The sequence below is a fragment of the Brugia malayi genome (assembly GCF_000002995.4).
Source record: "Brugia malayi strain FR3 genome assembly, contig: Bm_v4_Chr3_scaffold_001, whole genome shotgun sequence".
Lineage (NCBI taxonomy): Eukaryota > Metazoa > Nematoda > Chromadorea > Rhabditida > Onchocercidae > Brugia > Brugia malayi.
The window spans coordinates 11000245-11061344 of NW_025062477.1; the positions used below are offsets into that span (position 1 = coordinate 11000245).

Genomic DNA, 61100 nt, shown 5'->3' on the forward strand with positions numbered 1-61100 from the left:
AAATTACATTTATAAAGCAATCATTAAGAAAAATTATTAATTACTATCGCAAAAAAAAGTGAACCGTACAATTTTTTCGCAATTTTTTTTTTTTTTTAAATTCAAATCATTACTTTTCATTACCAATCAATTTTAATCGCTTCAGTTAATCTTTTCTTAAAATACAAAATAATATATTCGTCTTCTTCTCCTCAATCATTCATATTTCTGCTTACAAAAATACGACCATTTCAGATAATTTAAATAATTTGATAATTGCAATCAATTTATCAATCTACCAATCCACTTCTCACACATCGTCTCATATCATTGCAATTTGAAAAATTTTGATGAAAATTTAGAATTTATTATTTATAATTTTAATTTTGGTTAATTTCTCAAAATTGCTGTTTTGAAAGTTTTTTTAATTTTTTGTTTTATGGGATTGTTTATTTTTAGCATGAATTTGTCGTTTTTTATTTTTATTCATTTGTTTATTTGTTTACATTTTCACTTATTTATTTACTATTTTTTTTTTTTTTGGGAAAAATCAACAAATTTGTTCACTACAAATTTATTGTTCAAAAAATGATATTTCCTGATCACTAATTTCCATAATTCGGTGATTAAAATCATTTCTTCAGATAGTTCCGATATGAAAATTAGTACGTGAATTGATAATGATATAGTTTTTAAATTGTAAATTTCACTATAAATATTAGCATGAGATAGTTTTTTAATTGGATTGAAAAAGAAAGTAATATAGAAAAGTGTAAAGAAAAAAAAGAGTATAACTGCTTCAATTTAAATAATAAATTAAAGAAAAATAAAGTTATTCTAACCCTTTCGAACAGTTTTTTGCATTTCTTCTTTGACTGTAGTGTTTTTTTTTTAAAAAAAAAAAATCGTATTTTTTATTTTCTGAATCAAAAATAGCATTTTAAATAAAAATAAAAAAATATAGTACTTTCGTTTTAAATACTATCTACTTTTTTTTCTTTTTTTTTTTTTTTTTTTTTTTTTCCATTTTTGATGATAAAATTTCAGTTTGAACCTTTAAAACTGCTAAAATCGACACTCATACATGTGCCAGTTGATGCCAAAATTATTGAAAACAATATGGTTCTATGGAATGACATCAAAGTGACATACTTTGTGCGAAAAGCATAACGCAATGATACACTATGTGAACAAAAAGCATCAGAGTTCTATATGAAAAGCACATCAAAATGATATATTCAGAAGGATGTCAAGGTGATATACTTCATATGGAAGTGTATCAAAGTGATGCACTGTGTAAAAAGGGTATCAAAATGAGATACATATTTCGTGGATTAACACCGATATATGGTTACGTAAATATGCATTGGTATAACTGTGAAACTGGATTCATCTATTTAAATTTATGTCACTTTTAAGGCATATATTTAAAGTGTGTGTATGTATATGAAAATTACATATAATCAAGAGTGGAAATCATTAATTACAAATTATAAGAATTTTGTTAGTGAGAAATTTATTTTTAAACTTTTTTTTTTTCCGTTTTTCATCTCAATTTCTCATAAAATTCTACACATTCTTGATTATTTCATCAATTGATAATAACAATTTAAAAAATTTATAACAATTTATGTATCTAAAAGTGTTAATTTATATTTGTTAGAAAGGATTGTTTGATACATCGTTGTTGCAATTCTTTTCATACTCCAATTATTTCTCATAGCATTTTCAATTTTTTCGTCGTATTGATCTGAAAATTTTTTCAAATATTTGTATTTTTCATAATATGAAATTAGAAACGAAAAATTTGTTTCATTCACTAAACCAATCTTTTTTGTTTTCTTCAATTCATATTTAATTTCTTCCTGCTTCATCTTTTTCCCTGTTTCTGTTTCTCTCCCTCTCTCTCTCTCTCGTTTTATATCGGAAAGTCTCGTAATAGAAAATGATTCTTTTGTTTTATTTTTGAATGAAATTTTGAATAAAGTATTTTAAAAATGATAATTTAGTCATTCCATTTCTTCAGAAATATTCTTAACATGAAGGTTTCTATCTTTATTCCTTTCATTCCTCTCATTTTTTTCTCTCTCTCTCTCTCTCATTTTCTCTCTCTTTATTTCCCTTTTTTTTTTTTGTTATAAATTATTAAAATATTCGTTCTCATCCAAAATGCCTTTTTATAGTTTTCTCCTAAATCAAACTACCACCTACTGAGCCAAATAAAATTATCGATTAAAAGAAAAATATTATATTAAATGAACAATAAATTTTATATAGCTATTTTCAAATAAAAACAAAAAACACAAAATTTACTTAATGAACAAATATCTGTTCCAGAAATTTTAAATATTGGAATTGTATTAAATTAAACAATTAACAACAATCTAGCTATGGTAATCAAATACTATTGCACAGCAGTAATTAAATAATTAAAATGCTAATAGTTCTATTGGAATGGTTTCATTTTTTTTTTTCTTCTAACATTGTCTGTTAATTTATTTTCACTTTTGATTTTGTTGAAAAATGCATAAAGCAATAAAGCTAACATATATATATCAAATCTTTTAAACATATAAGATTTTCATTTTTTTTTTCCTTTGATCAAATTAACATTACAGTTTGTTTAAATTGAGTTTTATTGAAAAAGCAATAAGTATGTTCTATTTAATAATACTATATTCTTATCGTTGATTTATTTAAAAGGAAAAATTCAACTAAATAAATTGAAATTTCACTAAAAATTAAACAAATTTCAACTTATTCATAGATGCTGAATTTGTATATTTGAGAATTAGCTGCTTAAAAATTGCCTACCGCGAAATTACTTACTCCAAAAATTGCTTACAGAAAAAATTTACTAATCAGTAATTTTAGAAAGATAAAATCTATCACAATGAAATGAAGTTTAGGCACTTTAAAAAAAAAAAAAAAAAGAAAAAAATTACAAATTGCTTACCTTGTTGGTGTTGATGAAAAAATTCTTGGTAATGAAGTTTTCATCGATTCTCTTAATTCATAAGTTTTTTAATTTAATGAAAATACTTGATAAAGTGTTATCATTACCATTACCACCATCGAAGAAGAACTTTGTGTGAAATTTAACTTATAAAAGAATTTTTAGAAATTTATTTTCTCACACAATTTTGTAAATTATACTTTTGTTCTGTTATTCTTGCATATTATTTCCAATTTAAACGATATGACAAATTTTTAATAATCATTAAAAAAAAAAAAATAATGAAAAAATAAATATATGTGCATGTTAGCAGTTCTGGTTATAGAAAAAAAAAATAAAAATTCAAACATCAATTTGTAAAATTTTTATAATTTATATATAAATTTTTCAAAGAAAGAAAAAATACCAAATAAATTGAATTATTTGAAAAAAAAAAAAAAAAAAAAAAGATTAGAAAACTAACTTTCCAGCTTCATTATAAGCATATTCACCAAAGTTTCGAACAATTACACAAAATGATTGTCCATCTCGTTTATTACAAATTCTGCTAGATTTAGTAGCAATCTAAATTCATTTTTATTATTTCCTTCTTTTCTCTTTTATAAATAAAAAGAAATTTGTTTTACTGTCTCAATTAGATTTAAAATATCAATGAATCAAAAAAAAAAAAAAGAGAAATATGTCACATCAAGACATGTGCAAAATGTATCATCACAATATTTTCTTCCTCTTTGCTCACTATAGCAATTATCATGATCAATACAACACTGATTAACTGATTCTGAAAAAAAGAACAAATTTCATCAATATTTGATAAATTAATTTAAATGATAATAAATTAGCATATCGATCGTTTTTGTTTTTGTTTTCCTCTTTTTTCATTTTTCATTCTGATTGTAGGCTTTTTTTTTTTTTTTACAGAATAGCAGGGGAAAAAAAAAATTTTTAAACATATTTGATGCTACAATCTAATTTGCTGAAAATGTTAGATTTTAAAAAAGTTTAAAATTTATAAAAAATTATTGCTAAAAATATATGCTGCAATGTTTGAAATGATTCATTTTTTTTTTTTCGTTTTCTTCTTTCTCTTTTTAATTAACTAATTATTGTTTGATTTGAATTTAAAAAAAAAAAAAAAAAAAGAAAAAAATGGCAAACTTTTCAATCGTGGACAATCGCGATCAATTTTAGATTCACTGATAAATTTAGTTAAAAAATCAACACCACATTCCCATGTTATCACTTCATTAGCTATATTATCATTATTACCAGCACTGTTATTATAGCTATTTCTTATATCTCCTGCTGAAAAGGAAAAATAAAATAAACAAAAAATAAACAAACAAATAAACAAACATTTGACTAGTTTATTCTCATATTAAATATTTAAAATTTTGGGATGAAACAAGAATTAATCTATTTCATTAATTTTTAGTTACTAATTATTATTCATTTAATTAATTATTTGTTATTTAAATTATTTAAATGCTAGCAACTATTCAGTTTTACAAATTATTTGCCAGAGCTAAACGATAATTCGAAATTTCATTGAAATTTTATTGAATAATAATAAGAAGAGATCAGTTTGATAGACAAATTTACTTTTCTGTGATTTTTTGAACCTCAAAAAGTGATTTATTGATCAAGAAATCACATAATCATGTAAATTATTCAGAAATATTTGATATTATGATCTAATTTTAAAAGATAACTGACCCATAGTAGTAGATCCAACTTTGCCATAAAGAGATAAGTGCGCTTTTGTAGAAGTTTTAAATAATAGCCTGGGGTCAAAGGGCATTGGTCTCCATTCAATGCAGCAAACATAATTGCCATAAATTAATATTATTCCAACAAATAGCAACATAATTAGCTGAACCTTAATCAACCAACTAATTATTTGCATACAGCAATAAAAAAAAAAAATAATTAATTTAAGACTCGAAAAAAGATCTAAAAATTAAAAAATTTACAACAAAGTAAAATTATGCTTAAAATGAAATGAAAAAGTTACTTAGATTAATGCAATCAATATCAAAAAAAAAGAATTAAACAATTAAAATTGATGGAACAGTCAAAGTACTAAAGTATTACATTTTCAATTTCTTATTGCTCTTATTCAATTTTGTAAAATTTTTTAAAATCAAAAAAAAAAAAAAAAAGGGCAATTCTTTTATGAACAATTCGTAATGACAAAATAAAAAAAAAAAAAAAAAAAAAAAGAAAAAAATTAATTGAGAAGCAAATATATATTAGTTATTTTAATTAAGTTCTGATTTCTTTTTTTTTTTTTTTTTCTGTACAAGATAATGTTCGTTTTTTCTTATTTAAATAATTTACTGTAAAATACAACAATAGCAGTTGATTAAATTAAACTAAAATAATATCCAATATGAGTATTAATTGAATTAAATGCAAATTATTAGTAATAATTTATTAACATTGTTCAGAAAATTTTAACCATAACTGGCAAATAATGTTGACATCAATGAAATATAATAGTAATAATTGATCATATCTATTACTTAATTAAATTTTAATTTTCATTTTAAATAATCAAAAGAAAAAGAAAGGTAAATGAATGAAAGAAGAAAGACATAGTAAGGTAATGAGAATGAATGAATGAATGAATGAATGATTGATTGATTGATTGATTGAATTAGTGGTGTCGCATGTGCTATTATTATTATTGTCACAACAACTGTTATTATCATTAATTATCTTAATGAGTTATATCCACAAAAGTATAAAGATTTTTGCATAATTAAACAAGGCTATGAGAAAAGGAAATAGAGAAATTAAATAAATCGATAAATTATTCAATAAATAAGTAGATAAACGAGTAAACAAATAAATAAACAAGTAAACAAATAAATAAACAAGTAAACAAATAAATAAATGGGGAATGTTTGATTTAATAAGCAAATAAATAAACTGAAAAATGAATCTTATAGTAAAGAAAATAAAAAGTATGCAAATAAATAACATTGAAAATTTTACTTTTATGAGTGAATGAAAAGAAATTTTGTTTTGTTTAATTCATTTAAATAAATTATATTAAAATTGAAATGTATGAAATGCTCTCATTTAATAATATTATCAATTTATAATGGTAAATTTCATTTTTGCCTAATTTTTGAATCAGTTATTAGCTAGAAAATTTTATCAAAAGCTAATTAAATTAATTGGTAATAATTATATTATAAAATTATTTTGTTATTATAAATATTAATAATGGATTAACTAAATGGTTCATTGCCAAATTACTATTTAATTTTAATGTAGAATACTGAAGTCAAAATTTCAACAGTTTTCAAATTTATATCTAAATATAAATAATAATATTAGATATTAAAGCGAAAATGCAATCTATGAGGATGTGAAATTTATTCAAAAATTTAAAAAATATCTTTGAAATCTTTGTTTTTTTTTTTTGAATTTGAACAAATTAAAAAACCGATTAAAATGAAAATGGTTTATATGCTATTTTAATAAAATGTTTGAATGATTGACAAAATAATTATACAAAACTTGATTTCAACAAGATGAATGATTGATTGCATCATACTGGTTTATGAGACATTTAAAATGATAGGAACAATTTCAATCAATCAATCAATACTTTTACATAAATATATAAATTCATTCTACCATGAAATGAACTCGCTGAAAAGTTTTAAATTTCAAATTTTTTTCTTACTAATTAGAGCAATAACTTAGCTTAAATTTGTTAAATAATTAGTAAATAACAAATAAATTCAAAATTTAAATGAAAAATTTTCAGCAAATTTTAAAAGAATAAATAGGAATAATTTTTATAAAGAAAAAATGAAAAAAAAAAATATTTAGACAAAAATTAAAAAAAAAAATTTAGAAATTTCATACTACAATCAAAAAAAAAAAAGAATAATTTCCTAAAATAAATTAATAAAAATTTGAAATATGTTTTAGTTTTAATTTATCTAATAAGTTGCATGAAGAATTATTAAAAACTTGTAGCTCTTACTTAAAAACACAAATTAAAAAAAAAAAAAAAAAAGAAAAACAGAAAAATTAATCTGAATTTTTTGGCTTATACAAATTTTATCTTTAATATTCCATCTAATAATCATATCACTAAGATATCATAAAGATATCACACTAAGATTATTTCATTCTTTATCTTTAATATTGTCACAATGTCAACAATATTCAATTGTATCTTTCATATTCACATAAATAATGCATGAAAAATTGAGAAATAAAAAGGAAATGCTTAACATATTTATTTATTTAAAAATTTTTTTTTTAGATTTTCAATTTTATTTCAAATTCTTATTTTTTTTTTAAATTTTATTTTCAATTTACCGTATAAAATTGATCGTTTTCATTCTTTTAAAATATTTTATTAATTTAATAAGTGTCAAATTGCATGCATTAATTAATTGTTATACTATTTTGTAATAAATCTCTCGGAATAATGTTATTATATTATATGTTTAAAAAAGTGAAATGGAAATTTAAAAAGAAAAAATGTCATAAATTAAAATATATAATAAATTTTTTTTAGAAAAAATAAGTTTGATAAAAATTAAATTTAAATGAATTTCTTTAAAAAAATTATAATAAAAAATTATAATCAGCTAACAAAATACTTTCAAATATATGCTAACATTAAATTTGCATATGTATGCCATTTCTATTAAAATTTGAATATTTATTCATTAAAAAAAGGAAGCATTCATAAATTTTTTAAATTTTTTTTAAAAACTTTTTAATGAAAAGTGAAAAAAAAAAATGAGTACAGAACAATATTTTATTCGATTGAATAATTTTTTCTTTAAATCAAAAAACAAACTTATTTTATATTCCTTATTTAAGTTCTTAAGTTTTGACTGTACCCGCAAAAAAATAAAAAAAAAAAAAAATTGAAAATTTTTTTTTAGAACCATAATGAAATAATAAATGAAATAATAATGAAATAATTATGTATAATAAAAAACTTTTTGCTTTTACTATAATATTTGCTAGTTTTCTTTTTTTTTTTGTTTTATGTGTTTTATTTTAAAATTTAGAAATTATCTTTTTAATATTTAATTATATTTACAACAATTTTTTTTTATTTTTTTTTGAATTTTCAAATATATCATTAATTTTTATTCTATATTTTCAATTTTAGAACGAATTTTTTCTTTTTCAATGGAAGTAAAATTGTAACAAGAAAATAAAAGGAAAAAATAAAAGAAAAAAACCGGTGATTGAGCAGAAATCGAAATAATTACGATGAATTTTGGTAAATTGGTATGGGAAATGTTTGGGTTCATCACAATTTCTAAATGTCACACCATAATCTTCAACCTTTAACAGTCATTATCATTGATCATACAATTTATTTTTCAGTGAAAAAAAAAAAAAAATAAAAAAGAAAAATAGGATAAATTCTTTTCCATTTCTAATAATAGATTTCTATTAAAATTTAAAATCTACAATTGGAAATTTAAATTTTAGAGTTAAATATGCCATTATATTATAGGAGGAAAATATGTAACATTAAAAATTACATTATCAAATAATTTCGTGCATTCTTGTATCTTTTTTTTTTGAAAAAGTAATTAATTATTTAAAAGAATTTATTTTAATAAATACTATTAATGAATTATTTTTATCACAATTGATAATGATTAATGTATGTTTCACGTACGTGAAATGCTAAAAAAAAAAACTTTGATGAATTATTAAAAATGTTTCCTTTTCTTCGTCCCATTTCTTAGTTTAATTTGTAGCGTTTTTATGTTTTACTTTATTTTAAATATTAATTTGATATTTTCATCTTTTACATAAAAAAGTTGCAATTCACGTCAGCAATATTCAAAATGTAATTTTGTTCTTTTAATAAGTCTCTTCCCATTATTTCATTGATAAAATTGATAAGAAAAAGAAAAAATGAAAAATATTTGCAATTTTAAATTATTAAATTAATCCAACAAATCTTTTTTTTTTTTCCAAGCAGAACAAATTAGCAAAAGTTTCTGTTTTATTGTTATAAACAAAAAACATACAAAAAAATACTTCAACTAAGCCAAAAGTGAATAATAATTAATCATTTGAAAATAACAATCGAAAAAAAAAACAAAAAAAAAAAAAAAAAAAACATAATTGTGCTTGAAAAAATGCAAATTTTTGAAGATAAATAATTGAAAATATGTTTGCATGAAAAAATTAAACCAAAAATTACAAAACATTTCTATGAATTATTACAACAATGTGACAATTTTGTGTCACACTCATAATTTTATTATATATTTACCAAAAATATTTCGTAAACAAACCTGGGAAACAGAACTCTGCAATAATAAAAAGCAAATATTTTTCAAAAAAACAAAAATAGCTTTTATACTGGATGATTAGAAAAGTCAGATGATTTTTCCAAGAAAAACATATGAGGTAAAAATTTTCAATTTAATTTATATAAGTTTTGTGAAATGTTGAATTTAGTAAATATACGATTCGATGGCTATGAATGCTAAAGGCATAAATTATTTTTGAAAAAAAAAAAAAACATTCATAATTGTTAATTACAACACTATGAATAAAAACATACAACATTCACTTTAAAATTTACTGAAATCTTGATATTAATTAATCATTTGAAAATAATTGATAATAAAATACAATTAAAGCTGCTTAAAAAAATACAAACATCAATTGCAATATTTTAATCACTAATTTTTAACACTTCAAAAATTTTCAAAAATGTACTCAGAACTATTAATTCTTTAATACATCCATGATAATTAACCACCACCATAAAGCTTTCATTCCGTCCATTTATTAAACCAATTGTAAATTTATTTTAAATTATCAAAATATCCTGTGAATTGTACAAATATTTATTGCTAACTAACAAAATTATATTTGTTATAACAACAAATATTCATTATCTATTAGAATTTCTTAACAACTACTGTTGAAAAAGAGAAAAAAATAATAAAAATGGAAGGAAAATGTTTACCGCAAGAAAGGAAAAAGTTTACTGAAAAAAAAAAAAAACTTTCAAATCAATCAAGAAATTCTAATTACAACACTACTTCCTTTTTTGCTACATTTTAAAAAGCAGGCAAAAAATTCATGTTGACGCATTAAGGTAAAAGAAATTTTATGAATCATAACCGAGTGAGTGATGAGTGAAAATCATGCAGTAATAGTTTTGCCAACATATTTATTAAATTAAACTTAAAAAAGAAAATTAAAACTTAATCCTTAAATACTATGCTTTAAATATGCTAAAATATATTTTGAAGCATACATACCTCCTCATATTTAGTTGTCTAACTTGAAATGTAATACAAATATAAGGATTAAAATAAACTAATTATTTATCAATATCATAAAGCATACAAAGTTTGTAAAATAGATAATTGATTTTCGCTCACTGTATAACGTTCCACCATTTTTCTTATCACTGAAAAAAAAAATTAATTAGTTAACACAATAATTTCATATAATAATGAAATAGCGAATTAAAGATAATTTAATAATCAATGAAAATAGTATAATCCGTTTAATGTAAATGGTCCAAGACTAAAAATCTTTTAGGGATTTTCCTAATGTAGATAAGGTGAAAAGTTATCATAATGAGAAGGATATCAAAATAGGAATACGAAATCGTAAATAAGTCTGAAATTCGTAAATTGAAAGAAGATAGTAATTCCAAAAGAGACAAATGCAATTCTATTTGATACCATCAAATTTTAAGCTAATCTGTCATAAAACTGAAGTAAAAAAGATAAATGAATCGGATGCATCAGAAGAGGATATCAGTAAAACAAATGAAGAGAAAAAGAAAAGAAAAAAGCAATAAGATAGTTTTCTGAAAATTTATTTCTCAATTTTAATTTCATTGATTAAGACCCTTATGCACTTGTTTTTCGAAAAAGTTTAGTCATATTTCGAAAAAAATTCAATAACTCCTTCGCTAGACATTAATTTCATATCTAATTAATTGAAAAATTTTTTCGTACTATCAACTTGGATGAAAGAATATTTCATTATGGCAATTGTATAATAAAGCTACGCAGATAATTCATTTTAAAATATTATCATATTTAACTGACCTGTTTAATTCTCAGCACCAAAAGAAGTTAAAAAAATTCAATGTATTAATACTGTTATTGATTGAGAACACAAAAAAAAAAAACAAAAAACTGACTATCCTTTGCAGCTTCATCCAAAAATAATACAGCGATATCAAATCGGGAAACATCAGCTAATTTAATCAAACATTCTAACAGTTCCGAAATATTTGATTGATTAGCTAGAATATCGAAACCAACGAATAAGCACTTGATCATTTCAGTTTCAATCACTTCATCCAATAAATCGCCATAATTATTCTTATCAATTGACTAAATAATAATAATAACTGAACAATAGTAATAATAATAAGAAGTTTCAGATTTACTCAAGAAAAAAAAAAAAATTAAGAAACCGTTCTATTCACATATTGATTGGTTTCAGTATTAATTTTCAATAAATTCAAAAAAATAATGAACAATAAAAATATGTGATATTAAACGAGAAATAAAAAAAAAAGTAAAAACATTTTTGATGATAACGATGAAGAGTAATTCTGAAGTAATAGCTAAAGAACAAATCAAAATGAGTGCCGGAAATAGGAAAAATTGTAAATAATAGCTTACCAAGAAATATTCAGCAAATGCCACCGGCCTACTCTTAAGCCTTTGAAAAACTGAGATAAAAATGAATGATGTCGTTGGAGGAGGCGGAATTTTCATTGATGATAATTCCTGATTTAGAGAATGAGCAATTATTGCTAGGAAAAATCGCAACGTATAAAAATTAAAGTTCAGTCTATTAGATTGAAAATGCAATTATATGACAGCTCATTAAATTAAAAAAAAAATACATATATATATATATATAATTAAAGTATTAAGGTTTCATGCCAAGTACTCAATAGCTTGCAACAAATAAATAAAAAGAATTATGCAAAAAAAGAGAAAAAAAAAAAAAAAAACAAAAACGAAGAATCATTTTAAACAATAATTTTGAAAATTAAATTATTTACCGGTGATGATATGTGTAATTTATCTTGAATTATTTGTTCGGCCAATTCCATTCTCCCTATCGTTTTAATATTTTTAATTTCAGTTAGTGGCAATTTTGAACGAAGGAATTCATCCTTTTCACCACATGATAACTTCACTTCTACACAATTCGTCTTTGAAATAAATTTATAAAAATAAGAAACGAAATTCGGCATTTTTTTGAAACGATGAATTGGAAGATGTCAAAAAATTCAATTCAAATGTGAATAATATTTGATAAAAATTTATTTCATAAAATTTAATCGATTTTTTCAAGAATATTTGGACAAATAGTTAGATAGATAGCTATATATATGATGCATCCTAGCACAACAGACAGATTAAAAAATTAAAAACTAAAAAATGAAATTTTTGTAAAATTTCTTAACAAATACCTTGTCTTGAACATGCTGCTTCAGCTTTGCAATTTCTTTATTTTTTGGATTGTTTAAATCAATTTTTGAAATCTTTTCAGCTGCGATTTCATACAAGTGCAAATTTTCTAACGCTTTCGCATATCTGTGAATAAAGCTTCAACTTATTATACTAATAATAGCAACTATTTTCATTTATTCTGCTCCTTAATATGGCCATTCATTATCTTACCCATCAATATAGGAGAGTTACCTAATAAATTTCTCGCTCTACTTAACAAGTTATGAAAAAGAGACTATTTCAACAAAATTAAATCATGATACTTTGTATTACTTCAAACTACTACATAAGAATCTAAAAAGTGACTGAGACATAACAAAAAAAAAAGAGCATTGTCGTATCATAATGTTAACATCACTAATACATTAGGTTAAAGGATTATATGTTTTAAATTTTAAAAGATTAAATTCCAAAAATAAAAAAGTGAAGTTTTACCTAAATATTGCCTTTACGTTATTTGCATCCAATTCTAAAGCTCTCGCAGAATCCATTAAAGCTCGTTCGTATCTATAAAAGTTAATTTTTATAAGGTTACAGTAATATCTATCTAATAATTCTAATGAAATACATATCTTCAAGATTCTCGTAAACAATCATTCCTAATATGACAGTAAAAGAGATAACTTTAAAAGAGACATGATATTAACAATGCTATAGTCAAACCATTTGAAAATTGATAAATCTAATCGATCAAAACAATAAAGTAATTTACTCATAAACTTAATCTAAAATTTGAAAAGTTGAAATTACCACTACAGTTTCTTCGCCAAAACCAATGTGATTTAAAGTGGAAGAATGCTTTTTAAATCTTAAATGTTATTAATTACGATAATTGTGCATATTTTTTCACTTCAATCTACGATTAATTCATTTGCTTACACTTTAAATCTCGAGCTACTTTATAAATATAGCATCTTCATCCTTTTTTAATAATTATAATTATCCGAACCTTCTTTCTGTGAATGCAAAGAGCAAAAACATAAGAAACAATTTCATGCAAAACTGTCAATAAATTTTAAAATATAAAAAAGAAAAACAAAGCAAAGAATATACTGTTTGATATTGAGATAAGCTTGAGCTCTATTAGCTAGTACTGATGATGTTTCCTGACATTCCAATGAACTTGTATAACTCTTGATAGCATTATGATAACGAAATGAGCGAAAATGTTCATTGCCTTCGAGACGATGCCGTTCTGCTTCTGCTTTGTTCGTTGTTAAATCGATTTCTGTCATTTCAATAATTCAAAAGTTGTTCTAAAATTGAAATTATTAAAATTAAATGTATTTAAGCAATAATAAACGTATTTTTGGACAAATATTAATATCCAAACAATCGATAATCGAATATATTCAATACTAATCCCAATCAGTTCTAAAATAATAGCTTATAAGTAAAGTTAGAAGTCAGAACGAAAGTAAAGTTAGAACGAAAGAGGCAATTTATGATTCAGTTAGAATTCGGTAAAAAAAAAAACTCTATGATTAAGGGTTACATTTAAAATTATCAACATGTCAATAATTTCATTGTAATTTTATACTAAAAAAAGAAATTTACTAAAAATTTGCTTTTCAAATCACACCTATTCAATTTAGAAATAACATAGCAAATCCTTCATGCTCAAAAACAAAATTCATTCAACAAAATTTAAGTAATTTAGCAAACTAGTTCATTTCCTAAAACTATTTATGCAAATCGAACCGGAATTTATCGGTGGAAAGAATGAGATTTTATTGATAAACAATTTATAGGCTTTGCAACCGTTTTATTATAATATTTATATGATAGAAGAAATAAAAATTTTATGTTTATTAAAAAATATATGATATTAAAGTCAGAAAAATTGAAGCAATCCTAAAAATAACCCGTTTTTTTTTTCTTTTACACCAAAATCGTACATAAAACGGTAATTACGAGAAATTTCAATTTCTAGAAGAATATATAAGTTAATGCTAGAGTTTACAATTTCAGCAAGAAGATATTGACGTGAAATATTACGCGAATCAACAGATCAACATAAACAGACTGATAATGATGATATAATAACGTAAAAGATTAAGAATAGAAAAGTAATAAAAACTAAATTTTCTTGAAATTAAATTTAAATTAGAGCTATAAGACTTGAATTATACCAAAATTACATTACAAAATGAAAGAAATAAGTAACAAAAGAATAACAACAAATGAGTTCACTATTTTCGACTGAAAAAAATCCCAAAATTACCACATTTAAATCATTAATAAAAATGAAAGGTTCAAAGTTTTTCATAAATTTGTATTCCTTTAACAATTTGCAAAAGTTATAGAAAAAGTTATAAAAATATGCTATACAACAATAATTTATATAAAATTACTAAAAACATTAGTGTAAAGTCACTTTTGAATTTAGCCATATCAGACTACAGCATCAGCCAAAAATTAATTGATCGAATTACCCGTCATACCATCCTATATAATACATTCACCGATTAGAGTAAAACCAATAAAATAATACCACCATTACACTCATATAAAATTTAAGTGCAATTTAGCTGTTCGATAATCCATCCGAAGTTGTATGAAACTATTAATCATTCTTCGATCAGTATCAATCTATAAAAAATGTTAAATAAAATTTATCATTAATGCACGGAAAGACTTTTTTTTCTCCAAATACTTCCAAACTCTTTGCAAACTAACCAATAGTTGCGATGAACAAGCTTCGTTTAAATTCTCAGGCACAACAACCAATAAATTTGCAAGCGCATGTAAAGCTTCAAATTGTTTGCCAACTTCAGGAATTTTCCAACTCAGTATGCATTTTCTGGAATAAGCATCAGTTGTTTTAAATTCGTATCATAAATTTTATATTTAAAAACAAGAAAAGTTTTTTTGTTTTTTTGAAAGTAATTTTACAACATCGAATTAATAAATGACAATCTGATAAAGTGTAGATTACACATACCATTAATAATAAAAACTTTCACCAAGAAATGATTATTAAATAATGTTCGAATGTAATATCATCACTGCTAGAAAGCTCAATGAAATATCCAAAAAAATTTAGCTTGTCACTGAATTTTCATTTCCAATACCACAGCAGTTTTTAGTAGTTCTACAAAAAAGAGAAAAAAAAAAAGAACTCACCTGTATTCGTTGATATCACATAACAAAAGCATAGCTCCTTGAGAATTATATGTAAATTGATATATATGTGTTAAAAGAACTTTGTAGAAACGACGACCAAATTCTAGCATCAGAGTCATCAAATTACCACCATCAAGACTGTCACGTATCACCTGTACTTCTGCACTTAAGTATTTGACAACAAGAGCACAAGCCTAAAAAATTCAAAGCATTCGAAAATTATGAAGAGAAGGAAGAAATGACAAAAAAAAAGATAGGTATGATGGAAAGATCAAACTAAATGTGAGAAGGATTTTCATTGACACATAAACTGTCAAAAATTTTAAATCACTTTTTCCGTTAAATTAGATTTTGAAAAAAAAAAAACTGCGGTAATCATATTGTATCACCTAGTTAGTTTAGTTAATTTTTTACATTCTTTTGACGAAAATCCTCAATATATATATATCACAAGAATGAAACTAACATTGGACATGGCTGTCACCATTTGATTTTCATCTTCAGGACGAAAATCTGTCTTCTTTTGTTCATTCGTCAACAAAAAACGTATGTAACCAACTACTGCATTAATCTGTCGCTCAAGCCCAAGATTTATACGATTTTCAACATTACGTAAACAATCAACACGTTTCCTTGTACAAATATCTTCAACAGGAGTTTCACTATAAAATAAATTCTTTGTTATTAAATTACTATACTGAAGGAGAGTTGAAATTCAGATCGCAAATTTTTAAAGTGCTTCAAATATAACAAGTACTGATATTTTGATTTAGAAAAGATATGAATTGAAAATACCTGACAAATGGGAAGATGGAATCATCGTACTGCTTGTGGAATAGATGCGTAATAGCTACAGCTTGTTGCACAACAGAAAAAAAGTAATTAGGAGGCTCAGTTTTTGGTTCAGCTAATGATATTCCTAAAAAATAACGATTATCATTAAAGTGCAAAAAAATGATAGATAATCTTTTAAAAATGATGAAAATGAGAAAAAGTCTTGATTTTTAATGCACATACCCGCAAGTGAAAGATCAATTGCATAATCTAAATGTTCTGTATATAAAAATCGCAAAAGTACATCAAATATTGTTTCAGTCATTTTTGGCGCTTCATCTTTATCACATAACTAAAACTATACACAAATTCAGAATTAAAACGCAGAAATAAAAATATAATTGTAAAAATCATTATGTTATGCATTTATTTGCATCCAAGATCACAAGAGGATAATAATGCACTGAAATCAGAATCTATAAACATGCAAAAATTCGCTCTCTTTTCATAAACAAATTATCAGATATTTTTGAAATGATAAGTTTTACCAGTTGGCAGCGCTGAAAGGCATTCTTCGTTTCTTGAAGTATGTTAATAGCTACTTCTTCCGATAGAAATGTTTCACCACCATATGTTTCCACATTCAATAATCTTGCTTGAATATCGCGCTTCAAGTCTTGCAACCTAATTTCAGAGATATTTTATACATGAAAAATTTACTTCATAAAATAAATTAGAAAAAACTCCTCTAAATTATTTAATTCGACTAATTTTTCAAATTTAGTTTGAAAAAATTGATGAATGAACGGCACAAGACTTTTTTTTTTTTTTTTTGATCCTAAAAAGCACCAAATGACTAACAAGAATGACAAATTACTCACCCTCCACTTTGGATTTGTTTCTTTTGATGATTTTTTGACTCATAAAACCGACTCAAAATAGCGCCACATTGTTCTATCAGAAATTGCCTCTCAATTCTGAAGAGATTAATGAGGGAATAAATGCTTGACATCGATATTTATAGTGATACGTTGCTAAGAAGGAAAAGAAATTTAACAAAGCTATAAATGAGTTTTTTTTAAAAAAAAATAATCCTTCCACATCATCTCCACAATAATCATCAATCAAAATTAAAAAAGATAAAAATTTGACTTAATTAAATTATTGCAGCGTAGAAATGAAAAGGGAGAGAAAAAAAAAACATGAAAAAATGTGTCATTTTCGGGAAAGAAAAAAATTTACGCTGGTTGATCTAATTCACATGGTGACAATCACTGAACACTTTCTAACAATCGCATTTAAAAAAAATCTTTTTTTTTTGAGAAATATCCAATAAATACGTTTCCCGACTGCACTGAATAAACAAATAACCCTATTCAAAAAGAAAAAGAAAAAGTCGAGAAAAACTTGAAAATAAAACGAAGACATACGTAGGATACGCTTCTAAATAACGACCGAACACAGACCGCACCAATGTATCCATAAACTGCAGATCAGTTCCAGTAATCCGCAATGCAACTAAATTTGATACCAATTTTTGCGTTCTGAAAAATTTACTTATAACCAAATGCTGTTAAAAAAAAAGGATCACAAAATTCCGAATTATTTTGAATAAAAACAAACCTCGAATAGAGATCATATACTGATGTCAAATAAGCTTCTAAATCATTTTCAGAATCGCTTAATTTCGTTGCTATGACTTCCTGCAAATTACAAAAATCTTCTAAATAAACTTCTTTCATCATTCGGAATAGAGTGATTGATTAATAATGATAGTTAAAGCGATACTGAGAAAGAATAGAAATAATTTCTACACCGTCCTAAAATCAATGATTTATGTAATTCTTTCAAAATATGTGAAAATTATTTAATTTAAGCAGTTAATAAATATTTACCTGTAATTTCCCGTGAAATAAATTCAAAACCAACTTCGACATTACTTGGTCAGGATTTGGGAAGATCTCTTTCAACATCGGTTGTGTTTTCTGACAAAGTGATAAAATATCATCAAAAACGCTGTCACCGCGAAAAGCATTAATCTGCATATGTTCAACGAAAGCATCCAGACACTGCGAATAACCCTAAACTTTCAGCTTAGTGCTTCATTAACTTTTGAATAAAGATGTCATTCAATAAAATTGAAATACGTTCGGAATTTCAAATCATGAATTTTTAAATGCTTTACAGGCCAACATTTTAAAAATCCTCCGATGTATCTCGTTCTAATACCAATATCAGTTCTGTATTACCAAAAAAAACGAAAATGTTCGTGTTTCAAAAGATACCCCTAGCACAATAATCAAACACAAATAAATTAAATCAAAAGTGCAATTTAAAAAAGTTGCCAATTCCTGGAGAACAAATGACAATTTCTGAATTATGGCAGCGGATTCTAGCAAAAGTTACTTTGAAATCAGCCAAAATAACAGCTATTTCATGCATTCTACGCCAATTACCCTGTCGATGGGCTCGCACAAATTCTTCCAACATTAATCGTTCGATTTCGTCGTACTTGTGAGCAATTCTAATCTGTACATTGCTATATTTATCTTTTGCCAATTCCTGAGAAATAGATGACAACTTCTGGATCATAGCAGCAGATTCCAATAACTGAAAATTTGAAGTTACCTTTAATGTAATATAAGTGAAGAATTCATATAACTAACATTGTTTATTTCCGTTATACTTTCAGACGATGATAAAAACATACCCTATCTGGATCAGTGAAGATATCAGAACTTAAAGGCTGATCTGCTAAAAATTCATCGAAATGCTTCATTAGTTGTAGAGCTTCATTAGCACGAGCACGTGGCAAATGAACACTTTCTAGCTGATCACCCAAATGTACCACTTTAGTTGAAACTGTTTGCATCGTATTGTCTAACTGCTGTAAAGCAAGAACTTCCATTTCAAATCGGTTAAAATTAATATATTTAAAACAAATACACAATTTTAAAATAGATAAAATAAAAGTGACTTTATTATATAGCTGTATTCAGCATGAGATTATTGCATAAACAGAAACTCGATTTTAATGAGACATATTATTTTTACAAATTCAAAATTTAAAAATTTTTTTAAAACCTTTAATTTATCCATAGCATCAGCATTCTGTTCATGAAGTTTATGCAAAACGTTTAAATATTCACGTTTGTCATTGTTACACTGCTGTTCCAATGAACTTATCTTCGACTATAATAGCTTCAACATTTTAGCGCTGCTACAAAGTTTTAGATTATATCATCCAGACTTTAATCATTTGTCATATCCCTATTTATTGTGAATGTTTAATAGCACTAAGGCCTAAAAATTTTAGAAATTCTCAATTTTGGAATTTCGAGGAAGAGAAATAAAAAATGTGTTACTTGAAATTGATCGCTTAACATTTGCAAATTGCCAATTTCTTCTTCAAATTTCGTTTTCAAATCCGTAACATCGATGTCATCTTTGCCTCCAGTTAAACGCCAGGCCAAACGTTCCACAAAATCAATGGCATCAAAAGGTTCCTAAAAAAAAAAAAAAAAACGATTTACAATACATTTTATTTATTGATATGGTATTTTTAACTTTTTTGTTTTGCTAAGAATAAACTACTTCCTTCCCAAAATCTAGTAGATAAAAAGTTCACATTATATTCCTCAGCAAAGAGGTCACATTAAAATTTTCAGCTTGTCATTTTCTCAGAATGGCAAATAACGAAAAGTAAATTTTTCTGGAAATTATCTTTCAAATGCTATGTTTTTTTTTTTTTTTTTTTTAAATATAAATCTACTTACCTGTTCCAAATCTTCAACATAAGTCGAAAAATACTGATTCGTCATCGCTTTAACTCTTTTTTATACTTTCAATCAGTGAAAGCGATACAACTTATTTCTATTTGATAAGGACAATATATTCTGAAAAGAAACAATTCGTTTTTATCATTGCAAAATGATTATAAAAACGTTTTATAAATTCGGTGATAAAAACAATGTTCAATAAGATGCATTAATAATTATCCATAAACAATAACATTTTTCTTCCCATTACTGTAACAAAGCGAAGAAGAGTTGTGTGAAGTGCACAACGGGAAACATTTACAGAATTATAAGTTATAAATTTTTCGAATTTAGAATTTACAAAATGAAAGAAAAGAAATTTAATGTAAAGTACAAAAAAGTAAATATTAACAAATAAACACATACATAATAAATTTAAGTAAACATAAACATACTTATATATTCGTAACCATATAAATGTATGAAATCTGTGTACATATAAAAACTGTGAAAAGAAAAAATGAAACATATAAAAATATTTTAAAAAAGAAACAAAAAAACTTGGAATGCTTGGAACTTTTTTCTTTGGTTTTTCATTAGTGAATGGGAAAAAAGTGTCAAAATAAAAAAAAAAAATGAAAAAAGGAAAACTTAATAAATCATTTGTATCTATAATTTTCACTAAATAATAATAGCACACTCTTTCCTTTTTCTCTTTTCCTATGATATTTTACATTCCGATCCATATGTATTACATAGTCTCTCTATCACTGTCACATCATCATTCTCAATCACTGCTACAGTTATAATAACGTGATCACTAGTCTATTTTCTCAATCTCTAACACAATACACTCTCCTCAAACTAACCTTATTTCTCTTCCCATTGCCTCTTTTCCCAGTAATCTTCATGCCAATGGGTTTGAACTCATTTAGCTATAAAGGTGTTTGTTTGTTTGAATTCGCGCATGGAACATGTCTTTGTTTCTCTGTTTACATAGCTTTCTTGTAATGACCAGTTTTCCGGTTCCGGTTTGTATTTTATGCAGTGGAGATGCAGAAATGCTTATATTTTATGATTTTAGCATAGAAAATGAATAAAGCAGAACATTATGATAATATAGATTATGATTTAAGGGATCGATTTGATAAAAGATTTTTGAAAACATTTTCATGTTTTTTTTTTTTTTTTTATATACGAATTTAAGTCTACTAGAAATGATGAATTCCTTTTATTCTATTCATCGCATTCAAGATATTCATTATCAATAATTAAAAAACGAATTAGGCGAGGATGAAATAACTTATAATGCTGTGATTTATAATTAATGTTTATATTTCAAAATATGGAAGAAAAAAATATATATACAATCATTTGATATTCGGGAAAGCTTTCCCTAAAATGTTAATGAAATTTTTGATGACATTTGCAAGTGATAAAATTAACAAAGAAAGAAAACTTGGGAGGAAAATATTGAAAGCAAATAATCAAAACAGATTTCTTGCAAATAATGAATATATATCATAGTTGATTAGTCATACTTCGAGGATTTTTTTACATTTCACAAATTATTATGATAAATCTACCAGGCAGAACCAACATTTCGAGAAGTAGTTACGTAGAGTTTCCTCTCGAACTTTTGCGAAGCTTTGATTAAATTTTATCATTCCACTTATCATCCCGATGGTCCGTGGATCAATGTATATTTAATTTTTACCGTACTGATAAGAAGTATAGTAGCGAGTGTATAAAGTCAAATATGTGTTATTTAAATTGCTTACATGTCCTTATTTCTTCCCCTTTTCTGTAATATTCCAAACCTAATTGCTAGTTATCATAAATGATAGCAGATAAAAATTCATTAGCTAATATTAATCTGGCATATCTTTCGCTTTTATTGTTCCTGTTGATAATAAATACATTAGTAATATTAATAATTCCGTACTCCTCAGGTTTTCGTCTAAATTTTGTCATAAATTTAATTAAATAAAAATTATGTGTACATAATGTTTGTTATCTATTAACAGTATCTGTTACGGAATTTGAGAAATCTTTATTCCTTCTTTTTTTTTGTTATTTTTTAATTTTGAATTCGGAATTTCTACAGAAATTATTGTTAATTATTTTTTTCAGTGCTTGGTGTCAATTGTATATATACATATATACGTATATTTATATAAATATATATGTATATGATTGTACTAGTACTGGTAGTTCTAAAGTACGTGTAACTAACGTATAATGCAAATGATTGATAAACTAATATCGCTAACGCGTGCATCTAACTGGGATGAAGTGGAGCATATTCTGGTGGATTACTGGACACAGCAATGTCCACTTATTTGTGCACCAACCGAAGATCCATCATTTGATTTTAAAATCGATGACAATACATTCAGTAAGTCTTTTTTTTTTTTTCTTTTTTCATCTAGTTATGATTATCATTTATCAGTTTGAGTATTAATGGATGATCGCTTGAGATAATTTTTTGTCACCTATTAATGTTGGATTATTTATGAGTTTGTTGTCTTATTATTTTAAATACTGATAAGTGATGAACGGTTTTTTTTGGCTTTTTACTCATTTGTATTGATAAAGGAGTGTTATGTAAACAAATAGCTTTGTTATGCTACAATTATGCTTTTGGATTATTGCTTATACCGTACTCTTATCCGACGGAGTGGGAAAAGATGGAGAAGATCAAGTGACCGAAAAAAAAAAACCAAGAAAAATCAGTTCCCAAAATTTTTTTAAATATGCGAATTTAATCTTTAAAATGCAACAGTTTACTAAAAAAATGTCAAGGTAAATTTTGAAGCAACAATATGCTCAAAAAAGTTATTTAATAGTATCAGTTATTTTGAAAGTTGACAGGCTAGATGATCTGAAATGCTCAGCTGTCAAATTTTTTGTTGTCTTCAGTTCTTTGCATTTGAATATTTTGAGGATTTTCGGAAATATAACTGATATTTACAAAATTTAAGTCCTGCAGTCAGTTAATGTGGAGATTAATCGATGCGGCTTTGGTAGTTTGAATAAATTGAACTTTCATTCTTTCGTTGCCTGGACTTTACACTACTTAATGTTTAGAATTTATTTTGCAAATATATTGCAACGAATGATGTATATAAAAACGAAAAAAAAAAAACGGATAACATAATTGTTTATAAAAAACATGATCCGGTCAATTTCTCTAAAAAAAAGATAACAATTGTTTTGTTAGCATGGTCCTTTTGAAAAATTGTCAGTTTTTTCTTCAAAAATTGGAAAAGCACCAATTCTTTGAAAAAAAAAAAGTAAATGGTTTATCTAATTAATATATTTTTTTCTTTGACACACATTACTTTATTATAGTTATTGCTTATCATTAAGAGTTTAAACTTCTAGAAACTTTTCCTTATTTATTGGTATTTTTTTTTCAAATAAGATAATTTTACGATACTTAACATTTTTATAGAAACAATTCAACACGTTATTGCTTGTTGAAGTTTTTTTTTTTTTTTTTACACTGAAATATGTATTATAGAGTATGATTTCTTGTATGGAATGGAAATGTTTATATATATATATTTTAGACGAAAAATTACTTCACCCTACTGCTTGTGCATATTGCTTGGATAAAAATGTTGGAACGGATTTAATGCCACTCAATGCATCATACGGGTCGAAATCAAGTGCAAATCGTCGAAGTGCTTACTGTGGACATGTTTTTAGAGGTGGAGAAGCAACATATTCATGCAAGTTCGTTAATTAAATACACTTTGAGTTTTTCTTTTTTTTTCAAATGAAATATCACAAAATTTTTTTGTTTTAGTATGATAATATGAAGAAGAGAGCAAAAGTATGCTAGATATTTCCTGGACGTAAACTTATAATTTAAAATATTTTCATGAATTGTGTTAGTTCTTTTTTTCTTTCAGAGAATGTGCTTGTGATCCTACATGCGTTATATGTTATCAGTGCTTTTTAAACTCTGCTCATAAATCACACAAATACAGAGTAAGTTGATTTTTTGAATGCTTTCCAAAGAGATTAGATTTTCATTTCAGAATTCTCTACAGATGTAGTAAATTTCTTCTACCGATATATCGTATTTCTTTTCTGTATTTTACATAGTAAATAATAATTTTCACTTCATTTTACAATGTTAAAAATATTGTAAAATAAGTATTAAAAACAAAAATGAGTACTTTTGAGATGTGTGCATCCAATGGAAATGGTTGTTGTGATTGTGGCGATGTAGAAGCTTGGAAAGAGCATCCAGCATGCAAATTACATGAAGTAGGACAAAATGAGGAACAGGATTCGGAGTAATTTATAACATTATTATTTCTCTTAAGTTTACTGCTAATATAGCGTTAAGTCCATTCAGTGGTTATGCTTATTCATCAGATTACTGATTTCAGAAGTAACATTGATTTTTTTTACTACATGGCACTATTAATTATGTAAAAATATGCTTTGATATACTATGCTCCAGCAAATGTCGGTTATAGTGATGCACTTTCCATAGATAAATCAGTTGAAGAAAGAAGTTATTAATGCAAATGATTTCTTTTTCTCGATTAACAATATGCTTATTTAATAGTGTATATCTCCTTTTTTTTTTCTTTTTAGGATAGCTGATGTACCAGCAGAAATTACAGAACAAGTAGAAACACGTATACGTTCACTGACACGTATTGTACTTCGATTTTCGATTGGAATTATCTGTTGGCTTGATGAAAACACATTGCCGACATTTCTAAAGTAGCTATTTCACTTTATCGAATTTTGATTTATATTTTCATTTGTTTCTAACATTTAGTGTGCTTTTTTTTTTGCATTCAAAATTAACCTATAATGTAATCTCTTTATGCTTTATAACCTTGTTTCAGGGAGAGAGGAATAGATACCACTTTGCCGCTTTATCAGACTATTTTGTTAAATGATGAAACTCATACTTTTGACTCAGTCAGTTTTTTTTTTTTTTTCTTTTTTGATTCTAGTTCATTTAATTTAATCCTCTTAATGTTATTCCTAGAAGAGATTATTGTAGCATTTGTACCTTTCATCACAATGGAAGGTAATAAATGGAAGTGTTCAAGGAAGATGGAATTAGAAATGACAAGAATAGGAACAAATATTAAATATAAAGCCGTGATGTCTTGATAAAGAAGGAATATATTGTGAAAGATAAATTACTCCTTAACTAAATTTAATTTAGAATTTCCTAAAATTAGAATAATTAAAAGCGGTTAAAATATTTAAAACAATGCAACGAAGAATCTAATCAATGTCTGTATGTTTGATCTTGTGGTTTAGTGGAGATTGATTGGTTTATCAATCTCCAACTAAATATTGATTAAACTGATTAATGAATTTATGACTGGAACTATGAACTTTTTCAAAATTTAGGTTATTAATGCATAATTTCGCTTACCTCATAAGCGATACTTATGATAATTAATGTGAAAATTCTATTAAATTACTTATAAGCTATTATTATAGATCGAATATTATTTTTATTGTAGGTAATCAGAGCATTAAATCTTTCTATACATTGCAATCATCCGCAAGCATTGCAATTAGCTACTGTAATTGATCGTGAAGGTCGTGCTTCTGTACGTAACGGTAATATTGATTACTGTATAAAGGCAAAAGATGAAATCCAGGTAAAACAAAATATTCTTTTACTTTTGTGCAAAAGAGTTTTTTAAGTTATAAAAAATGTATCTGACCATGAAGTATGATATAAAAAGTTGAGATAGTAAGCAAAGAAATATAGCACATCTATTTTTTTAAAGAATTAAATTGTATTGTTTTTGGTGTTTCAATTTTTGCTGAAATATTTCTGGGTTTCATAGCTTTCTTGCCTCTCTGAGATCGAATTTTGTTCGCAATAATTCTGGCACTAGATTTTATCGTTTGGAATGTGAAATGTAATCGAAATTTCCAGAAAGTAGCAAATATTTTGTTTTATTTCAGAGACGCACTCAGAGAGATTCAAATCATCGAACGGAAAAGAGTGGCCCGTTAGATGTACGTGTTATTGATAGTCGATTTGTATCACTGCAAAATTTCGCCGTACGCCTAGTTGGATGGTTAACAAATCAAGCACGTCATTTGCGTAAGTGAATTATAATGTTACTACACAATTGCAACTTGAACTAGCTTATTGTGGAAGCAGTTTTGAAACTAAGTTTTTGAAGTTCAAGTTTATTGTTTCTAAAAGTGTTTCATTTTTTTTTTCCTGATTTCATTAGCTAAGTTCCATCATGCTTTTCACTAGTTGTCATATAAGGATAACCAAGACGAATTTACCTTAATGAGATTTTTTAAAATTCCATGGGGTTTGATCTAAATGCAAAGATTTACACGATTGCCTGTAAAATTGTTGTGATACGACTTTTTATCTTGCTTCAATGCTTCTTTTTTTGATTGAAAAATATTTTCTCTTTTTTTTTTTTTTTTCAGCAGCTTTAGCCCTTATGATGGGTGAAATATTATTAAATGAGAAAGTTGAATTGGAAGTAAGTGATAGTACGGGAGAAGTGGATCAAACACTTATGGCCCATATACTGAGATGTGATAGAGCGTTATGGAAAGGTTTCTTTTTTTATTTAATGAATATTTGGTAGTTTATGAACTTTACTGATTAAAGCGAGGTGAAATTAGATTAACAAATCTTTAGAAAATTATTTCTTCAGTTTATTGTTTTTAGAAATTGAATTATCGACATATTACTAGCAAAAACTGTTCTAATAATTTGATTTTTTGTTGCAAGAAATTTTCTAGGTGCAAGGATAGGTTTTCATCAAATGATTATGGCAACAGTATTGATGAATAGTGAGCAGAAAAAAGCTTTCTCAAGATTGTATATTCGTGTATGTTTTAGTTTTTTTTTTTTTTTTCTTTCGTAGAATATATTCATTTTTACATAAATTATATATAGTATAATGATATTCCTTGATTACGTTGCGGTGAATTTTAACAGTGGAAAGAGCGCCTATGACTATGTTGTGTTCATTACACTTGATTACATATAGTTACGTATATATAAGTATAACATGCATTCGTTTTGCACGCAGCTTGCGTGCTATTTCATTACCTATTTCATATTTTTTTTTTGGTATTTATATGTATATATTTTCGAAGAAATTTGTTTTACTGATTGGAAGTGATTTAATAGCAAGTATCTTTAAGTATTGCAAATTACTTATTGATTGAGGAAATTCAGCTTTATGTTTCAGTTGTACAAAAAAATATACGATGATTTCATTGATGATGATCATGATCAGTCTGTATCAGTCACTGTGTTGACTGTTCAGGTGAACTATTTAATTTGATTTTCTTTTGTTTTTGTGTAAAATATTTGGAAAATTATTGCTGGGTAAAGAAATATGAGTGAGAAGCAAGGAACAAATTAATACTTCGTTTTCAATACACTTCTCTTTGCTTTTTTTTTCGCCATCTTCCATTTTTCTATTCTCTATTGGAAATAAAAAATATGTCCTAAAAATAGCACTGAGCAGGTAATTTTTGCTCTTCTTGAGACAGAATTGAATTATTTATTCTGTATTTTTTTTTTTGCTTATAGGTAATGATTTGAAATTTTACACTTCTTTTCAGATTTTTACCGTACCTACAATAGCACGCATGTTAATTGCTGAAGAATCAGTGCTCCAAATTGTACTCCATACATTGTCCAGTCATTGTAGAAAATATTTGAAAGGTATCAGTCATCTTCAAATTTTTAAAATTTTTTTTATTTCGTCGCATTCTTTTAGATTTGTGAAATGAAGGCAAGGAAAAAAAATGGAGAAATTAGGTCGGTTTTTCGACTAATTTGTAGTAGATTTCTTCAAATTATTATTTTAGCACCTAACAAAAGGAAATTTGATTTTTCTTCACGATCATATCCTCATACACTTCGGCGTGCTTTATATATGCTCTGTGATCTGAGGTAAGAACAATTGATGAAAGTTTTTGTTAAACCATGATTATCTTTTTGAGTAGAAAAAATCTTTATTGCAGTTAATTAATTGAAAGGCCACCATATGCGTTCGTTAAGCAAATCTAACATGTAATATCAAAAGAGATTACTTTTTACGTAAGGCAATTCTGTAAATTTATACAGGTAGCTATCCTATGCATTATCCTTACTGATGCAGCTTTTTTTTTTTTTCTAACAGGAATTGTTGTTTGATAAATGCAATAAGCAAGTACTGAACAAAAAATTTAAAGAAATCTTTCATAGATATCTGTTGTCTGTGATTCCGTCACAACAAGATTGGACACCTCAACTACGTGAAAATTTTCTTTCTGGATGTTCCTCCCTTATACGGTTTCTTTCATTTATGCAGGTAATCGCTTAATTTTGCCTGTACTTTGTTAGGAAGTCACAAATAAATGGTGCGCCAAAAATATTTTTGAACGTTGTTGTTAATAATGCTATTTTAAGATGACTACTAATTTTATATCTAAAATAGATTGTTTTTCTTTTGTTATTGGTGAATCAATGTTGCAATTTAATAAATTGTAGGGTATGGACGAAGTTCGTCGTCAAACTGCAGAACATCAAGTTTGGGAGCAGGAATGGGAGACTGCTTTTAATATTCAAATCAAATTACAACATGTCCTTGCACTTGTTATATGTTGGTGTAATTCGGATGTAAGCATGCTTCTTGTATAGTCTTTCTCCATGTCTAGCTGAATAAATATGCCAGTAGTAATACTTTGAAAGTTTGAGTGCAGTAGTAATTTGAAAAAACTTAGGTCAATAATAATTTGAAAAGTTTTATTTAATAATTTATGTTTTCCGGTGCAGGAATTTGTTCATAGTCGTCTTATGAGTCAACTTATCGACGAGCTGGAAGCGGTAGCTAGTCACAGTCCTGACTTTGCAAATAAAATTGTCGTAGAAGGTTAACTATTATTTCTTGTATTTAATGCTAAAATTTATGCATTAATTTTTTTCTAGAATTTTTGCAATTTTTAAATTTAAATCTTCTGGGATTACAGTTGAAAGTCGTGCTACTAAAATTGGATAATCTTTAGATTGTAACTGGAAAGGACTTCTAGAGTACTATTCGCAAAATCATGATGATATACTTTTTAGAACACTATATGGAAGTTCTCAGTCGAAGATGAAGTTTCTAAAATTTCAGTTTTGTTTCAGAAATAATCTATCTTTGAAACCTGTTTCAGTGAATGGCATGAAAGCAACTTCCATACCGTTTGATTTGTCCTATGGTTCATTGTCAGTGCATCAACCTTTTTGGCGACTTCTAGCAGGTTTATTTATTGCAGAGCAGACATTGCTTCAAAAAATTTGTGTTAGGGATGAAGCAGAAAAAGTTCCTGAAGGAATGATCAACCTGAAAGGGAAGCGCGCACTTCTAATGGAAATGCCATTACGGTAATTCATCCGTTTATCGATTCATCTATTTTACTGTAATATGCTTAAAATTCCAGACATAACTGATTTACAGTAAATCGAAAAGAACGAAAGAAATAATTGATAGTTGATTTTATCATTTTTTTTCCTCTTCGTTATTCACATATTGAGCATAAAATAATTTGAAAACATCGGCATGATAAGTTTTAAGATTTTTAATTTGCTTTAAATTTTTATTAAATTTGAAATGTCAATGCTGAAGAATTTGATTTTAATTTACGAATAGCTTTCAGGATTTTTGTACTATGTTCGCAGTCACAGGCGCAAATGTGGCGAAGAAATGGTTTTTCGTTGGTAAATCAGGTATTCATATCTATTTTATTTTTATTATTTTCCCATTTTTTTCTCATAAAAATTTTTTACATATCAAGTCCAGCTGCAGTTTTGTGAAATGTTTGAAACCATTTTATAATAAATATTTCATGCATGCCTCTCTACATTAAACTTGTTATTTTGCTGACAATTATTCTTATTTTGCACATACATAAAACTCTAATTTCTAATTGTCGTATGTAAAATTTGGCCTAATGTCTGTTTTCGAATTATTTTTGAACTTTTTTTGCTTATAAAATTTGTTTTTCAGATTCACAACTATTCTGCACCGACTTGTCGTGCTGAAATGTTTGATAGGGATATTTTGATGTTGCAGGCAAGTTTAAAATATTCTGACCGTTAGAGAAAGTAAATTTAAATTTTAGAAGTGATCTTGGTCTTAAAGCATTATCATCGTGGACTTTTTTTTTGTTCCCATTATATGAGACTGATTCATGAATTTAAGTACTTATTTACTGAATCTTTTTCACTCACATTTTAATACAGCTTTTCCTCGAAAATTCTTTATTAGCTTGATTGAGTCCAAAAATTGAATAAACTAAATGTCAGTTGGAACTACATGTGTAATTTTTCTTCATTTTAATACACTGCTATATCAAAAATTCAGCTTCATAATCGGAGAAACAGCGTGTAAAAAACCCTTCATTAGAAAATGATGATTTTGATTAGTTGATGTCTTCTTGATAAGTTAAATTTCAGGTTTGCGCTGCATTGACACCACCTGATACGTTCATTATAAGGGTTCTGCACCGTTTTGGCTTACGAGTTTGGGCTGAAACAAATTTTGAGGAAATTCGCGCAGCTTTTAGCAATGTAGCATCTGATGATTTAAGCAAATGTACAGTTACATTAGCTGAAGAAATGCTCCATTTACTCATCATTATTATTGGTTAGTTTTTATTCATGTTCATATCTACCTACCTTCTTATGCGAGTTTTTTAAAGGATTATTGGTAAGTGTACAGATGTCTCATTTCCTTTTATAGTGCCACATATCATTTTATATTATCTTGGCTCATTTCTTCAGCTATTTTCAGTTATATTAACGAGCCTGGTTCTTTTTTACTACCTTGTTTGTCATTTTTTTTTTTCGTCAATAATTCTTTTTTAGTTATTTGATGAAATTAAAATGAGAATGTCATTGTAGGAGAGCGTTACTTGCCAGGTGTTGGAAAGTCAACAATAAAAACATTACTGAGGCGTGAAGTTCTCCATGTTCTTGCTACAAAACCAACACCTTTCAGTAAGGTAATATAGTAATCTTTTTATCAGTAAATATGCTCAGAATAAGCTTTATTTTATTTAAAGATTCAACGTGCAATGCCGGTAAATCTACTTTTTGCTGACCTTTCTGTGGAAGAAGCTGTCAAAAGTGTAGGAGACTTCAGGTATATTTCTGTTACACTTTCCATTATTATTTCAAACTGTTTTACCTAATCCTCTCTTCTAGAAAACATTCTTGCAGTTTTTCAGATTTTCTCTGATCTAATAACATATCTTTTTGTCTTACTTCATCAGAGTTACCATTTAATAAAAATCTTATTTAATTTAACTGTGAAACTTTTTATAGAAAACCAACGAAAACATCGCCGGGTATTTTCCTATTAAAAGATAGTGCAAGAAGTGAATACAATGCGTTCTTTTATCACTATTCAAAAACAGATGTTTCAAATGCTGAACAGTACCGACAAAAATGCACTAATAAAGCGCTCAAAAAGTATGCCAAAATTTTTCAAAAGTATTAATATTTAATTACTTCAAAATTGCACCAATTTTGAAAATTATTAGACAAATTATATATAGGGAAATAAATAAACTCAAAGTAATTTAATTATTTATTTAATTTAAAAATCATGAATTAATGGTTTTTGTCTACAGAGAAGCAGTAGTAGCAGCACCACCGATGCCACCACAATTTGAATCGTTTTTTGCGCCTATCATAAATCTTTTGCGCAGTAAAATGATGATGCAACTGATACGTATCGTTCTTGATAGGACAGCAAGAAGAAGTCGCTATTCAAGTGATGGCTTATTGCATCGAGTAAGTTCACATAAATGATTTTTCTTTCCTTATATGTATATGATAGCATGGCGATAAGTCAGTGTTTTTTAGGTATGTGCTGCTATCAAATGATTTGACAATTATTATATTCTTAACCGTTTATTCATTTCTAAAAATTTTCATTTAGAAAATGTTTAATAAGTCGTTTCTGTTATCATAGTTGAAATTTCTTCTCAAAAAATTTTATTCTTGTTTATTGCTTTTTGAATTTGAGATAATGCTGATGAGATAATGCTTTGATATCAAAGTGGTTTTTCAAATTTGCAATGTGAAAATAGTCATAATTCTTGACAGCTGGAATTTTTTAAGAAACTTCATTGCTGAAAATTTTGAAATTTCTAACCGTCTTTCAGATACTTTTTTTGGTTGGAATGGGTCTTAATGAACAGACCATAAACAGTAACTTTGACTTCATCGGTTGTGCTGAGGAGGCTAATATATTTACATTGATGAAGAACTTAAATGGAAAACCTGAATCAGAACCGCATGCTGATCTTCTGGGATATTTGCTTCAGGTTAGTTATTATTTTTATTCATTTTATGTAAAATTCTATCCATTATATGGCTGAAGAGTAAAGTGAGGAACGTTCCAGAAAATTTGTTGAAATCCGAAATAGTTTGATAGTTTAGTGATATCTATTTATTTATCATCTTTATAGAAATAATTACTGGGTGGTCTTATTATTTTCATGGCGCTATTTTAGCTTCTATCACTTATCGTGGATACAATATAATAAAATAAATTCTTTTATATCCTAAGAAGAGTATAACTCCGTGTTATGATATGTAAGGCAAAAAAGTACTCCGAATTGTATTAATCAAAATTCTTTGCATATCATTGTTGAGATTGAAATTTTATTGAATGCAAAAGTTGAATTTATAATCTGGGCTGAAAAATTCTAAGTGATTTTCTAAGTGATAAATGATGTAAAAACTGAGATCCTCATAAAAATTTATTTTATGGAAAAACTTTTAACAAACTGTTTAGCGTTATGAGAAGACAAAATCGGAGAGCAAAGAAGCTGTTATACAGCCAGGATTGAAAGCTCCAGATGCATCAGAATCAGAAATTAAAGCCAAAAAAGCGGCGATTGCTGCTAAGAAACGAAAACAAGCAATGGATCAGGTAAATTATGTCTTTTGTGGGAAAAAATTCTAATTTTAATTCTCACTTATTTTCTTAACTTTGATAATTGCAGATGAGTCGACTACAGAAGCAATTTGTGACACAAAATCAGGATTTGCTTGGAAAGGAGTTTCTTGAGGGAAAAGGACCTCAGAAACATGATGATGATGAGGAACCATTGGGGTAGATGTTCCTCTAAATTTCTTTTCGACTGGAATTGAAAATCTTGTTAATTCATGTTTTTTGGTTTTTATATTTTTCCAGGAAAAAATTAGTTGAAGAACATACTGAATTCTTTCATGCAAAAAAATATTGTCCTATAGCATTATTTTATTGTCATAATATTTCTATCATTGTTTAGGATTTTACCACATGGTAGCGGTTTTCCCATTTGTTTGGGCATTGACCGAAGTATTGCAAAATGTGACAGTTGTCGTCGAGTTACATGTATTCTATGCCAAGAAGATGAAGATATTACAGCAGATGGTCAGGCGTTAGTATGTGCTGCATTTATGCAAAAGTAAGTGTATCGAAATCTGCATGTTTTTACGATACATGTCAAATCATTTATTCAGAGGTCATTTTTACGACGCATATCATTAAGAACTTTATTGTTAATGGTTTTTCTGAAATATTAGCTTCCTTATAATTTCATTAATTTTTTTAACTTATCATAAACCATAAGCTATTAATCATATTCGTGCCTTTAGCAACAACTTTAAATTTGTTTTGTTATCAGTAATAGCTTGAACTGAAGATTTTTTTCGATTACCTCAACAAAATTTCAATTCCATGTTTTCAGATCATCATTATTTGCAAAACTTAAACAGGAAGAAGAAGCTGCATCAGAGTTGTCTAAAGTATTTGTATCTGTTTCCCTTCGAAATGGCCTTGGATCCTCAACATGTGGTCATGTGATGCACTTTAATTGCTATAAAAAGTAGAGATTTTATTTTGTTTATAATATCATAATAGACATTACAATTTTAATTTATAGTGCTTTACCAACTGCTATATGTGCTGTGGACTAAAGGCATCCTAAAAAAAAAAAAAAAAAAAAATGGGAAATAAAGTTGTGAAAAACAATTCGCAACTTATTCACTTATAAAATCTACTATTTTAAGCTACTAATAAATTCATTATCATAGGTAATGAATCTTTTACTTTTACGACTATATTTTCTAGGTTTTCTGATTTACTGAAAGATCGTGATCGTGGCCGTAATCCACAACTCATGGCATTCAATCCGCGTGTGCTTGATATTAATTCTGGTGAATATTTGTGTCCGCTGTGTAAACGTCTAAGCAATACGATTCTACCAATTCTACCTCCTCTTGCGCAAGTTTTTGACGACAGGTATACAAATGTTAACCTTTTGTATAATAAATCTTTGTAACTTTCATCTTTTATATCTATCAGCATTTTCGAGATGGATATTGTATCAAATTTATCACGGTCACTTTCTCCAGGTAATGATATTTTACCCAAATTCTTTAAATATTGTTTTCATACATTTTTTCTTAAATTTGAAATGTTTTAGTTATCTTTATATTCAATACCTATAATTATTTTCAAGTATATTGTAGAATTGCTACTAAAGAAAAGCACATCGAATTTGAAGACTGGATAAACCATTTCGTTGGACTTTTTGATAGCTCGATCAATAATGACAAATCATTCAAAGGTCATAGCAAGAAGAGGTTTGCGCTGTTTCCATTTTTTTTTTCTTAACATCATATTATAAATAAATTAAAGAGTTCCAATCAAATTTTAAAGGAAAATGAAATTTAGATCGCATTCAGAACGATCGTTAATGGAATTAGTTAGTCGAGAAGCTGAAACTGGAAATGCATTATCAGCATCGGTTCCCTCAACATCTGCCATGTCCTTTATGATGGAAATGAATCCAGTTGTTCATCCAAGTAGGACTCTAAATGCTTTTTTTTTTTTTTTTGTAATAAATTATTTAAGGCGCTATTATGTTGTACTTTTTGTTACTATCTGATCTCTTCTGATAGAAGAAATGTAATGGTTAATTATAAAGTATTACATTATTTTGATTTCAAAGATGGAATTTAAACAAATACAAGATATTAATAAGTGAACGATTATTTCTAGCAAATATAGATTATTAGTATTTTTTTAGGTAGGAAGCAAGCTGTATATGTTGAAATGAAAGATAAATTATAATTTCTAGAACCGGATGAAATCATGGAAGTAGATGACAACGAAGAAAGAACGTTGAAGACAGCTGTGAAAAGGCAAAGTGGCCCTGATGGACGTTTCTTTTCAATTTTTACGTCCATTCCGGATGTAATGCATAAAATCAAAGATATGCTTATTCAACCGGAAAAGCAGCAAAGTGATAGGTGTGATATTTTTAATATTTCAACAAATCTTCATTTCCTTCTCTTGAAATTATAGCTTGCATAAAAAATGAAAGATGTAGAGAATCAATTCATAAGCAGCTGAGGCCATGAGAAGAAAAAATTTTGTTGCTCGGAGGAAATGTATAACTAAATATTTTGTTTAAATTCAATATTCATTAAAAATAATTTTCAGTGCACGCACACATTTTTCACCAGTAATTTGGGATATGATACACTTTTTCCTCAAGCAAACTAATTTGGTTAGATTTCAATCAAAAGAGCTTCTATTATATCTCTGTATTTTATATTGTTAGTTGCATTTAAAAGTGCTAGAAGTGTGATTAACTTTGTCTTTAATCCTATTAATGTCATTTGTTATTTAAACATTTGCTATAATTATATAAATGTATTCAGTGATCTGAAAAATTTGCAGCATTTGCAAAATGACGGTACTACCAGTTATTTTAATGAAGAAATTATGGAAGCTATTTTCACGTTCCAATCTGCTGCATTTTCACTTCGTTCAATTGCAACAGTACTTCGTCGTGGTGGCAAGCCATTATTTGGAGCGTGGAATGCTAGACAGGTTGTTTCTAAATGTTACGTGAAGTGAAATTTTTCATTAGCAATGATGGTTTAATGTTTTATCTATCTCATTATATATATATTGTAAATCTGAAAGGTGCAAAGTAATGTGCAAAAAAAAAAAAAAAAACGAACTAATATATAATATAGTTGTATTATTTTCATGTCCACCAGTTCTTTATCATGAAATTTTGAAAACTAGCTTAATTACGTAACTTAAAAATTAGCTTAAAATGTTTTAAGTGCTAATTAAGCGCTAACTGACTCTAATTAATCAGTAAATTAACTTATCCAACATTCTGATATAAATATCAAAAGTCATTTTCAGCGTGAGTGCATATATGCATTATCACGAAGTTGTGCGGTAGCGACAATGAAATGTCATTCATCATACTATTACCTACGATTTCTTCTACTTCAATTATTATCGCCACTTCTGTCGCATAAAGCAATTACTGATCAGAATGCCACAGTAAATTCTGGTACAGATTCAAGTTGTCTCACTGATCAGTCATCAGTAAAAGCATTGGAAGCAAAAAAGAAAACAGAGATTCATCTACCAGAAGGAGTGGATCTTAATAATATGGTATGTTTATTTTATTTCCAAAAAAAAAGAACCTAAACTATTTCAAGAAATGTTTGCTTCTTGATTAAAATTTTATCACTTCAGCTCATGCTAATGAAAGCCAGGTAATCTGACCATGACTAGTTTTATCTTTCAATGTCTTTTGTCAGTGAGCAATTTGCAGCTAACTCTAATATACTTGTAAGCTATTATAAATATTATAATGAATAACTGAATATGGTAGTTGTCTTGAAAGTATCAATATCAGTTAATTGATAACAGGTTTTTTTTTCAGTCTCAACTAGAATTTGCAGTAGCTGTTCTGATGTCAGAAGATATTAAAAAGCCAATAAATATCCTTGCAATCGATATGCTTTCACTTGCAGTAAGTGTTCTAATTAAATTTTGCACTTAGAATTATTGTGCTTTAAAAATTTGTTTTGAAATTGAGTGTTAAAGGTTGAAATGGCAATGTGTGAAGGTTGGGAACCAATGAATAAAAATGGTAAAGCTATAAATAATAAAGAAGGATTTGTTACATTCCCGCATGGTTCAGAGAATGAACAGTATGCTATTCGACTGGCACTTATTGGACATTTATATCAAGTATGCATTCATGCATTCATATTTAGTACAATTTTGATATTATATTAATTATCATGTTGTCCTTTCTACCATACAAAACTTATCATCGACTATTGATAAAGTGCTTGTTGTTTTAGCCTAATGTTGATGAATTCTTAAGTAACTGTTGATTTTTCTTTAAGGTTATTGCTACATTTGATGTTGAAATTCTTTCAAAGCAGTCAGCTTCACCATTTGTTGTACAAGAAGATAAGATGTTGGATGACTTACTTTTGCGTCTTTATGCTATTGCCCGTCCTGGAAAACAGCTGTCCTCAGTGATTGCACTAAAAAAGGTATTGTCAAATTGTAAAACCATTTTAGAATTTTTGTTTTTTACAGTTGTTTATGTTTTTCAACAGCATCAACTTTTAGAATTGTTATCATATAGTGCAGTAATGCTTATAAATATGTTTGGAATATATGTCTTATGGAGATATAACGTAAATGTTTACAAAAAAATCTTAGGTTTACCTAGCTGATTTCCGGCAGCATTTTTAGCGTTCCTTTGTTGATAGTGAGAATGTATTCCACGAAAAAATATTTCCTAATTCCTAAGTATAAAGCCAATTTGAAAATTTCGTACATACATTGACTGTATCACTTTTTGCTGCTTTGTTATGACAAAACTAAAATATAAGTTTTACTTAAATTTTAACAAATAAATATGATATTTGAATTATTTTAAATAATTTGACTTTGTAAAATTTCAAATTATTTTGAAGATTCAAAATTTTGCAGACACTTCATACAGCAGTACTTGAATTTCTACGTCCACTCTCACTTCTTTACCATGCACTTACACTTGTACCACCACCAGAAGCATTGAAAGGTAACATAGCAAAATTGATTTCATCCTCAAATAATATCTTCCATCCATATACAAAAATGTGGAAGAATTAAAATAGCTAATTTGAAACGAGGACAAATTTTATGCCAACTTTTTATCCGAAAATATCGGTTTTTGTCTCTTGTTCATCATGAAGAAGATGAATTTCATTAAAATATGAGCAATCTCAGTATCACTAAATGATGTACATTATGATTTGTTTTTAAACCAACTTTTATTTTAAGAAAAGATAATTAAAGAATTGTCTTTTTCTTTTTCAGATCCTTCCGTTAATGAATTCGAGCCCCTATGTCGTTATCTTGGTTTCATACCCAGTCTTGGCGAATTTCTCGGTGGTCTGTGTGTTGAGAAATTGTTCACATTGTAAGTTATATAAACCATTTAATGTGTTTAAGACCTATGGAATGACGATAGCGAGTAGAAAAATGAAATAAGGATTGAAACTTGAATTTCTCGTCATTTCATTGTTTGATCATTAAACTGAATACTAGTAATTGCATTTAAGTTACTTTTTGAGTTCGACATATATAACTAAATATGTGTATCTGTTTATATTTTTATTTTTATTAATTCACGATATATTGAAAAATTTTTATTTTTATTAATTCACGATATATTGAAAAAGGAAAAAAAAAATCAATTGTTACATCATTGAAGGATAACTTTTTAGATGCCAGGTTTTATTTCTCTTTTTTACATCATTTCATGGCTTCTAGCAGTTAAAAATTTCTTTTATCATGCATGAAGATAAGCTGAAGCAAGCAGCAGCAATTTAAACTTAATTTATCTTAGATGGGCATCATCACAAGGAGATAAATCTCAGCAAACTTTCGTACGACAACCAGTTTTGGAAAATTCATTTGTGGAGTTGCCGGAAGATTTCTCAGAACTGATCAATTATGCAGCCAGTTTCAGGTTTTTTTTTTTCTTTATTTTACCAGTGTATTTTCACTTTATAATATTCCATAGCTAGCTTTTAACTTTTTATATCCTTCAAATACATATTGAGGAATAGGTTTTGTTACTATTGTATGCGAAGACATTTCATCAGTGACAATATCGTTTTCTGAAATATAACTACGATTATTTTACAAAAGTGATCTTAGCTCAGATATGTATAAATTTCGAAGGTTTGTTTTGTAATTGAAAACTCTTCAGATGTCCTTCTATTCCCATCGATGATCGTTCATCATCGGCACCAAGCTTATGTCTTCTTTGTGGTTCATTACTTTGCTCTCAGATTTACTGTTGTCAACGCACAGTAAGTTATAAGAGCTAATATGAATCATTTACTATGATATTGAAAGAAATCGAAATTTCTTGATTAATAATACAGAGTGATATACTTTTGAATGGAATATTATTGTAGGTAAATGGTGTTACACTTGGAGCTTGTTCTTATCATTTAAAAATATGTACTGGATGCTCTGGTGGTGTGTTTCTTCGGTTAGTGATTTTTATCGTTCTGTCTTTTGCTTCTTTCTTTTTTTTTTTCAATGTTTTTTAAAATGTTATTGCTCTAATTAAAGAGGATTTGATTTTCTTGAAAATGATTAAAATTCTATCTCCGTTTCAAAAAATTTAAGAATTCGTGACTGTCAAGTAGTGCTATTAACATCGCGTGATCGAGGTTGCTTACTCCCAGCGCCTTATATAGATGATTATGGTGAAGCGGATCCAGGATTTCGGTTAGTATTTTTTTTATATTATCAAATTTTTCTTTTTTAATGTCTTATATAAATTCTTATATATTATTACTGTTGATATGTCATCACTGTTGCAATATGATGATTCTTCAATAATGTTTAAATTTTTTTAAAGGAATTTCTAGTAGAAATTTATGAAGAATTTCTAGTTTGAATTTCTAATTTGAAAATTTTTTAAGCTTATATTATAGACGTGGGAATCCATTGCATCTTAGTCACGAACTTTATGCAAAATTGGAGAATCTGTGGCTTAATCAATCAATTGCGGAAGAAGTGGCCAATCAGTATGAAATTGATCATCGCAATATAGGTCTTGAATGGCACCATTTTTAGATTATTTTTTATACCAAGTTTATTTTTTTTCTTTTATGCTCATATATTTAATGCATTCTGTATAGTATAGTTATGTGCGAGAAAAAAGAATAATGTTGGATATATTTTTTGCTAAAAACTTTATTTCAGGTATAGACGCACAGAATAAATCCATATTTTTTTAAAAATGAGGAATTACTTTAAGTTAAAATTGATTTCATTCTTCGTTCTTTCCTATCACTAACATTTTTTACTGGCATACCAACTTCAATGAATTTCTAGTTGTGAAAAATGTTACTGTGACATATTTTCTCGCTATTTATTCATTTGTTAGTGTTCTCTTAGTTTTATTTATTAGTTAGTTCTTTATGTTTGCTAATTATGCGAAATATTAATTACAAAAATTATAAAAAATATTGATGTTAAATTGTACGGGAAAAGATGGATGACAAAAAAAAAAACTCAAATACCTCGGAAGAATTTGAGCATTTTTTTTTTTTCTCGTGAGCTTTGTATGAATATGCGAAACTGTAGAGCTTTACCAATCAATATTCAGATTTTAACATGTAAAAATAAATATTCTAACTGTATATGTATTTCTTTCCACACTTTTATTTTGTTTTTATTAGATTATAACACTGATATTTTTTGATAACCATAATGTAACCGATAGTGATTTTACATCAGTTTGGATAATACATCAGTTTTTTTCTTTAAGTTTGTTATAATCAGTGAAATTTTAGCAATAACAGAGCTTTTTTATTACACAATCTAAATTCGGAATAATATTCAATGAAGAAAGTGATCTTTCTTCTTTTGCATATTTATTTTTTCTTATTATTGAAATAATAGTTCATATATTGTAAATTAATCTTGTAGACACAAATAATTAATAAGCACTTTATATTTTTGTCTTAAAAAGAACTATTTTTCCTTTTTTTTTTTTTTTTTTTTTAACGGGATGAAATTCTCATTATTAATTAATCTGATTTATTAACAGCTTACGATAAGTGATAAAAGGAATATGACGAACTATTCCATTTGTATTTTTTGCAACAAACTTTTTATTAAGGGTTTATATTCATTAATGTAATTGATAGATAACTAATTACTCGTTCATAATTATTAGCGTTAAAGTGAAATGATTATCATTCTAGTCCCAATCATTTTTTATTTATTCTAATTTTGTTTCCAACTAATTAACATATATACGAATTATCAACTGTAATACCCTTTTGGTTTTCTACCCTCTCTGGAATAAAAGAAACAAATCTGATTTGTAATAAAACAAAAGAATTTGAAATCTAATTTATTTCTTTTAGAAATAACAATTCTTTTTTTTTTTTCTCTTCCTCTGTTATTGGACTTTTTGCCTAAAAATTTTCCTCAATCAATTTTTATTTGAATTATTAGAAAAATTATGATATAAAATCAACAAGTTAGCAATATTTCTTTCTTTTCTAATTGGTATTTTGAAGTATGAAATTATAAAAAAGCTTCTGAAGTTAAAAAATTAAAAAGTTAGCACTACACCAGATAGTTGGGCTCTTAGTTTTTAATTTTTTCAGATTGTCGTTGTTGACCTTGGAGAAAAAAAAGATTTTTTTTTTTTAATTTACATTTTATCTTTTCTCTCCTCGTTTTCATCGATCATAAACGATTATCAGAATGCGCTATCAGTCGATCAAACTTCGTTGGATTTTTTTTTTTTTTTTTCTTGATTAACCATATAATTATAAATTGTTTTTAATGGATGTCAAAAGTTGTTCACACATAAAAAATGATTTTATTAAAATTTGAACATTCAAATCCTAATAGAAATTATTGCCACATTATTGAATACAATAATTTACATATTTATTTATCACCTATAATAAATTATACATTTATTTATTACCTGATAACATTCTATATTTATTTATCAAATATAATAATTTACGTTATACATTACTATTACTACTAATACTGTTATTATTACTATTATTTTTATTGTTATTATTAATTATTATTATTATTACTTGAGCACCAATATAATAAAAGAAAGAAATAAAATAAATGAATCGAATATCACTGTTACAGCAATGATAACGATTATCCATTTCAAATATTCATTATAATTTTTTTCCTTTTTGCTTTTAGATTTGAGAAATTTTCTTGTCCAGAAATTGTCAACCAAAAATTTTTACATAACCTCTAAATTCATATGTACAAAATAATACTAATATTAACAATGAAAGGTATATCTGTATGTCTCAAATCTACCTCATTTAGAAAAAAAAAAAAAGAGAAATAAAGAAAAACAAAGAAAAAGAAAACTATTTGTCAATGAAATTTTATTATGATATGATTGATAGTGTACAAAAAAAAAAGGAAAAATTTATTACTAATGTGATTTATCTATTACTTCATTTCAAAATTTTCTTTTTGTTAATTTAATTATTAAAAATACTGAACATGTTTTATTATTAAAACTAATTAAACATATATTAATTTAATTAATTAGTATAATAAAGTCTTGTTTCTTTCCTCTTTTTTTTTTTTGGAAATTAAAATTAAGGCATGTGCTTAATGAGAAAAAAGGAAGCATTTGATAATCTATTAATAATTTTAATTATTACAATTATCATCATTGTTTAAAATATTAATTTCCAATTGATATGGTTGTTGCTATTGATACTGTCATTGTTGTTGTCGTCGTCAATTAATTATGTGATGTAAATTATGCATACTATGAAACCGAGTTAACTGTTTTGAAGTTAATGATAGTGATAACGATTCTGTCGGTATACATAGACTAAGTGCTTCCAAAAGATATGATGAATATGATGATATATCACCTGATAAGAAAAATTTCTTCAATTAAATTATTTTATGCTAGAAATGAAAGGATAGATAACCGATGACTAAATTTAACAACTATAAAATTATCTTTTATTATAATCTTTCTTATTTATCATCAAAGAAATAAAAAGTGAGAGAGATGATTAATTTTAAAAAAGGTATCTAACTCCTTATAAAATGATAATGATTAGAGAATATTTTAAATTAATAAACAAACATGAACTTAATAAAGTAGCAAAATTATTGAGGATAGAGAGCAAAGAAAAAAAAATGAACTAATCTATTTTATGGGAAATATCAGAAAAAAAAACATTGAAAAAAGCTTATCTATCCTTTCATATTGTATATTTGGAAAAGAAATTTAAAAGAAAACTTTTATTTAATAAACAATAAATATTCATTTATTTTTTAATAATTCTTCATCTCATTTTTTTATTTTTTTGATTTTTCAAAATTTACAATTTCAAAATATTTGTAAGAAATATGCTAGCACATTTTTCTTTTTATTTCGATTTATCTTTTCTTTTGATTTGATTTGATTTGTTTTTTTTTTTTTTTTTTTTGTTTTGTTAGTTTTACAGAAATTCAAAATTTAAATTTCATTTAAAAAAAGAATTATTAAAGTATAAACTTACGTGTGAAATTTTTAAGCTTCTGTTGTAAAGGTGTAATAATATATGATTTTACTGGAATTGTTGAACGAAGTACAATACCTTGAGCAAGATTATTATTAAGTGAAGCAAGTAAGCCAACGCTTGAAAGAATTTTGTCACGTTTAAATACCCGTGATAAATCATTTGTGAATTTATGTTTTTGTAATTCATCTGAATGCAATAATGTTTCATGTCGTATAATTCCTGGCCAATGATATTTTTTCATCGAATTCTATAAAAAAAAAAAATATTTTTAATTAAAATAATAACAAACAATACGATTTGTATAAATAAACAAAATTGATAATGAATTTTAATAAATTTCAGATTTAGAATTTATAAAAATATTTTCAAAGTTTATAAAAAAAAAATGTTGCACCTGAGTTGATAAATTATTGAAGAATGATGCATTTGAAGGTAATAAACCACGTTCTCGACGAAATCTTGTATATTCTCTTTCGATCTTTTTAAGAAAAAAAAAAAAAAAAAAAGATAAGTAATTGATAGAGTAAAGATACATACATATATTTCAGTAAATCTACTTTATTAAGTTCATGTTTGTTTATATATGAATATATTTCATAATTTTATGATATCTTCTAAATAACATAGAAATTATCAGTTAAATTGCTAGTAGAATCTCGTAAACTGAAATATATAAATTTGTATGCATTCAATTAAAAACATTTATCTTTTATTACCTGTCTTCGTATATTCAATTTTTTAATTGACCATTCTAGGTCACGTGTACCAGGTCGTCCAGGTTCACCCAACTTTGGTCCCTCATAACCACACAATGAATCATTTGATTCTGTTTTACTAAGTGAATCGAAATTATCACTTTGTATTCGATTTAAATCATACACAGTAGCATTTTGTGAAATATTCTGCAATAATTGACTTTTTCTTTACAGTAATCAAATTTTGAAAAATTTTTTCATTCATATTAAATAGTGAAAAAAAAGAGAAATGAATTGTTTGTTTTGTATTAAATAATTTTTTTTTAAAGTTGAAATAAAGCTAACATTTTCATTGGAAGGTTGTTTTGATTGCAATGAAGTACTTGAACTGGCATCAACTTCAAAAGGTTTAATTTCAGATTTAGAAATTGATGATGATTGTACTTTATGTGAATCATTGATATCCAGTAGAAAAGATATGGGACTACGAGGATGACAAGAATGTCGAAGAAGTTTAGCAAAAATCTGATTCGGTACATCGACTACCTAAAATTGAAAATATAAAAAGTAATTAGTTTTCAGTTCTATATTTTACTTGAAAATGTGATAAAGATTAGAATAAAAATTCACTTGGATAAACCTGATCTTGAGTTAATAATTTAAAAATTGTTTAATTTTGAGTGATTTAGAAATTTTTTAAACTTAAGTAAATACCATATGTCATATATATAAGATATATATCTTATACATTATTTAAGTTATGTAAATGTATTCGTTCTTTTTTATTTCTGACGATCGTATTTAGATCTCTTAAAAGGAGTGTCTCAATAATTTGAAATGAGCATTAATAAGTAATCATCTAATTCAAATTAAAAAGGAAATAAACTCGAAATTTTAATACTTAATAAAAAGGTAATTTTCTTTTCTTTTTTTTTTTAATTTAAAATAAAACCAATATTTCCATGGAAAAGTTTCAATGAAATATTTGAATATAAAAAACATATGAGTATGCCAGAATTTAAAATCTATAAATTTCAAAATAATAACTTACATTATCATCACAATGTGAATTTTGCTGATATCGATCAGATGGTAATGGATCAGTAACGGTAGCAACTGTACGAGTTCCTACTACATTTGAATTACTCACATCATTCACAATTTCAATCATTTCTAATTTATTTGATAAATGAGTCATATCCATTACTGATTGTACATTTTGCTGTTTTGTTGATAATCTGTTGAATAGAAAAAATAGAAGAATTAAGAAAAATATAAAATTAAGTTAAATTATTTTAACAGTAAATTGATTAATGCATTAGTATAATTTTTAATTATTAATAGAAAATTTGATATCAATGTAAATCAATTTAGAGTAGATCAATTCATATTTGTATCAAATAAGAGTAAATCAATTCATATTTGTATCAAATAAGAGTAAATCAATTCATATTTGTATCAAATAAGAGTAAATCAATTCAAATTTATATCAAATAAGAGTAAATCAATTCATATTTGTATCAAATAAGAGTAAATCAATTCATATTTGTATCAAATAAGAGTAAATCAATTCAAATTTGTATCAAATAAGAGTAAATCAATTCATATTTGTATCAAATAAGAGTAAATCAATTCATTTTGTATCAAATAAGAGTAAATCAATTCATATTTGTATCAAATAAGAGTAAATCAATTCAAATTTATATCAAATAAGAGTAAATCAATTCATATTTGTATCAAATAAGAGTAAATCAATTCATATTTGTATCAAATAAGAGTAAATCAATTCAAATTTGTATCAAATAAGAGTAAATCAATTCATATTTGTATCAAATAAGAGTAAATCAATTCATATTTGTATCAAATAAGAGTAAATCAATTCATATTTGTATCAAATAAGAGTAAATCAATTCAAATTTGTATCAAATAAGAGTAAATCAATTCATATTTGTATCAAATAAGAGTAAATCAATTCATATTTGTATCAAATAAGAGTAAATCAATTCATATTTGTATCAAATAAGAGTAAATCAATTCAAATTTGTATCAAATAAGAGTAAATCAATTCATATTTGTATCAAATAAGAGTAAATCAATTCATATTTGTATCAAATAAGAGTAAATCAATTCATTTTGTATCAAATAAGAGTAAATCAATTCATATTTGTATCAAATAAGAGTAAATCAATTCATATTTGTATCAAATAAGAGTAAATCAATTCAAATTTGTATCAAATAAGAGTAAATCAATTCATATTTGTATCAAATAAGAGTAAATCAATTCATATTTGTATCAAATAAGAGTAAATCAATTCATATTTGTATCAAATAAGAGTAAATCAATTCATATTTGTATCAAATAAGAGTAAATCAATTCAAATTTGTATCAAATAAGAGTAAATCAATTCATATTTGTATCAAATAAGAGTAAATCAATTCAAATTTGTATCAAATAAGAGTAAATCAATTCAAATTTGTATCAAATAAGAGTAAATCAATTCATATTTGTATCAAATAAGAGTAAATCAATTCAAATTTGTATCAAATAAGAGTAAATCAATTCATATTTGTATTAATTCAAATCAAAGCAAAAAAAAAAAAAAAAGGAAACGACTTATCAAATTAATAAAAAAATGACTTTTCATACCTGTGATTATTGATTGCGCTATAGAAACCAGTATCGGATGCTTCAATTTCACTTGCTAATGAATCATAGAGTGAATCAGGTGTACTTGTCCTTAAATCACAAAAACTGAGTCAGGAAATATCAGTTTTTAAATCAGAAAGTAAATCGAGAATGCTAGTCCTTAAATCAAGTGATACTTGTCCTTAGAAGGTAAATCAAGGATGCCGGTTTTTAAATCAGAAAGCAAATCAGGAATGCTAATCTTTAAAACACAAAATAAATCAGAAATGCTTGTTGTAAAATCACAATATGAATCAAGAATGTTTCTACTTAAATAGCATTTATTTGTCGGTGATGTAATTTGAATTTCTCCAAAAAAAAAGAAATTCCAAATTTATAAATATTTGATCAATTATTAAAATCAATCCTAAAAACAAAACAACAATAAATTCTCCTCATTAATTTTAAAGAAAAAATTTTTATTTTCATTTCTTTTTCAAACAAATAAAAGAAAAAAATATATTTAGACAAAATATTCCTCAGAAATTTCAATATATTTAATTTATCTATTTCATATATCTAAGAAAAAAAATTATTAAATATTAAATGAGAAAGTTGAAATGAAACAAAGTTTTCACTTTAATTACTTTTCTCCTAATTTATTAATCAGTGCAATATTACCTATAAGCGGACTCATTCTGCCGATACGTCCGTAACTCTTCGTTTGCATCACGTAACATTGCCAGCACTTCCGTGTATCGTTCTTGTAAGTCATTTACTTGCGCTGCAAGTTCTTCATGCATTGCTAGCGCATCTTGCAATTGTATTTGCAAATCGGCAGCTTCATTTGCTAGCTAAATTAATCAAAAGAAGAAAAATTTTACCTTACTATTACATCATTTGTAAGAACACTATTAAATCATTTTGCTTACAAAATTTAATTAATAATTTCGTAGATCATCAAATTAAATGTAAATATATTAAAAGTAGAAAAGATAAAGTTTCATCAAGAAAAACAAAAGAAACAAAAGATCAATCATTAATTAAGGTAAACATTCATTTACCGCTTTTTCATGAATTGATCGAGTGGTAATTTCTTTGAGAAGTCGTTCCACTTCAAAATTTTGTATTCCACATTCTTCTGTCTTTTCAGCAAGTAAATGTTGTAAATTATTAATCTGAAAAAAAAAAGCGCAAATGAATTAATAATATTAAATTTTTATTTCTAATTATTTATTATGAAATGATAAAAGACTCCTTCTTATTCTATATATTAAAATATTAAAAGTCTTTCATACAAAATTTTCAAAAATGTTGAGAATTTATCTAACTTTTTTACATTTGTATATTTATGAATGTAAAAAACAATAAACGAAAAATTGTTAAATGAATAATAAGTAAGTAAGCACATAGTAAAAAATAAGTAAAAATATAAATAAATGAATAATTTAATACAAAAAAATTTGCAATGATATTTTATATTCTATTTGATTATAAATTGTTGACTGTTAGAAGAAATTAATTACCTTTTCATTAGCAGTATCTAATTGCTTTGTCCATTCCGAAATATTCAATTGTTCATTTTCTTCATATTCCGAAAAAATTTTCTTCAAATTTTTTGACTGCAAAATTTCAACAAAAAATTTAAAAAAAGTATCATTTGCGCATTTTTAAATATCAAGTTTTAATTTCAGCATGCATTGAAGAAGAGCAAAGAAAAGAAGAAACTGCTCACTAAATTAATTAATCAATTTCTATATTTAATTAATTCATTTCTATATTTAATTTGTGATAAATTTTCTTAACGATCCATTAATAACAATTTTTGAACATTAAAATGATTAACAATTTATAAGAAAATATAATTTTCTTTCTTTCTTATTATAAAAAACAAGAATTAGTAATTAAATTTGAGATTTTAATAGTTTGATACTTTGATTCATTTGTTAATTACTCATTTAAAAGGTATGCAAAAATTCGAATTACGAATATACCTCCTTTTTCAAACTTTGATTCTCATCTTCCAATCGTTTAATTTTTCGCTGAAGATTTTCACTATTTGATTGCCTATAAAATGTGTTAAATTTCAATTCCATTTAATAATTCAATTGTGACAAATAGTATTCTCAGCAAACATTAATATATTCTAATCAATCATTTCGTATATTTTAATGGATTTGTACCAATTTCAAAATTATTAAGTACTCATATCTCATCAATTTGATAATTTCTTTAATGAAATTTTCTTAAAATGCAATCACATTAAATTCTATTATCATTTTGAATTGCCATCAAATGATATTAAATGATATCAGTCAGCACAATAATTTTACAATATTTTAATGAAGAAAAAATAATTGACAAATTAAAATTGCTATTTATGTAAATTAGCAATTTTCTCAGATCATAAATTTAACTTCAATTTAAATTATCAAAAATATAATGTTTAAATAATTTATTGCAGATAATTAAACAGATTTACTTTATAAAATTTGATATTTATTAGTGCTTAAATTATTGAAATTTTCCATAAATTATATTGATTTTATATATTGGAATAGAAATAATTAGAGAAATGTATGAATTAAATAATCTAATAATGCAATAAAAGAAAGATCATAAATTGAAATAAAATGATATCACATATTTTTAAAAGAAAAATTCTCTTTCATTTTGTTTTTGACTTGCGTTTTTCTTGGCGGTGAACTTTGAACTCTACAAATGTACAAAAAACATTGGTGCTGGACTTTTTTTTTGATGACTAAGAAGAACAAATTTATGATTAACTTTACGAATTTCATGAAATTTCAAAATAACGTATTTAATTTGGAAAATTTTCGATAAAAAATAAACTGAAATGAACTCATTCATAGTGACTACAAAATATCATAGTTACTTTTAAAATTCATTTATTACCATCATCATTAATTAATTAATTAATTAATTATTCAAATTATTATTATTATTACTAAAAGAAGAGGAAGAAATGTAATTCTATCTATCAGTTTTATTGAATTTCATTCAATAATCGACGAAAAAAAAAAAGAATTTTACAATGAAATAAATATAAAAAATTTTGCAAATTTTTTAGCAATAAAAATTATAAAATTAATCGATTTTTTTAATCGTTTGTTTTACTTCGTTTAAATTGTGAATTCTGAAAAATATGCAAAAAGTTAATAGTTTCATTAATAAATTAAAAATTTGATAAAAGAAACGAAACCCTGATGAGCAGCCATCCACATCAGTTTCATAATCCATATAAAAATGTAAAAGATTTGAGCGCGCTTGTAAATCATGGCGCAATTGTACCACCATATCATTGGTTGTATTTAATGCTTCTTCTAAAAATTCATTCCTGAAATTTAATAAAAAATTAAATCTTCTCCTTGTGCTCATTAATTTCTTATTAATATAATTACAAGCCTAAAAATGCAATAAATGCTAATCATATAAAATTATCAATTATTACTAACTGTTAATTATTATCAATTAACATAAATAAAAATAATTAATTAATTATAAAGCAAATTAACTAATCAATTAAATGTAAATTATAAATTTTGATGTTACAATTAATGAACAATTTCATCAAAAATATTTTAGTTATTAAAATTTTCATTTAAATCATTAATAGCATTTTAAAAAAAGAAAAGACACAAAAAATAAAAAATAAATTACCTATTTTTTAATTCATAATTTCGATTCAATAATGATCGTCCAAGTTCAGCAGCAAATGCAAATTTTTTCTCCTTCTGTAATATCATTTCTATTAGCATTAACCAGTGCATTCGTTTCAAATAATTTTTCCCAAAATGTTTATTGCCATAGTATTGTTGTTGTTGTTGTTTATGACAATACCGCCGCCATTGCCGCCATTGATTTTGATAGCATTTATTTCTTTTATTAACTTTCATTATCAATCAATGAAAATTATCAGAAATTTCTTGGTTTTTTTTTGCATTCCTTTTTTTATTTATTTTGGTTATAATATAAGCAGATAAATATCTGAAATGATAAATATTTCTTAATGAAAATTAAATTAGAATAAATTATCAAAATTTTCATTGCACGCTGATATCATTTAATAAACAATCATTAGTAAATGGCAATTTGTATTAATTAGACATCAAAAATAATATTTTGGATTAATTGTATTACTCATGAATATATCAGAATTATTTAAGGAAAATTATACTTTATTTTCATTTCCAATTAATTTCTTTCCTTTTTCCCTTCTCTTTCCTTTTCCTCTCTCCCCCTCTCTCTCTCTCTCTCTCTCTCCGTTCGAGCTTTATCCAACAAATTATAATTCCGACAGAACAAATTAATTCTATGCGAAATAATATTCCAATTCAAAAAAAAAAAATCAGATTTAAACTTAAAATTTTCTCGATTTTATACGTACACGCAATGCATTCTAATTATTATTTTTATAAAATTATCCAAGTTTTAAATGTAGCATTTTAAATTTTAAATTTAAACATCCCAAAAGCTAAAAAAAAGGTATAAAAGTTACAAATATTCAAAAATGTTCATTTTTATTAAAATATAAAATGAAATAAACGAATAGCAAAATGATTTTAAAAATGAAAAAAACAAAATTCAACTAAACAAAAAGTACAAAATAAAATGTTTTCTATCTGTATTAAAATGACAAAGAAGCCGTATGAATGTGTGATCCGATTGGTTGTAACCCCAATTCAATTTAATTACAATTCTTCTTTTCTTCTTCTTTCACTTCCTATCATTGCTATTTCTGTTGATAAAGAGAGAGAGAGAGAGAGAGAGAGAGAGAGAGAGAGAGAGGGAGAGAGGGAGAGAGAGAAAAATAGATATGACAATGAAATGAAATGAAATGTTGTCCTCTCGTATAGTTATTGTCCTCTGTCCCTTTCTCTCTTCTGGTTGTTGACAGCAAAAAAAAAAATTTTTACAAATGCGATCATTTGTCGCATTTTTTTTTTTTTTCGCTTTTATTCCAATGCTTATTCTTAATTTTTTTTTTTGATTACAAATCAATAAATTGAAAAAAATTTTTTGTTTAAAAATTGATATTGAACTAATTGATTTACTCTCGAAAATATTTCAAGTTTAAATCTTTACAAATATTTCAAGTTAAATCTTACAATACTTTATAAAAGTATTATACTTACTTCGTTATATTTTATCTTGTTAATAAAGTAATGTGAACATTTTGATTTTAATTATAATTAAATTAAGATGAAAAAAAAAAAAAAAAGAAAAGACAATTATATGAGGTAGGAAATTTTATATTAGGAAATAATGATTGAAAATTTTGCATTTGAAGAAAAATTCATTTAAATAATTTTCATTTTGAAGTAATCTTTCTGTCATTTCTAAAAACTTTCATTTTAGGATATAGAAAAAAAAATTTTTTTTTTTTTTTTAGGATGAAAAAAATTTTGAAATGGCTTATAAAATACACAATTGATATATACAGAACATTATTTTAAACTTAAAATTTATGATTGAGTGAAATTAAAATATTTGGAAAAAAAATAATAGTAATAATAAATAAATAAAGATGGAAAAGTATTTAAGGAGAATAATAAATGAAAATGAGTTATCTAATTAATTAGTACTTAATAATATATTTATACTTAAATAGATAAAATACTATTATAATTTATTTATTTATTGCTTCAAATATGTTAACATTTCGTTTATTTATTTTAAGTATTCATTAGTTTTAAAAAAGAAAAAAAAGGAGAGAGCAATAATTTGAAAAATAAGAAAGAGAAAAAGAATATTAACATATGTAATTGAAATTTATTTTTAACCGATTAAAAATTTTTGAATTTATGTTAAAACTAATTTTTTTTTTTATTCAAAAATATTTAAACGAATAATCCAATGATAAAATATTTTCTCTTTTTAATTTCTTACAATTATTTAAATAACACAATAACAACAATTTTTTTTAACTTTGATCTATCCAATTATTCATTTCATTTTTAAAAATATTTTCAATAAATTTTCGAAAGATTAATGAATATATTATCGTCTAAAGAAGCAATCATAAATATATATAATTTAAAAAAAAAAAAAAGAATCAATGGATTTTTTCTATTTTTTAAAAAAAATAAAGAAAAAAGAAGGTTTTTTATCTTTTTGTTTATTATTTGTTATTTTAGAAAGTTAAAATTGATGAGAAAGCTAAAATTTATTTTCTAAAATTTTTTTCTTTGTTATTTTTTTTTTAATGTGAAAGAGAGAAAAGATTTGTGTAAAATTAGTGAATTTAAAAATAAGAAAAAAGTTAAAATGGAGAATTAAAAAAGCAAAAAATACTGAAATACCATTGCTGATGAAATGAAATAGGAATTGAAATAATGTAATACTTTTAAAATATGTAAAATTGTTAATTTAAATAATTAAAAAAAAAAAAGGAATTGCGAGATTTGTGAGATTTTTTTGTGAGAATTTTTGTTTGTTTTTCTTTTTTTTTCCCAAATGAGAAATATCAAAAATCAGAAATCAAAAATTCTCAATAATTTATTCATCGAATTGTTTTCATTCCTTTTTATTGATTCTTTTTTTTTTTTTTTCATTTTTTGACCAAACAAAATATTTTAAAGATTAAACGAAGGGAAATTGAATGATAATTCGATTTATTTTCTTTTACCAAATAGATATTTCAAGGTAAAAAATTTTTTTTTACAATTTGTCAAATTGGTATTTTAAAAGATATAAAAAAAGTAAATTGAAGGATTGCAAAATTCTTTCATTTTTCATTTTTTTTTTTCCTCCCAAATAGGTATTTTAAAGGTAAACGAAAATTAAATACTAAAAAAAATTTTTTTTTTCGAAACAACTGCAGTATTAATTTCCTTCACCTTTTTTAAAAATTATTTTCTCTTATTGGAGAAAGGTTAATATTATTTTTTCCCAATAAAAAACATTAATTTAAGGGATGAAAAGGGTTATCAAGAAAAGTGTATTAAACTGAAAAAAAAAAATATAAAATTTGAAATTGTCAAATATTTCGAATATTTCAAGAAATCTTTGAAAACTAGTTTGAAACTAAAAAAATAAAGCATAAAATATGGAACGTTGGTTAGTTAACTTAAAAATTTTTAGTTTTTCTAGTTTTCTCTTTTAAAAGCTAAAAATTTTTCACAAAATTGTGGAAATATTTATTGTAGTATGCTGAAATGTTGATGATAGAATTTAACTTTGACTACTACGTTTGAAATATTAACGTTAGTTAGAACGTGACTTGACTAATTCATTTGAAATATTAACGTTAGTTAGAACGTGACTTGACTAATTCATTTGAAATATTGACGTTAGTTAGAACGTGACTTGACTAATTCATTTGAAATATTAACGTTAGTTAGAACGTGACTTGACTAATTCATTTGAAATATTAACGTTAGTTAGAACGTGACTTGACTAATTCATTTGAAATATTAACGTTAGTTAGAACGTGACTTGACTAATTCATTTGAAATATTAACGTTAGTTAGAACGTGACTTGACTAATTCATTTGAAATATTGACGTTAGTTAGAACGTGACTTGACTAATTCATTTGAAATATTGACGTTAGTTAGAACGTGACTTGACTAATTCATTTGAAATACTGATGCCATTGAAAATGTGAGTAATTAAATTGAAATATTAGTTAAAACATGCTAGCATCGTTGTCTGTTTCTTTAATTCCTTCCCTTTAATCTAAACAAACAATTTTTAAGTGTGAATTTGAATGGAATTTGTTTACAATAAATAATTTCTCACTGTAATCAATTCTTTTCACTTTTCATTTATAAGAAAAGTTAAAATTTCGATTTCAGTTGTAAATAGGATGACATAAAACGATTTTTGTACGTAAACAATAAGATTTTATGGGAAGAAATGATTAGAATTGGCTATGAAATGTGCAGATTTTATTACAGTCAAAAAAATTTAACATTTCTTTTTCATTTAAAATATGTTTAAAATTATTAATGTTAATTAATAATTATAATGAATTTGGTTTTTTTTTTTTCCTTTTTCAAATATTTGCTTCTAACAGCAAAAAATTTTTGTTACCTTCAATAAATTTCTTTAACTGTTTCATTTTTAAAAATTTTAAACTAACAATAATAAATTTTAGGTTAGGAAGTCTTTCAATATTTATTAGTTAACTTAGAAAAAAAAAAGAAAAAAGAGTTAAAAAGAAAAGAAAATTTGATGCAAAAATGATGAAAAAAAAAAAAAAAAATCAGAGCGCAAATGACGTAAAATATAATTATTTTTTGACTCTCAAATTAGAAATGTTTTGAAAAATATGCAAAGTTTGATTCACTTTCTCAATTTCTAAATCATTAATTATAAATATATATTTACTCTATTTGTATTACATTTCACTAATATGGGGTCAAATGTCAAATGTCATATATCATATATCACATATATCCCAGTAATTGATATACAATTTATCGTCCACAGCTAATTTCCATTATTAATAAAACTATAAATAGCTAAAATTTCAGGTCAAATAAAAAAAAATTTAATTTAAGGAACAAAAATAATAAAAAATAATAATAAATGAATAATTAGAGCAAAAAACTGATTAATAATTAAATAAATTTATGGAATTAAGATTTTTTGTTTTAAGGAAAAAAATATGTGTTGCTGATTTCAATTATATATTAATTAAAATAAGAATTAATTATTAATTAAACTGATCAAAACAAAATTTGTTCCTATAAGAAAAACATAAATATTGTCCATTTAAATATTTAATAATTATTTTTAAATATGCATTAGCAAGAAATAGCTCAAAGTTCATCGCTTTTTCTACTTCACAAAATTGTTAACAATAATAATATCCTCTTTTTTTTCTTCAATTTTTCTTTTTTATTTTCTAAAATTGTTGCTTTCTAATTAAATAAATTAATTATTTGTCTAATTTGAAAAAAAAAAAACAAATATCAGCAATAATGGCATTATTTGAACTTTTAAATATCATAAAATTGCATTCGTCTTTAAAAATTCTAAAAAACTTGCCCAAAATAATAAATATGATGGCATTAATTAATATTAACAGTAATCGAGTAAAATAATAATAGTAAAACTAATAACTGATAATTGAAACAACAATGATAACAACAATAATCAATAATAAATTGGCAACATTAATTGATTAATATTGAAAATAATATTGATAATAATGACAGCAACAATAATAATAATAATAATGTTGCTAAATAATAATATTAATAATAATAACAAAATTTTATCCAACGTGTGGTAAACAAATGATAAATGATAATTACGAGGTAATGAAAGTATGCTAATTACAAGGTAAAGATTAAGTAATTAACAGCAACTAACCTTAGCAAGTTGTTCTATTGCACCAATTATAGCACAAGCGTTATCAATGTCATCGTTATCACTAATATCACTGGTATTATTACTTGGATAGCAGTTGCTACTTGAGTCGAGCATCTATGTCGCACACGACAAGCGCGCACTTCTGCAAAACTATCAAAAACAATTAGAAATTTAAAAATAAACACATTTTATATGCAAACTTAAAAATGACAAACACACAACGTATGCTAAAAAAAAAAAAAATATGAAAATTGAAAAATTTACATTTCTAAAATTTATTTTGTTATTGTAAAAATTATAAATTGATGGCAATATTTTAGTATATACTAATACTTTAACTATTAATTATATATTAATTAATAGGAAATTAAAAAACAAATATTTTTTTCTCTGATTAAATAGACTTGAATTTTCATTTGGTTTTTTATATAATAATTTCTTTTTCTAATATAAGTATTAAATATTTGAATTTTCACCAATTTAATTAGGTTCTAATTAAGCCAGATTTATAAAGATAAAATTATCACAATGTATGCGATCAGGTGTTAAAGAAAGAATGTGTTCCGGAATGATAAGAAAGGAACCAAACCGGTCAGTCAACAAATAACATATATGAGTCAACGGATTAATGTAAACAAAATATTTGTTAGACAACAATAAAAGCAACGGATTAAATATTAAAACATTTATCAATACATTGAAAAGTTTTAATATGCGATAGACAATTTATAATAGAATTTCAAATTTTTCATTGTACAAATTTAATATGATTAATTTCAAATTTAGGTAATAATTAAATTTCAAATTTAAAGGAATAAAGAAAAGAAATGATTTTATCACTTTTACTTTGTTAGCAATCGAACATACTTGAAGTAAACATATCAGTCTAACTTTTGCAGTTAACCTAAATCAAGAAATTAATAATAATAGTTGACTTATTCCTTACTATACAATAAATTTTTATCATTGAATAACAAAATAAATTGTCCTAAATTTTGGTGCATTATAAAAATAATTCCAATAATTTTTATTTTATTATAAAAGTTTCGTTTTTTTTTTTCTAATCAGAAATAGTTTACACATCTAAAATATCTACTTCGGTTGCTTGGATACGAAAGAAAAAGAAAATCATTTTAGCCTATTTCCTTATTAAGAATATTTTCTTTCTCATTTACTTATTTACTGAAATAATCGATAATCAAAACTTAAATTTAATATTTTGATTATAATTTAATATATTTAAAGCTTTTTAAAAAAAAAAAAAAAAAAAAACTCCTCGAAAATATTGGATAACATTGCTATGATTGTGCAAATTAATTAATTACACTAATTAATCGTATGTTATTCATGGAACAAATAAATAATGCAGTAAATTCCTATAGGATTAAGTTAATAAATAATAGTTAAAAGGTATAAATAATTAAGCTCCATGAATATTAAATCCTAATATCGAAAAGAAATTGATAATATGAATTGAAATATAAGCTTATTTTAAATAAATTCATACTGTATAAATTAATTTAATAAATTCTAAAAATTTTTTTATATAAATTCTAATAAATTCTAAAAGCTATACATTTTACTCTTATAAATAATTCAAGAAAAATTTTTTAAAAATTTTAATCTTTTAATGGTGGAATTATTTACATGAAAATAAATGATTATTACAACATAAATTGAAAAAAAAAAAAGAATGAAAAGAACGGATGTAAAATGAAGAAAAATTCGATTTATAAAAAACAAAAAGTGCTAAATATTCAGTTAAAGAAAAAAGAAATGGAAATGTTTTACTGAAATATAATTATATGATTAAATATTCTAAAAAGAAAAAATTATTGCTAAGATAATTTGATTGAAAATTGAAAAAAAAAAAAGAAAACAGATATAATTGAAAAGCTTGAAATCAATTAATTTAATGCAATTTCATTCATTTTCTTCGCTAACACAACTAAATCCTGTTCCGGAAATCAATTCCAGAAATATTCAAATATTTATTAATATATACTTTAACCGTTTATATTCAATTTATTCATTTAGTTTAAAAAGGAAAGAAAAAAGAAAATTATAAGTTAGAAATGAAAAGAAAAACTCTTTGACATTAATGTAAATTAATTAATTAACTAACCATTTATACTATCATATACAATCTAAAACAGTAAATATTATGCCTAATTAATAAATTTTTTTTAAATCTCTAAAAAAAAAATAAAAATCTAAAAGTTTGAAATTTTGATTTTTTTTTCTTCAAAATAACTTGATTAATGTTGCAATTTAAGCAAGAAAAAATATTAAAAGTGCATCGAAATGTTAGCTGATAAATGATAATGTTAATGATAAAAGTGAGAAAAAAAAAGGAAAAAAAAAATAACAAACTAAAATAATTGTATAAACTCATCAAAATCGATTTAACAGAATTATTTCTGTTATCATTTGCTAAAAAATTTATCAAAATTTCTCGTTGTGCATTAAAAAAAAAAAAAAAAAAACTAATTAAATTTTCAAATTTTTATTAAAAAGTACATAGCAATTACATATAATTGATGAAATGATTTCAGATGGATTAATATAAAAATATTTGTTTATTTTTTTAATTATACGTGAAAATTACAAAGTTTTTTTTTTCTGTTTTTAATTTATAATAAAAATTATTAGAAGAAAGTAAAGTTTAACAGATGTGATTAAATTACTTAAAACAAATAGTTCGAGTTAATTTTACGCATAATAATCAAATGGAATTTTATTTTGAGAAAAAAAAAATTATTATAGAAAGTATTACTAAAGTATAAAATAATTAAATGAATTGAAAAATATGCAATAAGCGAAATTTACAGATAAATTGCATGCATTAGTTAAATGAATTATGAACTTTTGATAATATTATATTCATTTTTTTTTTTTTTTTTTTAATCGAAATTTTTATTTTTTTATTTTTTTTATAAGAAATAGAAAAAAAAAATCATTAAAAAAGAAATCTTTAATGGGGAAAAAAAATTAATTTAATTTCTAGGTAAAATAGAATTAGATGAATGGATGAAGAAAATTGAAGTAAAAAATGTTACTTAGATTTCACGCAAAGAAGTGCACGAATTTAAGGTATTTTAAAAATTAAAATTAAATTTATAAAAATGAATAATTTTTTTTTTTTAGACGTTTGTATCAATTGTAAAATTGTTTTCTTTTGTTAGCAAATTTTTTCTAAAGAATGAAAAGCAATAATAAATTATTATTGAAAAGATATGCTGATGTAATCATTATAGTATGTATAAATATTAGGATTCCTGATTTCCGAACTGGAACATATGACATCATTTTAATGCAACACTGGAAAGAAAACCGGAAAATGAAATGTAATCTATTATAAAGTTTTACTTTGTTACTTTACTAATTAATATCTAATTGCCATTTATTGATTTATTTAATGATGCTCCCTCGTTCTACTTGACTGTTTGTCCTTTTTAATTTTTAAATTTGAAATAATTTGAGAAATTTTTTGAAAATTTGAAGAAACCAATAAATTTGAATAATAATTAATTAATCGAAAAAAAAAAATGGAGTGAAAATTAGTGAAACATGTTTGATTATAATAATGATAAAAATTACATACGAGACAAGTAACTTTCAGTATATAACTTACGTAAACTATACGTAACACAAGCCATAACTTCACGTAATTGTTGTAAAAAAAAATATCGCATTACATGAAGTATGCAATTATCCCACTTATTTCACGTAACTGCCGTGAGTTGTGAATCGGAAATAGTTTGAAGTAAGAAATTTATAATTTCCATTAATCACTCAAAAAATGGTAAAAATATCATTCAATTAATTTGTTATTTGCAATAAAAATTATTAAAATATTATTGTTTTATTTCAATTTCTTTTGCATTTTTCATAAATGCAAAATTTTCATAATTAATATTTCTTCTTTTTTCTGATCAAAAAAAGAAAAAAAAATTACAATAATTTAATAATTTATCATAAAATTTGTTCTATGAAATAAAATAACAAATGCTATAAATGATTTACTACCATTTATTATTCAATTATTACATATTTTAAAAGGAAATCAAAATTTTTCATCTTTAATCTCATAATAAAAAATTCTATCAAATGTTATTAAAAGAAAAAAGAAATAATTTTCTAAATTCAATAAACTTACAATAAATTAAGCAAAAAGAAAACAATGAAAGAAAGAAACAAAGAAAGAGAGAAAGAAAGAAATATTAAAAAGTACCAATCAATAATGATTATAACTTTACACTAAACTTCGAAACATTCCTTCTTATCATTCTTTTCCGATGATCTTATCACTAAGACAGCTGGTGGATAGCTAATAGCTAATAGATGATATCAAATAGCTAACTAACTGTATTCATTCACATTCATCCATCTTTTCTAAATTTTTTTTTTTTTTTAAACATATTTCTTTGTTATCTCTCTTAAGTACTCTCATATTGAAAATGAAATAAATAAGATTAATTACTGATAGCTAAATGTAACAAAATAAACAAATTGTATTTAGCTAAATGAATTAAATTAAAATCAATATTATCATAATTTTTTTTTTTCAATAAATTAAAAATTTTTTTTTTCAAGTAATGAATTTATTACTACTATACATGATTGTTTTATTTTAATTTTCTTTTTGATTTTAACAATTTTTTAAGTATATTATAGTTTAATGATTTACTATAAATTTGCATTGCTGAAAAGTGAATTTTAGGAAAATTTAAAAAAAAAAAAATTATCAATTTATTCCTTCTTTTTTTCTAATTCGTTTTTTTTTTTTTATTTTTATTTTAACAAAAATGAAAACAACAAATGATTAAAAAGGAAAAATGAATATCCCTTATTTATTCTCTCTCTCTCTCT

General features: G+C 24.8%; 5 protein-coding genes across 5 annotated transcripts; 1 reads left to right on the forward strand and 4 right to left on the reverse strand.

Moving 5' to 3' along the window:
• Nucleotides 1-1707: 1707 nt before the first annotated feature.
• On the reverse strand, nucleotides 1708-4802 carry Bm17663 (Uncharacterized protein; the record flags this gene model as incomplete). The annotated part of the gene is made up of 6 exons (XM_043080829.1): nucleotides 1708-1729; nucleotides 2936-2986; nucleotides 3399-3499; nucleotides 3622-3716; nucleotides 4094-4240; nucleotides 4652-4802. The coding sequence occupies 6 exons, from the start codon at nucleotides 4800-4802 to the stop codon at nucleotides 1708-1710; spliced, it is 567 nt and encodes a 188-aa protein (XP_042936763.1).
• A 5497-nt stretch (nucleotides 4803-10299) lies between these two features.
• Bma-rpap-3 (Uncharacterized protein) lies at nucleotides 10300-13691 on the reverse strand (the record flags this gene model as incomplete). Its single annotated transcript, XM_043080830.1, has 7 exons — nucleotides 10300-10376; nucleotides 11124-11319; nucleotides 11614-11721; nucleotides 12003-12155; nucleotides 12417-12540; nucleotides 12892-12963; nucleotides 13510-13691. The coding sequence occupies 7 exons, from the start codon at nucleotides 13689-13691 to the stop codon at nucleotides 10300-10302; spliced, it is 912 nt and encodes a 303-aa protein (XP_042936764.1).
• Nucleotides 13692-14961: 1270 nt separating this feature from the next.
• Bma-sec-10 (putative exocyst complex component Sec10, putative) lies at nucleotides 14962-20177 on the reverse strand (the record flags this gene model as incomplete). Its single annotated transcript, XM_043080831.1, has 16 exons — nucleotides 14962-15048; nucleotides 15136-15259; nucleotides 15583-15776; nucleotides 16049-16244; nucleotides 16378-16501; nucleotides 16600-16708; nucleotides 16905-17040; nucleotides 17238-17333; nucleotides 17787-17900; nucleotides 17980-18059; nucleotides 18252-18437; nucleotides 18763-18966; nucleotides 19067-19243; nucleotides 19441-19548; nucleotides 19722-19862; nucleotides 20133-20177. 16 exons carry the CDS (start codon nucleotides 20175-20177, stop codon nucleotides 14962-14964), a joined length of 2121 nt encoding a protein of 706 aa, XP_042936765.1.
• Nucleotides 20178-22361: 2184 nt separating this feature from the next.
• Nucleotides 22362-40105, forward strand: Bma-ubr-1 (Zinc finger in N-recognin family protein; the record flags this gene model as incomplete). Its single annotated transcript, XM_043080832.1, has 46 exons — nucleotides 22362-22512; nucleotides 23690-23855; nucleotides 24035-24113; nucleotides 24312-24424; nucleotides 24732-24863; nucleotides 24992-25067; nucleotides 25628-25768; nucleotides 26082-26223; nucleotides 26571-26702; nucleotides 26892-26980; nucleotides 27347-27424; nucleotides 27726-27828; nucleotides 27975-28059; nucleotides 28354-28459; nucleotides 28639-28767; nucleotides 28924-29020; nucleotides 29304-29514; nucleotides 29787-29856; nucleotides 30137-30202; nucleotides 30586-30775; nucleotides 31033-31133; nucleotides 31194-31273; nucleotides 31456-31602; nucleotides 31764-31926; nucleotides 32301-32462; nucleotides 32936-33073; nucleotides 33147-33256; nucleotides 33435-33593; nucleotides 33876-34013; nucleotides 34259-34429; nucleotides 34660-34773; nucleotides 34865-34995; nucleotides 35271-35442; nucleotides 35636-35702; nucleotides 35876-36028; nucleotides 36356-36613; nucleotides 36888-36977; nucleotides 37052-37198; nucleotides 37360-37512; nucleotides 37958-38048; nucleotides 38327-38429; nucleotides 38859-38981; nucleotides 39225-39327; nucleotides 39436-39512; nucleotides 39653-39754; nucleotides 39964-40105. The coding sequence occupies 46 exons, from the start codon at nucleotides 22362-22364 to the stop codon at nucleotides 40103-40105; spliced, it is 5751 nt and encodes a 1916-aa protein (XP_042936766.1).
• A 2676-nt stretch (nucleotides 40106-42781) lies between these two features.
• On the reverse strand, nucleotides 42782-56342 carry Bma-trak-1 (106 kDa O-GlcNAc transferase-interacting protein, putative; the record flags this gene model as incomplete). The annotated part of the gene is made up of 14 exons (XM_043080833.1): nucleotides 42782-42921; nucleotides 43561-43810; nucleotides 43958-44041; nucleotides 44280-44465; nucleotides 44604-44804; nucleotides 45310-45496; nucleotides 46906-46995; nucleotides 47566-47738; nucleotides 47949-48062; nucleotides 48411-48506; nucleotides 48879-48951; nucleotides 50108-50242; nucleotides 50566-50639; nucleotides 56229-56342. 14 exons carry the CDS (start codon nucleotides 56340-56342, stop codon nucleotides 42782-42784), a joined length of 1917 nt encoding a protein of 638 aa, XP_042936767.1.
• Nucleotides 56343-61100: the final 4758 nt, after the last annotated feature.